The 61,030-nt window shown below is 42.0% G+C and overlaps 2 protein-coding genes across 6 annotated transcripts; both read right to left on the bottom strand.

Moving 5' to 3' along the window:
* Window positions 1-14,081: 14,081 nt before the first annotated feature.
* On the bottom strand, window positions 14,082-47,696 carry ZNF226 (zinc finger protein 226). Of its 4 annotated transcripts, none has more exons than XM_034986682.1 (5): window positions 47,616-47,696; window positions 24,434-24,490; window positions 21,642-21,768; window positions 20,473-20,565; window positions 14,082-17,183 (listed from the first exon to the last, which is right to left on the bottom strand). In XM_034986682.1, exons 2-5 carry the CDS (start codon window positions 24,446-24,448, stop codon window positions 14,998-15,000), a joined length of 2,421 nt encoding a protein of 806 aa, XP_034842573.1. In that variant the 5' UTR covers window positions 24,449-24,490; window positions 47,616-47,696; the 3' UTR covers window positions 14,082-14,997. The 4 variants fall into 4 exon arrangements, with proteins under 4 accessions (XP_034842573.1, XP_034842574.1, XP_034842575.1 ...); XM_034986683.1 differs by lacking the exon at window positions 47,616-47,696 and adding an exon at window positions 28,232-29,261; XM_034986684.1 differs by lacking the exon at window positions 47,616-47,696 and adding an exon at window positions 28,247-29,261.
* Window positions 37,663-56,351, bottom strand: ZNF234 (zinc finger protein 234). 2 transcript variants are annotated; one of them, XM_034986696.1, is made up of 6 exons: window positions 56,186-56,337; window positions 55,891-55,939; window positions 54,501-54,571; window positions 49,589-49,683; window positions 47,616-47,742; window positions 37,663-39,909 (listed from the first exon to the last, which is right to left on the bottom strand). In XM_034986696.1, the coding sequence occupies exons 4-6, from the start codon at window positions 49,595-49,597 to the stop codon at window positions 38,045-38,047; spliced, it is 2,001 nt and encodes a 666-aa protein (XP_034842587.1). In that variant the 5' UTR covers window positions 49,598-49,683; window positions 54,501-54,571; window positions 55,891-55,939; window positions 56,186-56,337; the 3' UTR covers window positions 37,663-38,044. The 2 variants fall into 2 exon arrangements, with proteins under 2 accessions (XP_034842587.1, XP_034842586.1); XM_034986695.1 differs by lacking the exon at window positions 55,891-55,939 and having other exon boundaries at window positions 56,186-56,351.
* Between the last annotated feature and the right edge of the window lie 4,679 nt (window positions 56,352-61,030).

The raw sequence follows: 61,030 nt of genomic DNA, 5'->3' as shown, positions 1-61,030 counted from the left end.
GTCCTTATCGGACCTGTCTCCAGAAGAGAAATAATGTCGCAGTTTCCTACCCTGTGCAGGCATTTCCAATATATTTTGGAAAAGGCCATGTGTAATTGGCTACTTATTATATAATCCAGGCCTGTCACTCAAATGTTGTGACCCTAGGACCAGCCCCAAAGAAAAAATTGATATAAGCCCACCCCTGGGAGTTTGTCCGGGGTGGGGGGGGAGGTGCATTGTCTCTCTAGATTGGCCTGCTCCTCCCTTGGAGTGTACTTTAATACAACTTTGCTCTGCTTTCCTTTCCTTTCGCTGTCCTGTAATTCTTAACCATGGCAGTGAAAAGAACTGAGGCTTCTTTCCTTTTTCATCTAACTCTCAATAATAAACATGTATTTCTTCTGTTACACACAACTATCTCTCATGAAGTACCTAGTGTGTGCTAGGGACTATCCCAAACACTTTAGACTCTGGGATTCTCTTGTCGCAACTTTTTTTATTAGGTAAATACTATTACTTTTTTCATTTTACAGCTTAGGAGCCAGAGGCAGAGGAAGGTTAAGTAATTTGCCGGTGTTACTAAATTAGCAAGTGCTAAAGCCAGGTTTCAAAATTTGGCATTTGACAACCAGAGTATAATCAACATGAACAGATACTTCATTTCAATCTTTTTTTTCCCCTTCCTGACACCAGAGAGATATAGCATAATGGAAATTCAGTTATTTTCACCTGCATTTCTATCTAGTGCTCTCAAGAGAAGTTCCAAATGCTTTAGCAAGTCACACAAACAGGAACCTTCCATGCTTTTTTTCCTCTTCAAATCCTCTTTCTATTCATGCCCAGCCATAGTGAATAACTTGTACTCCTACAAAAAGCCTCTTTGTATCTGCTGTTCATTATGTCATACCCAGGTGCTCTGTTCACTTCCAGGGTGTAGTCTTCATCTACAGCTTAAATATTCCTTATTCCAGTAAGACTTCTTGTGGGTTTTTGTCTTGTACGCTAATAAAAGCAGTGTGGAGGGGGGCCTGGGTGGCTCAGTCGTTGGGCGTCTGCCTTTGGCTCAGGTCATGATCCCAGGGTCCTGGGATCGAGCCCCGCATCGGGCTCCCTGCTCCGCGGAAGCCTGCTTCTCCCCCTCCCCCTGCTTCTCTCTCTGTCAAAAAAAATAAAATCTTTAAAAAATAATAATAAAAGCAGTGTGTAATAACAAAGACTACAGGCTTGGAATCAGGCTGCCTAGATTAAAATAGTAATCCTGCCACTTATTCTGTGAACTCTGTCCCTTTTTTCTCCACTTGCAAAATGGAGATAATAGAACTGAGATGAGGAACATCTTGATAAGTACATGTAAGGGGACTGGAAACCCTACCTGACTCATGACCATCCTATAAAAAGTAAATATTATCCTCAGATGATGGGAAACACGAATGAGGGATGGTTGGTTTAGTAACTTTGCTTTACAATCCTTAAAGTAGGGACGCCTAGGGGGGCTCAGTCATTTAAGCATCTGCCTTTGGCTCAGGTCATGATCCCAGGGTCTTGGGATCAAGTCCCGCATCGGGCTCCTTGCACAGCGGGGAGTCTGCTTCTCCCTCTCCCTGCTGCTCCCCCTGCTGGTGCTCTCTCTCTCTCTGACAAATAAATAAAATCTTTTTTAAAAATAATAAGATCATTAAAATATTATCAATAATTGTACATCAATTTTTGAATGCTATGGAAAAAACTGGGATGTTCTGCATCCCGTTAAAAGTGAGATGAAGGATCACTAAAATCTGTATTATTCCCTTTTATTGTTTCCCAAATCCATTTCAGAAATTCTGAGTAAAATCTAACTGAGATGCAGGCCTGTGTTTCAGGATGTTGGGCAGCTACACTGACCACAAATACTGAAGAACTTCTGCCAAGTCTCTGGCTGGGTGAGGAGCACACTGTAAAGAATGGGACACACGCCCTGCAACAAAGTAGCATATACCTAAAGGAGAAACAAATAAAAAATGAAGATCTACAGGACTATGCCAAATCAAACTTCAAATAAAGAAACCAAATTCATAATTACTCCTCTCCAAACTTTAATGTTTCTATACCTCCTGACTTCCTTATATAACAACCATCCTCCTAGTTGCCAAGAATGAAAACCCTGAAGTTAACATTTACTCTCCTTTGCTCTCCATATACAATCGACGTGTTAACGGATTTTGGACTCTACTGACTCTATGACTGGGACTTGGTTTTGGTTTAAAATACATCAGCTCTGGGGTGCCTGGGTGGCTCAGTTGGGTAAGCGTCCAACTCTTGATCTCAGTGTCATGGGTTCAAACCCTGCACTGGGCTCCACACTAGGCATGGATCCTACTTAAAAGAAATATGTCAGCTCCTCCTTCCCCCAATCCTCCAAGAAAGTATTTTGTGTGAGAAGGGGAACGGATGAAATAAGACAGGAAAAATGTTGACAAGGGTTGCAGATGACTGATGCGGGGTGCATTACAAATGTTAACAGTGGTTATGTCTAACTCCTGAGGTTATGGGTGATTCCTATTCTTTCTTTTTTATATTTTTGTAGTCTTAATCTCTCTATAATGGGCATGCATTTCTCTATAATGAGAATATAAAGTATAAAGCCCCAAACCATCTTCCAAACCTGATAGAAAAAGACTTCCTCAAACCATATACAGAACTATTTCCTATGTTATTTTTTTTTAAACGTACAACATTGAGATTAAACCATAGACTTGAGGCTCTAACACCTTGGGTTCAAGTGGCAGTTCTGCCTCTTACCAGCTGTAAGTTTTGGGCAAACAAGGTAAGCTCACCAAGAGTAAGTAAAAAGAAAAAAAAAGAATTTTCCTTGTCCAAAAGATGCATTCTCCCTGCCCTTTTTCTTAGAGCATTTCCATAGGAAACCCAGTGCTTTTTGGATCTTTTCTCTGACTTTTAGACACACATGTAAATCTTGTTAGAGGCTAAATAAGCTTCTTACCAAGTTTAAAATCCAGAAGTGTTTTTCAAAGGTCTGGGTCTTAAATTAAAAAATTAAAAATTAAAAAATAAAGGTCGGGGCTTTGTACCCTTTAAATGTAAACATCTGAGAAAATAATCCAGTGTCCCTATCACTGTGGGAGTTGCACCAACGTGCTTTTCTCTGAACTGTAGATCTGTTAACAGGGGAGATAAGATACATTTCATTACTCCCTCGGATAAAGTCAATGAACTAAGACGATTCCCAAGTAAATTTAGCATAAATTTATCAAAGAATTTGCAGCAAATGGTGCAGTCAAGTCCTCTTATAGGAAGACAAGATATTGTTAATCTGAGAATGCATGTATCTAGTGGTTGGACTGCATGTATCCAGTTTTTAAAAATATAATGGTATAAAAAGATTGTAACTGCTTGACTGTATAGCGTGAAACTTCATTCTTTGTAATCTCTTCCCCCACATTACCTACTATACTGTGCTCTGAATGTGAGTATTCAGTAATAAGATAGTTTACTTTTCTACATTATGTAGAGAGGACTTTCCGTGTTAGTAGGATGTTTTATTCCCAACTACCCCTGCTTTTAAAAAAAAAAAAATAGCATTATCTATCTCATAAGGCTGTTGTGGTCATTTCATGAATTAATTCATGTAAAATGATAAGGCACCACTACCAATGACACTACTTGAAAGATGAGAATAACGAGACCAAGAGAGATTAAGTAAATCGCATAACGTTGTTCTGCTAGGAAGAGCTGACTGGTAGATGAGCAAAGCCGGCTGGAGTGCTAGGAGACCTTCAGACACGAGACCCGGACCGTCCCAACCCCCAGCAGCACCAGGTGCTCCTTGCGGGAGGCTTAGAGGAGGGGAACGCAAATCTCTCCCAACTCCACTCTCCTCTGCCGGCCGCGGCTTCTCCTACTTTTCCAGAGAACAGGGGCCCCGCTGGCTCCCCGCCCAGCCTTGGGCAGTTCCAGGCTTGGAAGGGTCCCTGGGATGGAAGATACAGCTACTTGACAGGAAGGTGAGCAGCAACGCAGCCCTCCTACAGCGAGTCTCCTTCCGACTGGAGGGAACTCCTGGACCACTTCCCACAATTCCCGCGCCCCGCCGTCCAGAAGCGGAAGTGCTCCTGGCTACAAGGACCGCCCCCCCAGACTACACCTCCCAGAATGCCCGAGATGAATGACGCTCGAGCTCCGCCCTTTGAAGCGAAAATACTTCCGGGTACCCTGAGCTCTGTGTATTAACTCCTAGAGGGCCAGAGTGAATCTTGGTGAAATTGTGTCATTTTAGGCTGTGAGTTTCTTCCTTGGTGGCTCCTACCGATTCTGTTATTGAAAACTGAGCAGCACTTTAGCCACTCGGGGGGCGGGGAGGGGCTCACGAGGGTCGGGGTAGGGTGGTGAGTAATCCCGAAGAGCTGCCCTGTAGCAGTAAAAATAGAACGGAAATGGATTCTTTGTTAGAGAGTGAAGACAAACTCCAAATCACCTCACTACTTGAAATTGGATTAGAGCGAACCTTTTTTGTCACACTCTTCAAGCACCTAGCAAAAACAAGTGAAAATCTCTTCTAGAGAAAGAGAACATCATCCTAGGCTTCAAATTATTTCTGTAATTTTATTTTATTTTTTTTAAAGATTTTTATTTATTTATTTATTTGAGACAGAACGAGAGAGAGAGCACATGAGAGGGGGGAGGGTCAGAGGCAGAAACAGGCTCCCCACCGAGCAGGGAGCCCGATGCGGGACTCGATCCCGAGACTCCAGGATCATGACCTGAGCCGAAGGCAGTCGCTCAACCAACTGAGCCACCCAGGCGCCCCTATTTCTGTAATTTTAAAATGTATTAATACTGGACAAATAGTCCTTGAAGATAAACGCATTATGAGGTATACAAAGAAACACTTCATAAGCTTCAAGTTATCAAGAATAACAGCCTACACGTAATATAAAGGAAACTTTAAAAAGCAAAATTAAGAGGCACCTGGGTGGCTCAGTTAGTTAAGCTACTGACTCCTGATTTGGGCTCAGGACATGATCCTGGGGTTGTGGGATCCAGCCCCATGCAGGACTCTCCACTGGGTATGGAGCCTGCTTGAGAGTCTCTCTCACCTGCTCCCTCTGCCCCTACCCCCCCCCCAAAAAAACCCAAAATTGACAGAATTACAAGGAGAAAAACATTCGCAATCAGAGTGGGAAGTTTTAATACCTAGGAGGAACTGTAGAGTCTTAAGAGCATTTACTAAAACAGAAGAGAAGCTGAAAATAAAAATGGAAACATCCATCTCAGGAATTTAATAAACAGAAAACGAAAACTACAGTAAGTAGATGGAAAGAAATGATGAAGATAAGAAATTCATGAAATGGAAAACAAAATAGACTGAATTTTTTTAAAAGGCCAGAAGACCAGTCTATGAATAAAACAATAAAATTGATGAAGTTCAATAAGAGTGACCCAAGAAAAAAAAGAAAGGACACATTACCAATTTCAGTGATAAAAATGGCAACATCAGGGGCGCCTGGGTGGCTCAGTTGGTTAAGCGACTGCCTTCGGCTCAGGTCATGATCCTGGAGTCCTGGGATCGAGTCCCACATCGGGCTCCCGGCTCGGCGGGGAGCCTGCTTCTCCCTCTGACCCTCCCCCCTCTCATGTGCTTGCTCTCTCTCATTCTCTCTCTCAAATAAATAAATAAAATCTTTAAAAAAAAAAAAAAAGACTAACGGGCAGGGTCATTTGTCAAACCTTAGTTATAATGGCTAAAGATTGGAAATATCCAAGTGCCCGTCCATAGGGAACCAATTTAATAAATTATGGTCCATTCACACAGTGGAACGATACACCTGTACAAAAGGATGAGGAAGAACTCCGGAATGGCATGAACTGAGAAGTACAGATCTCCAGAGTATGTAGTTAAGTTACAAATGCATGCTGCTGGATAGTTCTTATGGTATGCTACCTTTGGTGTAAAAACAGGAGAAAAGTAAATATATATTTGCATTTCTTATAAACACACAAAGAAACCCTGGAAGGATACACAAAAACAGTGGTTCTCTGTGTGTGATGGCGGGGAGGGAAGGCTCAGAACTGGGTGGGTGGATAGGACAGAGACTTCACTCAAGGTCTTTTCTATATCTTTGAGATTTAAACCGTGGCAATATACAACCCATTCAAAAATTAAGTAAAATTTGAATAAAGGAAATAAGAGAGCATAAATGTTCTCAATAGTCTTTCACACACACATGCACACACACGTGCACACACACACACAAATGCACACACACCAGATGGGGCGCCTGGGTGGCTCAGTTGGTTAAGCGACTGCCTTTGGCTCAGGTCATGATCCCGGAGTCCTGGGATCAAGCCCCGCATAGGGCTCCCGGCTCGGCGGGGAGCCTGCTTCTCCCTTTGACCCTCCTCCCTCTCGTGCTCTCTCTCATTCTCTCTCTCGCAAATAAAAAAAAAAAATGGCAACATCAGTAAAGATATTAAGAAAACATTAAGGGAAACATTACAGTGATAAATTTGAAAATATATGTGAAATGGTTATAAACCCATAGAAAAATCCGCCTTAAAACTAAAATACGATGGCTTTTTCTTTAGCAACATAACCTCTAAAGAGACCTACACAACAATTACATGTAATACTTAGCGATAAAATGTTGAAATTTTTATCTCTGAGGACAGGAATCAGAAGAGAATGCTGAATATCACCCTTTTTTTTTTTTTTAAAGATTTTATTTATTTATTTAAGAGAGAATGAGATAGAGAGAGAGCATGAGAGGGGGTAGGGTCAGAGGACGAAGCAGACTCCCCGCCGAGCAGGGAGCCCGATGCGGGACTCGATCCCGGGACTCCAGGATCATGACCTGAGCCGAAGGCAGTCGCTTAACCGACTGAGCCACCCAGGCGCCCTGAATATCACCCTTTTAATGAAACTGTACTGGGCCTGGTATCCAGCAAACCAGTCAAGCTTATTTATCAATTCCAATAACTTAGTTTTAAGTTATTTTAGATTTCCTAAATACATAATCATGTCGTTGGTAAATAACAGTTTTGTTTCTTCTTTTTCAATCTTTGTATCTTTTATCTCTTTTTCTTTCTTTTGTGCATTGACAAAAACTCTTGTTCTTTTAGCCCATTCACACTTTGCAAAAAGATTCTTGCTGGAATATTTTATGCATTTGACAAAAACTCTTGTTCCTTTTAGCCTATTTCACACTTTTCAAAAAAGATTCTTGCTGAAATATTTTAAAGCATATTTCAGAAATTTTTTTCAGTACAATTGAAATCCTGGACAGATGTGATAAAATATGATAAAATAATTTTGCATTTATTCCTTTATTTTCCCCATGGAACACTTTCATTCACTCGTCTATCCCATAGGATATTATTTCATTTGATGTACAATTGACTTTTGAACAACACAGGTTTGAACCATGCAGGTTCTCTTATACATGGATTATTTTTCAATAAATGTAGTACAGTACTATAAATATATTTTATCTTCCTTATGATTTTAATAACATTTTCTTTTCTCTAGCTTACTTTATTGTAAGAATACAATATATAATACATGTAACATACAAAATATGTGCTGTTTATCAGTAATGCTTTGGTCAATAGTAAGCTATTAAGCTTTGGGGAAGTCAAAAGTTATATGCAGATTTTCAATTGGGTGGGACAGTGTCCCTAAATCCCTGTGTTGTTCTAGGGTCAACTATTTCTTTTTGTGTGTGTTCTTGTGCAAAATATGTGTGGTGTGGTTTTGTGTACACATATTTTTTTTTTAATATTTTTTTATTTATTTATTTGAGAGAGAGAATGAGAGACAGAGAGCACAAGAGGGAAGAGGGTCAGAGGGAGAAGCAGACCCCCTGCCGAGCAGGGAGCCCGATGCGGGACTCGATCCCGGGACTCCAGGATCATGACCTGAGCCGAAGGTAGTCGCTTAACCAACTGAGCCACCCAGGTGCCCCTTGTGTACACATATTTTTAATTTATATGTGGCATTGTGCAAAAAACTAAATTGATTTTTTACTTTCCTCATTCAGTAGTATGTCTTTAAGATTCATCCATGTTTTTAGCATACATCTAATCTATTTTTTTTTTTTTTAGATTTTATTTATTTGACAGAGAGAGAGCACAAGCAGGAGGAGCAGCAGAGGGAGAGGAGAAAGCAGGCTCTCCGCTGAGCAGGGAGCCCGACCAGGACCCTGGGATCATGACCTGAGCTGAAGGCAGATGCCTAACAGACAGAGCCACCCAGGTGCCCCACATCTAATCTATCTTATAGAACTCGCCTACAACATCTTATCTATTTACTCTTCCATGACAGACACCCAATTTTCCATTGGCAATAATGATACAATACATCTCCATAGTCCTATACAAATGTATGAGAATTTATTTAGGACACATATCTAAGGAATGCATTTGTTGGTTCACAGCATATTCATATGCTTACATTTACAAATAATAGCTAGATTAACCTTTGAGAAACTGCTGGACTGTTTTCCAAAGGCTTCAGACCATTGTACATTCCCACTCACAACGTGTGATGGTTCTGATTTCTCCACTTCCAATCCTTTTATTATCTAGTTGTTTTGTTTTGGGTATAGCCAGTCTGGTGAATGTGAAATGCTATCTCATTATAGTTTTGATTTACATTTTCCTAACAACTAATGATGTTGACCATCTTTTCATGTGCTTATTGGCCATTTCTCTAACTTCTTTGAAGAAATATCTGTTCAAATCCTTTGGCCCATTGTTGAGTTGTGCTATTTGCCTTTGATTGAGTCCAAGGGTGGGATGTCTGGGGCTTCATGTGGGTTCACTCATTATTGGCTAAATGGCAACATACAAATGGAATTAGGGGATGGAAGAGCAGAAGCCAGGTCACCCAAGTGGTCAGTTATCTAGGTCACCCACGGCGACTAAAAGGGTAAGCTCATGGATGTAGATGGCCTAGATCCTCATCTGTTTGTTTTGCTAGAAACTATGTCATATAGCTGGCAATATGATTATTCAAAATGACTTTTTTTTTAAATGGATGCCTCAGCAACCAATAGCTTAACGTCAGGCACTTACACTCCAGGGTTCAATATCAGCCAGTGTTCAATCAGGAAAGCTTTGTCACAATGATTTTAGAGATAAGGGAATTTTAAAATAGGAATTAAACCTTACACAAATGTGGAAGGAGGTATCAGAGTTTGTAGGAATTCTGAGAATCCAGGCACATCCAGCTACTGAGGCAGAACAGTTAACAGGGAACATGGTATAAGATCGGTGAATCCTACAAACATGAGCCTAATTGCTACAATTCTTTTTTTTTTTTAAAGCACTAGCAGTGGTAGATGGAATACCATGAGGGAGAACACAGTATTTTGTAAGGTCCACAGATGGTGCTTTTGCAGAAGCACTGGAGCAGGAAAGACAATTCCTTATCTAGAGCAACTTTTCTCCAGTGAAAACAGTGTGCTGTCCCTTCCATGGTGGAAGTGGTCTGGTGTAACCAAATTCCTAGCAGGGGGTTGGGTAATTCTCTTTGGAGAACACTACCAAATTTTTCCCTTCTCATTCAACTGATCAGAGAACTCCTCATGAGGCCACTGGCATGGGTTGAGAGACGGGAGTCACAGTAGCAGGAATAGGAGCTATGGCAATCTGAATCACTTGTTCAGGCAGCTTGTGACTTCTGTCTAAACCCAGTCTCATCTGTGTCACTGCCTCTTGATGCTGAAATGCTGCTGGCATGCTCAAATTTATGACTTCACTGCATGGTAACTTCCTGGCTCATGGCCAAATATTTAGGTTTTTTTTTAAAGATTTTATTTATTTATCTGACAGAGAGACAGCGAGAGCAGGAACACAAGCAGTGGGAGTGAGAGAGGGAGAAGCAGGCTTCCTGCCGAGCAGTGAGCCCGATGTGGGGCTCGATCCCAGGACCCTGGGATCATGACCCGAGCCGAAGGCAGACGCTTAACGACTGAGCCACCCAGGCGCCCGCCAAATATTTAGTTTTAACTAGGGATCAAAGAAGCTAGAAGCTGCTTTCTCAGGAGTAATGCCATCTGCAGAGAATGGCATAACATTGCTTCCAAATCCCAAATATGTATGCTGCGAGCTCCGTGCAGTGTCCATATCTGTCACAGACACTTCATATGTCATCAGATATATATCAGGGGTCATAAAATCATTTCTGTAAAGAGCCAGATAGTTATTATTTTAGGCTTTGCAGACCACACAGACAACTCTCACAAATACTCAACTCTGCCATATTAGTCTGAAAGCCCCATAGACAAAATGTAGAGTGGTCATGGCTATGTTTCAGTAAAATTTTATTTACAAAAACAAGTGGCAGCCAGATTTGCCCCTTGGACAGTAGTTTGCCAATTCCTGGACTCAACTGTGAACAAAGATTGAAAAGTTGGTATAGCTCTGAGCTGGGGCCATAAAAGCGTATCAACGGCCCTACCAGATGAAACTAAACTTCTTTGGATGATGTTTACTAACAGGTATAGAGGGGGAAAAGCACAATAGCTGCATACCAGGTGCCAGCAGATGTGGTGATTTGCTCCAGCAATAAAACCTCATCTGAAGCTGCAAGTCATGTCAAGTCCTAATTAAATTTACAATAATCCCATGTCATTCTCCAAGATTCGCCTATCTTCTGCACAGGTCACATGAGTAAACTGAAGAGGGGTATGATAGAAAACATGACCCCTATGGCTTCCAAGATACCGCTAGGGGTACTAAACTCTAGACTCCCTTGAAGAATGTGGTATTGCTTTTGGTTTTCTATTTTGGTACATACAAGGCAGTTACAGTGTTTACTTGTCCTTTCTTATCAAAATAGTCCTTGTTTCATTGGTGAGGGAACCAAGGTGAGGATTCTGCCAATTGTTGGGTATTTCTATTGCAACTCTGCATTCTGGAACTTGGAAAATAACCAGATGATGGGCTCAGGAATCCATTCAGACTATCACATATGGACCTGAGCAAAAGCCTCCATTATTTGTTGTTTATAAGCCCCACTATGAATTGCTGAGCACAATGTACTTGAGGTTCCAGGAGTAATGTCATCTCCAGTGTCCAGTAATCCCTCCATATTCTGGTTATTTCCACTTACCTAATATATAACCTCCATAAAATATAGCTGCAAGTCACTTTGAGGAAGTCTAGAACAATTTATGGTATACAGTTTTGGTGGTATATCAGATTCTTTAAAAAGGACCCAGCCTGACCTTTAAGGTGCTCTGGAAATGGGAACTGACTCTCGTTATGGAATTGGCTGCGGGGCCACAACTCTCATGTTGACTCAGGTCAGAATAAGAAAAGCTCACCAGAGGATCTAGTTTCCTGCAAGGAAACCATCTTGGGGGAGATCATTACAGGTTCTTCAGGCAAGAGGAGACTACGTCAGAGCAGAGCAAAAGGCTACTTCCTAACGGCAAAGGAGACTCACCTAAGTTTAGAGGTCAAAGACCTCAACTTTGTTAGAACCTGCCCATATATTCCCACCTCAATTTTTTAGGATTCTATTCCTTCCCTTTGATGCCCTATAACGGTAAAAGAATCTACAAGGTTTGAACCAATCAATGTGTTATCATTCAGTTGCTGACTGAATTTGACTTTGGGTCCCTTTTTTGTTAAAGAAAAAGAAACGCTTACTCTATATAACAAGTCCCCAAAGTGTTAATATGTAGCCATGCTCAAAACTAAGATCGGAAAATCCCCCAGAGGCCAAAATAAGTGTGAGCCGATGGTGTCAAGTGGGAATTGAAACTGAATGGCCTGCGAAGGTCAATGGAACTGGATACACAGAGGTTTAATCTTTAGTGTAGATGGGAGTCAAGGTCAGAGGAGCCATGCACACTCGGAGAGAGCAGTGAACTACCCATTACTACAAATGAAAGACTAGTTCTCTTTCACTGGCTGTGAAGAAACAGGAAGTCCCTATTGCTACCGCCATCTTTGGACCAACCTAAAGAACAAGATCAGTCAGAAGGGCAGATAAAAGAATCAAAAGGAAACCCTTCTGAAACCCTGACTGAACCAGGTTGAAATTCTGCTCTACGTGCGGCCTTTCCAGTTATGGGAGACAAATCTTTTTGGTTTAACACAGGGATCGACAGGTGTTTTCTGTAAAGGGCCAGAAAGTATTTTGGGTTTTGTGGGCCAGTGTTTGTCACAACTACTAAACTCTCTCACTGCAATGAGAAAACAGCCATAGATACATAAATGAATGGGCATGACGATGTTCCAATAAAGCTTTAAAGGCAGTGGACCACATTTGGCCCACAGGAAACAGCTTGCCAAGCTTCTGTTTAACACACTAAACTAAAATTACCTTGAGGGTTGATGGGCTATCCTGGTATCTACTAAACAAAACTCAACATGGAAGGCCTAGGATTTCTCATATCTAACACAATTTGAGGTAGCATATACTTTACATAGCATGTGAAGGTGTGGTCCAAGAAGTCAACTTTGGAAACCATATATATATATGTATTTGCTGAGTAAAGCCGTTTAACCAAATAAGCGTTAAGTATCAGTGAAATGACTAAGTAGGAAATGGTATTCAAACCCGCTCAACAGCTTGTTCCCATCATGCTAGATGCTCCCTTATGGGTATCTTTTCCTTAGGCAATCTTTGTTAAATTTTACCTCAAAACATATGTACTTTCATTCTCCATCTTTATGATTTGCCTACTCAGTTACTCTGTAAACAATTTTCTCATCATTCCTTTCCTCCCACAGTTCAAGGTTCTCTGTGCCACGGTGTCTGGAAAGACTCAGCTACTTCCCTAATCAGACTGGAAGGGACTGCCAGCACCCTGGGATATCCATTCACCCAGTAGGGAAGTCTGACAAGAATCAGGATGTATAAATTTCCACTGTTGGAATTACACTAGAATCTTCTATTCACATGGACTTACGCTTAAACTTCAAATACAATAATTACAAATATATGGTTACACTCGCTAATATATCTGTCTCTGAATGACCACAGAAATTTTTTTAACAACTGATTTCCAGAGTTCTATTCCTTAGTTTTGGTTTTATATACCACATGATGATAGAATTTCTCACTGTAAGGGATATGTGCTTATAAATTTTTTAAATTATAGTTTACTGTTACCACAAAGTAACAGTATTTTACTATAAAACTGATGCTTAATTAAAAATCTGAGTAAAATATTGAAAAATCCCTGAAAATCTTGCCACTTTATATAGGGTAAATATCCCTTCACATGACTGGATGCACTATTAACACATTCAGAGACACACATATGTTTAAGGTATTTGATGTCCCTAAACTACCTTAAACTGTTACTTCTTCTATCTTAAGTCTTAGCCATCATTTTAATGAATGTTATTGCATAAGTTTATCAAAATATATTTATATAAATTCCTACTGATGAACATTTCCACTTTTACAAAATTAACAGCACTGATGTGCTACTGATCTTTTTCTATTTGAATCTCCTAATCATAAATTCTTATTCTATCATCTCCTGATGAAGGGGATTCCACATTCTGTATTTTGATATATACTGACCAACTTCAAAAAGCAATTATTTCGGGTACCTGGGTGGCTCATCCAGTTAACCGCCCAACTCTTTTTTTTAAATCATCCAACTCTTGATTTCAGCTCAGATCATGATCTCAGGGTTGTGAGATCGAGCCCAGTGTCAGGCTCCGTGCTGAGTGTGGAGCCTGCTTGGGAGTCTCGCTCTAAACAAAAAAAAACAAAACTAAAAAGCCATTACTCAATCCACTGCTAGGAAAAGGTGTGAAAGTCAGTCATGCCCCACTAACCAACGTGTTTGATAAAATTACCACATTCCAACAAGTAATTTTTTCCTCTTTCTACTCCTGGGGAGAGGGAGTAATAGGGTAAAGAATTTGACAAAAGTAATCTACTTCAAATAGCCTCTCTACCCAAGAAGTTTTTTGTTTTTTGTTTTTCCTGAAGTTTTATTCATTTACTTGTCAGAGAGAGAACACAAGCAGGGGGAGCAGCGGGCAGAGGGAGAAGCAGGCTCTGCACTGAGCAAGAGGCCCGATGTGGGACTCAATCCCAGGACCCCAGAATCATGACCTGAGCTGAAGGCAGACACTTAACGGACTGAGCCACCAAGGCGTCCCTACCTAAGAAGTTTCAATGAAAGTAATGCTAAAACCCGTATTTAGAAGGCAATCACATCCAGTCTGGATGGAAATGTGGAGAATAAGAAACCAACGATCAATTCAACATTTACTAAGAAATATATGTCATTAGTATAACTTTGACACTTAAACCCCTGCCTTGACATTCTCGAGAATAAAAATAAACAGTGTAATGGCTTATTGTAGGATTAGCAATCAATTTTCAGTCTATGCTGTCACAAAAGATAACTATCCACTGATTTTATGCAGTGTAAATTCAAAGTCCAAGATAAGACCCAACTTGATAAGAGGCTGGGAAAGACAGGAGCTCATCACAAGGCAATGCCAAATTACTAGGACCGACTGCAGTACTGAGTAGTTTTCTCGCCTTTCAACGGTCTCCCTGAATTAATTTTATTAAGGCCACACGTAGGTTACCCGTTCTGAATACAAATTTTTATGAAATTCTGGAGGTGATCTCAACACAATTTTCAAATATACATTTCCCCCATTTATTAATTTAACAAATATTGAGCACCTCCCAAGTACCTGGCAATGTTAAGACTATGTAGAGAACAAGCCTCTGCATTTATGGAGCTTACATTCTAACGGGCATTACTTTTAGTGTGTCCATCATACTTTTCTACAAGGCCTGATAAAACTCATCCTTTCCAAAGCCTCTCCCCTGAGTAGTATTTAATAAAGGTCAAAGTTCAAACTGTACCTTACTATGCCTCTTTCAAGTGTTCTCTGCTGTGTGGCCTCCTGACTACTGGGGTATGTTAAGCGGTGCCTCAAACATTGACTTTTGTGAAATAAATGATTTTTTCCTTTCGAACTTCATGATTGGAAGAATTCACATGACACTTGGGTTTTAAGAAATCATTTTATACAACTGTTTTCCTGGGTGGACTCTCTGATGTTCTTCCCACTCCTATCACTGTTACAGGATTTATCACCAGCATGGATTCTGTGATGAATAGTAAGATTTGATCGCCAGCTGAAGCTCTTACCACACGTCTCACACTTGTAAGGTTTCTCTCCTGTGTGAACCCGCTGATGAGACTGTAGCTGTGAAGAGCGACTGAAGACCTTGCCACACACATCACACTTGTAAGGTTTCTCTCCAGTGTGGACGCTCTGATGAAGCTGCAGACTTGAGGCCTGGCTGAAGTGCTTACCACACTCCCCACACTTGTAGGGTTTCTCTCCTGTGTGGACCCTCTGATGCATGTCAAGATTCAAGCTCCATTTGAAGCCCTTCCCACACTCCTCACATTTGTACGGCTTTTCTCCCGTGTGGACTTTCTGATGGGCTTGAAGGTGTGAACTGCGACCAAAACTCTTCCCACACTCCTCACATTTGAATGGTTTCTCTCCACTATGGACTCTCTGATGGGCCAGAAGATTTGAGGCCTGCCTGAATACTTTCCCACACTCCTCACAATTATATGGTTTCTCTCCTGTGTGGATTCTGCAGTGAATTTTGAGATCTGCTCTACGACTGAATCCCTTCCCACACTCTTCACATTTGTACGGTTTCTCGCCAGTATGGATCAGCTGGTGAATCTGAAGTCGGGAACTCTGATTGAAGCCCTGCCCGCACTCCTCACACTTGTAAGGTTTCTCTACGCTGTGTGCCTTCAGATGGATTTGAAGATATGAACTCTGACTGAAGCCCTTTCCACATACCTCACATTTATAGGGTTTCTCCCCTGTGTGGACTACCAGATGAACTTGATAATGGGAGTTCCTCCTGAAGCTCTTCCCACACTCATCGCATTTGTATGGCTTCTCTCCTGTGTGGACTCTCTGATGTGCTTGAAGATTTGAACTCAGAGTAAAGCCTTTACCACACACATTACATATGTAGGATTTCTCTCCAGTGTGAACACCCTGATGGGCCTGAAGACTTGAAGGCCGACTAAAGCCTTTACCACATTCCTCACATTTGTAGGGTTTTTCTCCTGTGTGGACCCTCTGATGAATGTATAGATTTGAGCTACAAATGAAGCCCTTCCCACACTCCTCACATTTGTATGGTTTCTCTCCCGTGTGGACTCTCTGATGGGATTGAAGATGTGAATTCCGACTGAAGCTTTTACCACATGCATCGCATCTGAATGGTTTCTCCCCAGTGTGGACTCTCTGATGGTCCTGGAGATGAGAGGCCTGACTGAAGGCCCTCCCACACTCTTCACAATGATAAGGCTTCTCTCCTGTGTGGACTTTGCAATGAACAGTAAGTGCTGATCTACGACCAAAGCCCTTCCCACACTCCTCACATTTAAATGGCTTCTCTACAGTGTGGACTTTCTGATGGGTTTGCAGAAGTGAGCTCTGACTGAATTCCTTACCACACTCACCACACTTATAGCCTTTCTCTTCCACGTGAACTCTCTGATGAATACGAAGAACTGAGCTATAACGGAAGCCTTTTCCACATTCACTACAGGTATGAGACTTCACTTTTGAGTGTAACTGCTGATGAAGATCAAAGGTAGAGAGATCACTGAAGGATTTTTCACATTCATTACACTCGTAAGGTTTTTGTCCTGTGTGAGTCATACTATCCTGGTCCAATGTTGAAATCTTCATGCTGTCTTTCTCACAATCATCATTGCTATAAGATTGGTTACTTCTGTGTATTCCAGGATCTAGGTGATGTGAAATCCAACTGATGGGATCAACATCCTGTTTACACTGACACAGCTTATTCTTCATGGAAATTTGTTGGTATCTATTCCGATAACTCTGTGACTCAGTCAAAGAAGTTTTCCTCCATGAGTCCTGGGCTCTCAAAATTGCAAAGTCTGAGCTTTCAGTACCATTAGGACCATCCACTTCACAATTTAGTATACAGTTCTCATCTTCAGAAATTTGAATAGAGAGTCCTGCCCCAAGCTGGCAGGGGGAATCACCTTGTTTGTGAAGCTGAGAACTATTTATCATGGAGTTTTGACATCTGGATAGGTCATTTGCAATGTGTTGCCAGATTTGCCAGCAGGAAAGCTCTTCATGTGGTCCTCTGTCTTGAACGGTCCTCAGCTCACTTTGATTGTTCCCTCCTATAGGGACAGAATTCAGAGATGTGGACAAGTGAAAACTTTGTGCAAAGAGTCAAGATTTCACACTTAGGACACAGTATGAGACTTTAATGAACCTCAGGATGGTTCAACTTATCTTTTTCACCATATATGAAATACTCTGGCTTATACAGTGATGGAAACCAACCACTTAGCATTAATGAAATCCAACAAAAACAAAATTACTGCCACCTGACACATGATTTAAGTCATTTTTCAAAAATTACATGTCTTTCCCACCATAGTATAGTATCAATAAGGACAAGCATTTTGCAGTGTTGACAGCTTTTAACAGTGCCGAGCAGTTACTAGGTGTTCAAGAAATGCATGCATAGATGGATCCCAATCTGATGTCTGAGATTATCTAGAATTCTAAATCCCAGTTCAAGTGTATACAAGTCAGAGTAGCAAAAGAGCTTTTATAAGTAAGGTATATGAAATAGGACAAGAATGGGAAAATACAGTTTGCTAAGAAGCTGAAAGGCTACACCACAGACAAGTGGGTACTGAGGAGAAAATCAAGGGTGCTAAAGAAAGAAAAGCATGAAGATCCATACACTAGATCCTTCTGAGGCTTCTGTACTGTCTCTATAAATGCCTTCCCCCACCTAAATGCCTGCCCCCGCCTCAAAAGGAATCAAAATTTTTTTTTTTTAAGATTTTACTTATTCATTTGAGACACAGAAATACAGAGAGAGCATGAGCAGGGGGAGAGGCAGAGGGAGAGGGAGAAGCAGGCTTCCCGCTGAGCCAGGAGCCCGATGTGGGGCTTGATCCTGAGCCCAAGGCAGACGCTTAACCATCTGAGCCACCCAGGCGCTCCAAAAGGAGTCAAATTTAGAGGCCAGAGAAGAATGCTGTCTCTTTGAAAATAGTGTGGAAAATTTTTGGATATAGATACATTGGCCTTCAATAAGAATGACTGTTTCTTTTTTTTTTTAAATTTTTTATTGTTATGTTAATCACCATACATTACATCATTAGTTTTAGATGTAGTGTTCCATGATTCATTGTTTGTGCATAACACCCAGTGCTCCATGCAGAACGTGCCCTCTTTAATACCCATCACCAGGCTAACCCATCCTCCCACCCCCTCCCCTCTAGAACCCTCAGTTTGTTTTTCAGAGTCCATCGTCTCTCGTGGTTCGTCGACCCCTCCGATTTCCCCCCTTCATTCTTCCCCTCCTGCTATCTTCTTCTTTTTTTTTTTTTTCTTAACATATAATGTATTATTTGTTTCAGAGGTACAGATCTGAGATTCAGCAGTCTTGCACAATTCACAGCGCTCACCATAGCACATACCCTCCCCAATGTCTATCACCCAGTCACCCCATCCCTCCCACCCCACCCCCCACTCCAGCAACCCTCAGTTTGTTTCCTGAGATTAAGAATTCCTCATATCAGTGAGGTCATATGATACATGACTTTCTCTGTTTGACTTATTTCGCTCAGCATAATACCCTCCAGTTCCATCCACGTCGTTGCAAATGGCAAGATCTCATTCCTTTTGATGGCTGCATAATATTCCATTGTATATATACCACATCTTCTTTATCCATTCATCTGTCAATGGACATCTTGGCTCTTTCCACAGTTTGGCTATTGTGGACATTGCTGCTATAAACATCGGGGTGCACGTACTCCTTTGGATCCCTACATTTGTATCTTTGGGGTAAATACCCAGTAGTGCAACTGCTGGATCGTATGGTAGCTCTATTTTCAACTTTTTGAGGAACCTCCACACTGTTTTCCAGAGTGGCTGCACCAGCTTGCATTCCCACCAACAGTGTAGGAGGGCTCCCCTTAAAATGACTGTTTCTAAGTGCAGAATGCAGTTTATTGGTGAGATGGGAAATAAATTCCATCACTTATGATGTTTAGAAGAAACAGACTAGAAACTATTAGGGAATGTTTAGATGATTCTCAAGCAGCAAAGCTGTCATCGTATGAAATGCCTTCGAAAGTCGTATATTTACATCTATACACCAACACTACGTCTGAGGATACGACGTAAGATCCATTTATGATTCCGTATGTGCATTTTGGAAGAAGCAAATGGGACGTGGCTGGGCAAATCTTTTAAAGGAAAGGCTAACTCACAAGCTGGCTATTTTCTGAGACCTTCCATTCCCTGATATAAGAGATATGGAAGGTGAATTTTTTCCCCTCCTCTGGGGGAGCTGCCTAAGAAGTGGACCAAAGAATCCTCTACCAAAAAAGAATCTCCTCCCCAGATGAATATGCTCTGCTACTAAAGGAAGGTCACAGGGAAAGAACGGTGTTCAATTTGGTTACAACGACAGTGCTACTACACATTCTGTACAGGGCTCTGCATGAGCTGGTGCGGGTCGACTCGTACAGAAAGGCAAACACACACACATATACCATAGGCAGCCGAGAAATTAGAATTAGGTTAAGAATTCATTTAGAGACAAAAAATATTTTGCAATATCCCTTCTTCACATGGATCTGTTCACCTCTTAGCTATTTCCGTGGAGGGCAGGCTTTCCTCTACAGTAACTCATTCATTTATTCAACAAAGATTTACAGAGCCCCTGCCACGTACCAGGACTATTCTAAGCACTGAGAATAGTGAACAATCAACAAAACGAACAAAATTCCTCTACTCTTGAAGATTACACTCCAGTAAGGAGACAAAGATAAAATAAACAAATGAATAAAAATACGTGAGATGATGATCACCCAAAATAAGGCAGCACAGAGAGAGTCAAGAGAGAATGGCATTTTCAACAGGGTGGTCAGAGTCCTCACATGAGATGAGAACTGAGTGACCTAAAAGAAGTAAAGAAGGGGCCTGAAGGGTTACAGGTGAGAGACTATTCCGGGCAGAGAGGAACAAGTGAAGGGCTCTGAGGCAGAAGCTTCCTTCGCAGGTCTGAGAAATGGCAGGGAAGACACCGTAGGCAGAAAAAATGGAGCAAGAGGAAGGACAGATGTATTTAGACACGCCGTGGGAGCAGACCACAGAGGACTCTCTAGAAGCTGCTTTAAGTGGTTTTTATTCTAAAGAAGCCGTAAGAGAATTTTGAAGAGAAGACTAACATAATCGGACTTAAAGTCATAAAGGATCCCTCAGGCCGCTACTTAAAGCACAGACCGAAGAAGGGTGGGGGCAGGCACCACTGCAAAGACTTCTGCAATAATCCAGGAAAGAGGGTTGGCACCTGGACACAGGCGACAGCACACAGGTGGCGAGAAACAAAACAGATGGACAGGTAACTGTGACAACGCACAGTTGCTTCGTTCTTACCTACATTTCTCTCTATCTGGGTTGCTGTCTTCATCAACCAGAGCCTCTCTTCTCTTTCTGTGTGCCATTGATCTCGTTTAAAGGGCTGATGTCCTGAGAACATGCAAAATCACGAGTTAAAATGAATGCAACTGAGCCACCCAGGCGCCCCTCCATGTGGATTTAATTATATGGATGGATTAGTAATAAAAGCAACCCTGTGACTTTTGGACAGATTTATCAGTCTATAAAGTGAAGCCGACTTCAAAAAATATATCCTCAAGATTTGTACTTATATTAAAACAAGGGCCTTCAGGGTGCCTGGGTGACTCAGTCGTTAAGCGTCTGCCTTCAGTTCAGGTCATGATCCTGGAGTCCTGGGATTGAGCCCCTGCGTCGGACTCCCTGCTCCATGGGAAGCCTGCTTCACTCTCTCCCATTCCCCCTGCCTGTGTTCCCTCTCTCACTGTGTCTCTCTCTGTCAAATAAATAAATAAAATCTTAAAAAAAAAAAAGGGCCTTACCAAGTATATAAATCTGTTTTTTGATTATAACTGTTAATTAAAATTGCAAGTAGGTATGTTAAAAAATAAATAAATAAAATGAACATGCTAGAACTAAAATTTACTGGAAATTTGAGTTCCAACCGCATATTCAAGGTATCGAAAGTGTGTTTTTCAAACCTTTTTTTAATCATGACCCATTGAAGAAATAGCACTTATTTCATGACCCAACTACATACATAGAGATATGTACTATCCAAAGAAAGTTTGAATGACCTATTTCTAGCCCATGTCTGTTTTCACTGAATCTCCCAGTGGCCCTCACACACTCATGCAATCAACCATTTTTTTGCTGCAATGTGTCCTAAGAAGTTCTGATATTCTCTCCCCTATTGATTTCATTCAAAACTGCTCATAAAATTCAATAAATCAGTTTTAGAATTCACTAATGCGATAGGAGTGAAATCTGAAATCAAATTGACAAGGTGTAGCAGTATACTGTCCATTTATAGTCCTTTACAAAAACCCAAATGAAAAAGACCTGAAAGATCCTGTTCAGAAAGATCAGAAACATCCTGTGTCCCACAGGAATTAGCAAAGTCCAATCCCCAAACTCCCCATTTCAAGAGCCCCAAAGCCTTAAAACCCCAAGGTGACAAAGATCCTCCAGAGGGAGGCTGTTCTCACCCACTGAGACCAGGTTCCTGAAGTTTTCTAACATGACGTCCTGGTACAGTTTCCTCTGGGCAGAGTCCAGCAGTCCCAGCTCCTCCTCTGTGAAGGCCACCGCCACGTCCTTGAACGTCACCGTCTCCTACAACAAACACATACAAGCTCAATCTTATACCCAAGGTCCACTGCGAGAGGTGGGAGGATGGGTGGGGACAGGTGGGGATGAAGGGTGGGGAGGCGCTCTGGCCCCTGAGCAATCTGTAGATTTCCCAGCCCTTCTCCTTCTCTCCTGCTGATGCCACACACCGATCTTCCTCAGCCTCATCGAAAGTGCTGCTCTAGGGCGCCTGGGTGGCTCAGTTGGTGAAGCGACTGCCTTCGGCTCAGGTCATGATCCTGGAGTCCCGGGATCGAGTCCCGCATCGGGCTCCCTGCTCGGCAGGGAGTCTGCTTCTCCCTCTGACCCTCCTCCCTCTCATGCTCTCTGTATCTCATTCTCTCTCTCTCAAATAAATAAAATCTTTAAAAAAAAAAAAAAAAAAAGTGCTGCTCTGGAAAAGAAAGCTCTATTTACCTGGCCCTCAGTGAGCACTGTAATAAGCAAACTCCCTAGAATTCTAACAGCTGTATCCTAAACTAAAAAGTTTTTACTTTTTAATTAACACTGCCAATTACCCCAGAAACATTGAACAGTTCAGCCCCAGCAGTGTTTGATAGCACCTGCCTTCCCACTGAAGTGGGAACCAGGTCAGGGTGGCGTTCTTTGTGGAAATAAACCAAAAGGGCACGCCAGGTCACTGAATGAGAAACTCTCTCTCCTCCTGCATCTGTCTTCACTTGAATACCATACTCTGACCCCAGATCTCCGGTGTTGTGTGTGAATTTAAGCAGATGTCTTTTTCACAACTGCTTGTCTTTGTAAAATGAAGATAGGGGCACCTGGGTGGCTCAGTTGGTTAAGTGTCTGCCTTTGGCTCACGTCATGATCTCAGGGTCCTGGGATCGAGCCCCAGGTCAGGCTCCCTGACCAGCAGGGAGTCTGCTTCTCCCTCTTGCTCTGCCCCTCCCCCCTCTGCCCCTGCCTGGCTTGAGCGCTCACAGGCTCATGCTCTCTTTCTCAAATAAATAAAATCTTTTAAAAACATAAATAAAATGAAGATAAAACCAAGCACCTCTTTATAAAATTGTTCTGAGGTGTCAATGCAGTGAGCGACAAGTCCTTTAGTACCCCTGGATTTTTTAAACTAAGGTTATGTATTACTTTGATTAAAAAAAAGTACACTGGGGGCACCTGGGTGGCTCAGCTGGTTAAGCATCTGCCTTCAGCTCAGGTCATGATCCCGGGGTCCTGGATCTGAGCCTGTGTCGGGCTCCCTGCTTAGCAGGGAGCCTGCTTCTCCCTCTCCCTCTGCCCTCCCCCTGCTCGTGCTCACTCTCTCTCAAATAAATAAAATTTTTAAGAAATAAATAATAATAAAAAAAAACACTAAGGAAAAAAACAGTAAATAAAATACACATAGGGTTTGTGACTTAGGCATGAATCTAGCTCTTTAATCAGAAAGCTTCTAACAGTATCTTTTCTTGTGAAGCTGAAGTCTCATCCTGACGCACTGTGCCACATTTGAATATCCTACCAAAAAACATCCAATGCACCAGATATAAAACGTACCTCTTCAATTTTGAGTACTTGTTAAGGACAAAAAAAAAGGCAGTAATTTTCAGGACTGTTTTTTGAGAAATAGGTTAAATCAGGAGAGACTTTTAAAAAATAAAAACTTAAAAAAAATTGTTGCATAGTATTAAATGAAAAAGAAAAAGATTCAAGTGTATGTTATGGGGTTGGGGGATCGACAAACAGGTGAGAAGGAAAAAAAGTACAAACTTCCAGCTATAAAATAAGTCAGGGGATGAAAAGTACAGCATAAGGAATATAATCAATAATAATATAATAACTTTGTGCAGTGACAGACTGTAATTACACTTATCATGGTGAGCATTTTGCAATGCATCTAATTGTCAAGTCACTGTATTATACACCTGAAACTAATATGTCAACTACGCTTCCATTTAAAAAAAATAAAACAAAATTTAAAAAGTAAAAAATAAATAAAACAAAGAGATGAAAGATTTTTTAAAAATCTTAAAAGAAATAAAGCTGTATCTATGTTATGAATACAAATACACAGAAGTAGTGAAGTGCAAGATATTTTCATTTCTATTTAGTTTTCTACTTTTTTTTTTTTTTTAAGATTTTACTTATTTATTTGACAGAGAAAGACACAGCGAGAGAGGGAACACAAGTAGGGGGAGTGGGAGAGAGAGAAGCAGGCGTCCCGCGGAGCAGGGAGCCCGATGCGGGGCTCAATCCCAGGACCCTGGGATGATGACCTGAGTCGAAGGCAGACGCTTAACAACTGAGCCACCCAGGCACCCCAAGTTTTCTACTTTTACTTGTGAGATTAAAAAAAGATGGAATAAAAGCTAAAACCAAAACCAATTAAACTTAAAAGTCATAAAGAAAAAAGCACCTGACACACTCAACAAGTCCTCAGATGCACTCTCCTTAAAAGAGAACTTGTCTCCAGTCTCTGAGGACTAAAATAACATTTTTTTTAAAAAGATTTTATTTATTTATTTGAGAGAGAGAGAGAGAGAGAGAGAGAGAACGAGCAGGGAGCCCAATGTGGGGCTCGATCCCAGGACGCAGAGATCACAACCGGAGCCAAAGGCAGATGCTTAACCAACTGAGCTCCCCAGGTGCCCCTAAAATGACATTTCTAACAGTAAGAAAGGCAAGCTCTACTCACCTTGAACATGTTCATATTCTCTTTCCTTCTGGGGAAACAGAATCCTAGAAAGATAGACTGGGAAAGGAGAAAAAAGTCAATGGAAACTGGTCAAGTATGTCATTAACCTATGGGACGGTGCAGGTGAACCAGCTTGATGAGCAGAACTCGACATGCGTACCAGATACCCCCCTGGCCCCTTTCAGTAGGAGTTCAAGGAACAACCTGCCCAACCACATAAATGGCCCCGTCCCAGTGTGCCTGTAGCTTCTGCAGTAGTAATTCTTATTCTGGGCAGGGTACAAACTGAGACAACAGCAGTAAGAGAAGGCTTTGGAGTCAATATGCACGGGCTAAAGTCCTGGCTAGGCTATTCACTAGCAATGTCATCTTGGGAAGATGATTAACCTCTCTTTGCCTCAGTTCTGTCATCTGCAAGTGGGGGAGAACAATGGTATCAACCTCATGGAATTGCTGTAAGGGAGGAAGCTATCAGAGCACTCTCAGTTTCTATTTCTTTCCAAATGCAGAATGATATTCTATAGTTTGAAATTATCCCTATAAATGTGATTTCTACCAAGAGAATATTGTTAAAATATGTGGAGTTCACAGGTTGTTGCTCTGTCATGTCATGAGTCAGGGACTGCTCAAAATCTCTGGCTGTCTTCCTGATAATTTGTTACCTCAACAATAATATCTAAATTGACATGGCCAACTTTTTATAAAAAGGTATAAAAATAAGTGAAGTTTCTTTCTAAGCAGGAAGTGCACTTTTGACAGGTAGGCATTGAGGTAAAGAAAACTAATCAAACCCAAGATTTTGCAACAACAAAAAAATAGGTTGACAGTCCATACCTAAGTTAAATAAAAAAGACAGCCATCTGAGTTGTAAACATATTGTTATAAATAAATGAATGTATAAGAAATAAACAAGTGAGAAGAGAAAGTTCCCCCGATAGCAGAAGGCAAACCAAAAAATGTAGAATGAAAGACAGTTCAGATAATCATCAATGGATGCTAAAAAAAAATGGTGAAAGTTTGGGAAGAAGTAAGATAGTCACATGGTCTCAAAATATTAACTGGCAGATACCTTACCGAAGAAAACAAAGTTGAAACCAGCAATTGGGACAAACCCACAAACGGACACGTACTTCCCAGAATGCACTGAGAAGGTGCTTTACCACTTACTTCTGTAGCATCCCTGCTGCTAATGCAGAGCCTGAACCTAATCATAAACATCACATAAACCAAAAAAAGAGGGACATTCTACAAATTAATTTGCCAATATTCTTCGTGAATATCATGAGCTAAATAAAGTCAGAGGATTCATTCTATTTTTTTGTTTTGTTTTGTTTTAAGTAATCTTTATATCCAATGGGAGCTCAAACTCACAACCCGGAGATGAAGAGTCGCATGCTCTACCACTGGACCAGCCAAGTGCTCTGGAATCATTCCAGATTAAAGGAGATTAATGAAATAAAAACTAAGTTTAATGCATATCACAGGACTGAACCCTGAATTAGAAAAAGAAAACTGCTCTCAGAGACTTTATTGGGGAAACTGGAAAAACTGAATATGGGCTGTGGATTAGATAACAGTGTGTTATCAATATAATTAATTCCATTTTGATCAGTTTCTAGCTTGCCCTCAAATGGTTCAGCAAAAAATAAATAAATAAATAAAAGTATGCAAGACCCCAAAAATGGCACTGGAAGCTAGCAGGACCAACAGCTAGAACTTGGTGTTTCCCACTAATCAGCGAGAATCTGACAGGGCCACTCAGTCTCAGTGATCGTGATGAACAAGAAAAGGACAAGAGACTCCGTAACACAGAGACAAAGACATTCTACAATGACAGGAAAAAAAAAAACAAACCCAAGAACTGTCCCCCCCAACATGAGTGACTGACTACTTTATTAATAGTGACAACTGAAGTCTCATTTTGTTTCTCCCATCTACTAGCTAAAAATAATTACAACATCCAGTCATCAACTTGCTTCTGCTTTTGAACAGCATGCGAACTAGAACAAATCCTCACTGCTTAAAACTCCCCAACTCAGGGGCACCTGGGTGGCTCAGTCGTTAAGCGTTTGCCTTCGGCTCAGGTCATGATCCCGGGGTCCTGGGATCGAGCCCCATGTCGGGCTCCCTGCTCGGCGGGAAGCCTGCTTCTCCCTCTCCCACTCCCCCTGCTTGTGTTCCCTCTCTCGCTGTGTCTCTGTCAAATAAATAAATAAAAATCTTTAAAAACAAAAAACTCCCCAACTCAGCTAACACAAGCCAAAACCCTATAAGCAGCCCCACCTAATAGCCTTTTACCAAGACACCTGGGTGTGTGGGCTTCTTTGCTTCAGCAAGCTAAAGCAAACTTAACTCTTTGATTACAGGTATGTTCTTGGGAGGTTTTGGCTGACGGTCACTAACAGAGCAAACAGGCCAAATATACGTAATTGACAGGCACCAGGGTGACTCAGTGGGTTAAGCATCAGACTCTTGGTTTCCACTTGGGTCATGATCTCTGGGTCATAGGATCCAAACCCATGTAGGGCTTCGCAGTGGGGAGTCTGCTTGAGATTCTCTTCCTCTCCGTCTCCCTCTGCTTCTGCCCCTCCCCAGCTCGTGCTGTCTCTCTCTATATAAAATGAATCTTTAAAACAATAAAATAGGGCGCCTGGGTGGCTCAGTTGGTTAAGCGACTGCCTTCGGCTCGGGTCATGATCCTGGAGTCCCTGGATCGAGTCCCGCATCGGGCTCCCTGCTCGGCGGGGGGTCTGCTTCTCCCTCTGACCCTCCCCCCTCTCATGTGCTCTCTCTCTCTCATTCTCTCTCTCAAATAAATAAATAAATAAGGGGCGCCTGGGTGGCTCAGTTGGTTAAGCGACTGCCTTCGGCTCAGGTCATGATCCTGGAGTCCCGGGATCGAGTCCCGCATCGGGCTCCCTGCTCGGCCGGGAGTCTGCTTCTCCCTCTGACCCTCCTCCCTCTCATGCTCTCTGTCTCTCATTCTCTCTCTCTCAAATAAATAAATAAAATCTTAAAAAAAAAAAACAATAAAATAAAGTAGGAAAAACAGCAGTACCACTTAACAGAGCCACTGTGTGACGGAAATGTGTTCATTTGCGTAAAGCTTTTAGAATCGAACTTAGCAACTAAGGCTCAGCTATAATCATTACTCAAGTGCGTGTCCCACGCATTCTCCAATTTACGCGACTATCTCCGTAGAAGAACGCCAAGTCCGACTCACGCGGAGCTCTGATGCCTCCTCCTCCGCGCAGTGCTTTTTGAGAAGTCAGGGCTGGGGAAGGAAAGGAGGTTGCGAAATACCAGGTTTGTGTTTCCGTTCCCGATAAATCACACTCCCCAGTACCAGCTAGAAGCAACTCTCCTTCCAAAAAAAGGTCAGGAGTCCAGGACAATTCAGCTGCCTGGGCTCACAGAACCTCACTGAGAAATGGGCGCTTCTCGGATAATTACAGCAGTATCAGTAACAAGAAGTCTCCTGCCAGGCAGTTATAAACCTTTTACTTTAATACCTCGTTTCTTCCCTCACGACACTGTATTCCTCACAACACTGTATTAGGAAGGTATTCCTTTTACTTCCCTTTTACAGAACAGCAAACCAAGACACAGAGGGATTAAGTAGCCTACCCAGTAACCCACCCATATGAAGACGGCTGGCTCGCAGGTGGGGAGCCAGGACAGGGGTGCAGAGAGCCCGGGAGACCCTTAAACCCGGAGAAGCACAACCAGAGCCCGCCCCATCCAGGGCAGGTCCCCAACGCGCAAAGAAGTTCCGCCCAGGAGAACGCAAATCCCTACCCTGGGCTATCAAACCTCCGTTTTTAGCCGCTCTTCCTCTTTCTCCCCAAATGAAATGCTGGTGGCTGCGGGACCCAGGTGCGTTTTCGGGAGAAGTTTGAATGGGTCGTGGACAGCGGACCTGAAACACTATAATCAGGGAAAAGATGGCTGCTACGGCGTCCTCCTGGGGCGGAAGTGCCTGCGACCAACCGGCACTCCTGGACTACACTTCCCAGAATTCCCGAGAACCACCTTCTTCAATGGAAGTACCTGCGACTACATGGAGCTCCTGGACTACACTTCCCAGAACTCCGCAGCACCACCGTCTTGAACGGAGGTACCTGCGACTACACGGAGCTCCTGGACTACACTTCCCAGAATCCCGCGGCGGGGGTGGGGTGGGGGGACGTTTACAGACCCGCCTCCCTGTAGCTGCGGGATGTGACTACTAGGAGCTCTGGACCACCACAGGTTCCCGACTGCCTGGGGCGGGAGGCGATAGGCAGCAGCGCCGCCCTCCCTATTACCCTTCACCAACTGTGGGACCGGAAAACAGACAAAGCTGCTCCCCTTATGCGGAAATGCCTGACTACTCTAAGCTCCTGGGTTTCACTTCCCGGAATCCCTAAGAAGGTCTGGGCGGAGGTCTTGCTATTCTGGCACGTAGAGGAGTGTAGATTCTGTTCATCGAAAGGCTGAGAAGCTGAGTACCACTTTGGATAAGCTCGAGGGGCTAAAACAACGTAAATCCGTTGCCTACCACAGAGGCTTCCTGGTAAACCCCGAAGAGCTTCACCACAGGAATAAGAGCAAAAGGAAACTGGGCCTTCTTTGGCAGGAACTAAACGCAAATGTGAAAATCACCTCAATCCCTGAAATTGCGTGAAAATGAATTGCTGGCCTCTTCCAACCCTTGCAGAAGCAAGTGAAAATCCTTTGTAAAGGAAGATGTCAGTCATCATCCTGGGCCTCAAATTATTTCTATAACTGTAGAATTTGTGATGTCAATATTACGCCAAGAGAACTTCGCGGGGGTGGGGGGAAGCATTACTTGGCATAAAGAGGGTCCTTTCATAATGATAAAATTTCAAAGTACCAGAAAGTAACAACTTCAGTTCATACTTTATAAAGCGAAAATTGACAGAACTACAAAGAGAAAGATTCAAACTCAGTTGGAACTGGAGGGGTTTTTTTTTTATGTTTTTATTTATTTATTATTTTTTTAAAGATTTTATTTATTTATTTGAGAGAGAGAATGAGATAGAGAGAGCATGAGAGGGGGGAGGGTCAGAGGGAGAAGCAGACTCCCCGCCGAGCAGGGAGCCCGATCCAGGGACTCGATCCAGGGACTCGATCCAGGGACTCCAGGATCATGACCTGAGCCGAAGGCAGTCGCTTAACCAACTGAGCCACCCAGGCGCCCGAGGGATTTTTTTAAAAAAAGATTTTATTTTAGAGAGAACGTGCATGAGCAGGGGAGGGGCGGAGGGAGAGGGAGAGAATCTCAAGCAGTCTCCCTGCTTAGCGAAGTCCCTTGCAGGGTTCCATCTCATCACCCTGAGATCATAACCTGAGCCCAAATCAAGAGTCAGACACTTAACCGACTAAGCCACCTAAGTGCCCCGGAACTAGAGATTTTAACACACACATAGAAGGAAATGTTGAGCCTTAAATGCATATACTAAAATAGAAGAGAAGCTGAAAATCCATCCTGAAAACATCAATCTCAGAAAGTGAATAAACAAATAGCAAAACTAAAGAAAGCAGAAGAAAATAAGAGCAGATTGATGAAATACAAACAAAATTAAGTGGATCTTCCCCTCCACAAAACGCCAAAAGATCACCCTGTGGATAAAGCAATAAAATTGATAAAAGTATGGTGAGAATGACTAAGAAAAAAAAACATATATGAAAAATAGTATCAGAAATAAAAAAGAGAACATCACTAAATATTACGATGATACTGTGAACTTTATAAAAATGTATTTGTGAATTTAAATGAAATCAATATATTTCTAGAAAAACAAAAATATAAACTTACATAATAAAATTAATACTTGATGAAATGACAGAAATTTCACTTTTGAAATTGGGAATGAGAACACAATGCTGATTATAACTACTTAAAGTTGTGCTGGATCTTGTATCCAGCAAACTTGCCAAACTCATCTATAAATTTCAATGTTAAAGCCACATTTATCTGGACTTTTTATACACCTAATCGTGTTAATTGTAAGTAACAACAGTTTTATTCTTTCTTTTCCAATTTGTACACCTTCTCTTTATTTTTCATTCCTTCTTGAACCGGCCAATATCGCTTTATTTCCTCTAATATATTCTCAATTTTTATTTTTGTCTTGAATATTTTAAAGCAAATCCCAGAGATGTACTTGCACAAGTAAATACATGAGTATCTATCTCTTACTAATAAGAACATTTTTTTTTAAATTAGTCTCCACCCCCAACGTGGGTCTTGAACTCATGACTGGGAGATCAAGAGTCACATGTTCCACTACCTGAACCAGCCAGGTGCCCCTGATAACATTCTTAAAGCCTAAATATATTGTACAATTATACATTTAAGAAAAGTAAAAATATTTGTTTAATAACAATTTATGCCCAAGCCCTGATAAAAAATTTTTCAATTGTGTTAAATGTGTCTACTTAGACTAATTTTATTGAATCCAGATATAAAAAAAGACCCATGCATTTGATTTATTGGTTATCACTATTAAATAGTTCTAAAATAATGTGCTTTTCTTCCTTTTTTTTTTTTTTGTATAAGACTGAATTCATGGAAAATCACATTATTTTCCCTACACTTGGACTACTTTGGATTTGGCTAATTGCCCCAGCAACATTGAAACCTATAACTCAATGGAACAATAATTAAAGGATCCTTGTGTCTTTTTTATGTTCCAAATTCTTCTGGAAAATCATCCTCCAAGAGCCATGCCTGGCTTAATACAACATGGCACACAGACCAGACACAGAAGTTCTTCCCACTACAAGTAAACTGAAATCTTGAATGTAGTATGATAAAATATGACAACATAATTTAACATTTTATTTATTCATTCACTTTTTCCCCATGATATCCTCCATTCCCTTCTCTACCCCACAAGCAATCATCCTAATTTGTTTAGCATGTTACCTTTTGGGTGTGTTTTTGTGCAAAATGTGTGCAGGTTTTTTTTAAGATTTTTTAAAAAGATTTATTTATTTATTTGACAGAGAGAGATTGCACATGTGTTTTCTTTTATTTATTTATTTATTTTTATTCTTATGTTAATCCCCATACATTACATCATTAGTTTTAGATGAAGTGTTCCATGATTCATTGTTTGTGCATAACACCCAGTGCTCCATGCAGAATGTGCCCTCCTAAATACCCACCACCAGGCTAACCCATCCTCCCACCCCCCTCCCCTCTAGAACCCTCAGTTTGTTTTTCAGAGTCCATCGTCTCTCATGGTTCGTCGCACATGTGTTTTCAATTTACATAAATGCTACTGTGTCATAAAATTCATTCTGGTGTTTTTCTCCATTCAGGTGTATGCTTTTAAGATTTATCCACCCATCTAATTTATTTTAGAGGACTCCATTTTCTGCACCCATAACATCTTTTTTTAAGTTTTTATTTAAATTCCAGTTAGTAAACATACAGTGTAATACTAATTTCAGGTGTACAGTTTAGTGATTTAGCACATCAGCACTTCAGTGCTGCATCAGGCTCCCTGCTCAGCAGGGAGTCTGCTTCTCCCTGTGCCCCCCCCCCCCACAGATCATGTGCACACTCTCTCTCTCAAAAAAATAAATAAATAAAATCGTTTTTTAAAAAACCACAAATATTTTATTAGGGCTAATATCTATGAGAGAAAATGACAGGGAGCTTGGGGAGGGGGTTGTCAGAACCATCAGATCATGGTACAAGTGTGACCCTGAGTGAAGGAATTTTGGAAGAAAGATTTGGTGATCATACTAGACTGCCTTGTAATTTTTTTTTTGTTTGCACATTCATATTTTTTATTAGGTTCAGGGGTAAAATTTAATGATTCATCAGTTGCATGTAACACCCAGTGCTCATTACATCAAGTGCCCTCCTTAATGCCCATCATCTAGTTACCCCGTCACCCCACCCAACTCCCCTCCAGCAATACTGTTTGTTCCCTAGAATTAAGAGTCTCTTATGGTTTGTCTCCCTCTCTGATTTCATCTTATTTTATTTTTCTTTCCCTTCCCCTATGTTCATCTGTTTTGTTTCTTAAATTCCACGAGTGAAATCATATGGTATTTGTCTTTCTCTGACTTATTTCACTTAGCGTAATACTCTCTAGTTCCATCCACATGGTTGTAAATGGCAAGATTTCATTCTTTTTGATGGCTGAGTAATATTCCATTATATATATATATATATATATACACCACCTCTTCTTTATTCATTCATCTGTCAACAGCTCTTTCCATACTTTGGTTATTGTGGACGTTGCTGCTATAAACATTGGGAAACTGCCTTGTAAGCTAAGTAAAGTTCTTCAAAGCTGTCAGGGAGTCCCAGCCTCCAAGAATGGCCCATCTTAGGATTTTTATTGTGTTGACTGGGAGCAATCATGGTAAGACACCTCCATGCAAATGTGGTGGTGGATTTTAGAACACAGCAGTGGGAGCCTTTAATCAATTATGCTCCCTACAGTCAGGTAATTGTGAAGCAGGAAACTGTCTTGTCAATTTAGGTTTATCTGATATTCCCTCATGATTAGATTTAATTGTGTATTTTTTTGGCAGTAATAATAGTGAAGCGACATCATATCAGGGGATTTAAAATGTTGGTTTGTTCTATTATCAATGATACGAACATCTTGGCTAAGAGAGTATTCACCAGATATTTCCATGATATACCTACTGTATTTCCTTTTATAATTAATAATACTTTATGGAGAGAAATTTTCAGCTGTGTAGTATCCATCCTGTTTCTCAGTAACTTTAAACCAATAAGCCATACCTGCTGTCTTATGGGTTGAGGATGACAAATCATTTTTTTTCATCTACTGAGTTTTCTGTTACAAATTCCCTGATAACCTATTATGGTATCTTATGACAGCAAAAAGACAAAAACCAAACCAAACCCAAATGAAGGCACTGGTTTCTGATGTCACGTGTGCAGAAAAGTTTAATATAGAGCTGAGAGTGCTATCTATAAAGAGGCCTGGTTGCTAGCCTGGCTCTTGATTGGTATCTGGGTACTTGGATTGCGCTGGAGGATTCCTAACATTCCCTAAGAGTATCTCACATTGCCTAAACTCTTTGTGCAATGTGATTTATGCTGAATATCTATTTTCCCTCTGAGAGTCTTTAATTTTGGTACATGCCAGGCAGAGAATGCCTAAGTGACCAGCCCCCAATAAAAAATCTAAGGCACCAAGTCTCTGATGCATCTCTCTGGTGACAGTTACACGTTATCACAATTTAGTGCTCAAGGAACTTAGTACATTGTGATTCCATAAGGAGAGAACTCTTGGAAGCTAAAACCTGATTTCCTCCAGACTTCATCCTTCCTACCTTCCCTCTTTTCTCACTTTACTTTTATCCTTTCAGTGTAACAAATCAGTTGTGAGTACTTCTAGTGTCTTGTGAGTATTCATAGAGAATGAAAGAACATGGATGTAGCCTTAGGAACCCCCAACATACCACACAAATTGATACAACACAAGCCTTAGTGAATACCTACTAACATCCTATGAATATGTGGTCCAGAAAATCAATTGTGGGAACCTGTCTCAACTAGATATAATTTGGTGAGTAATGCTCTTTAACTACAATGAAAAATCACCATTGTGTCTATGAACTAGCATCCAAACCTGCTCTGCATCTTTATTCGTTCCACATCCAGAGGGTCAACTGTTATTTTATTTTCTTTCTTCATGCACACCTTTTCAAAAAGGAATCATTTTTTTTTTAATGCCTCCACGAGGTATGTATACTCATTTTGCTTCTAGCTCCAGGATTTGCCCTCTCACTGTTATGGATTTATACTTCAAGCACAGCATGCATTAATTACAAAGATCCAATTGTTAAAACTCATCAAGTTGTTTGTGTATGTAAAACAATCAGAGAAGTTCTCGGCTTTGAAATTGGCTTCCAGAACCCATTCCTTAATTTTGATCTTATATGCCATATGACAATATAGAACACTCATAATGGCTTAACGTCAAGGGATAATTATTTGGTACTTTCATAAATTCTATTACAGTAATTTACTGCTTTGGTAATATTCCATATTCAATGAAAAACTAAAACATAACAAATGGAAAAGTATCAGGGGTGGAGGAGAGAGGAATTTAAAAATGGGAAAAGACGGGCGCCTGGGTGGCTCAGTCGTTAAGCGTCTGCCTTCGGCTCAGGTCAGGATCCCAGGATCCTGGGATCGAGCCCTGCTCAGTGGGAAGCCTGCTTCTCCCTCTCCCACTCCCCCTGCTTGTGTTCCTGCTCTCGCTATCTCTCTGTCAAATAAATAAATAAAATCTTTAAAAAAAATAAATAAATAGATAAATAAAATAAAAATGGGAAAAGACCACAAAATGCTCCTTGCCAAGGAAAACCACTATGGAAGAGCATCCCTTTATACATTATCTTATACATGTACACATAGACACATGCATGCACACAGAAACACACAAAGATCTATGTTTGATTATGCTATGAAGGCTACAACCTGATTTTTCAAAGCCCATACTATGTATTTCTCTCATTACAGATATCTGCCATAATCTTAATGGCTTCAGTATAGGAATATACCAAAACTCAAAATTCCTACATATTGCACTTACCCCATTTATAAAAACTCAGTGACATCATCAATATGGTGCTCATCTTTTTAGTATTTTAATCTCATAATCTTAACTTCCAAATATATGATTCCCAGATCAAAGAGATGTACAATCTATACTGACCTATACTCCTTTCCCAGAACCATACTTCAGTGCTGCCAATAGGGAAAAGCATATAAATACAAATCTCACCTCAGAAATACATCTGATAAAATTATCAAATTCTCACAAATCTGGGGCATATTCCTTTCATGGGTGTGGGGAATAAAGTACAGACCCTATGTGAGAAGTTGTTTTTTTTTTTAAGATTTTATTTATTTATTCATGAGAGAGAGAGAGAGAGAGGCAGAGGGAGAAGCAGACTTCCCGCAGAGTGGGGAGCCCGATGTGGGACTCGATCCCAGGACTCCGGGACCATGACCTGAGCCGAAGGCAGACGCTTAACCATCTGAGCCACCCAGGCGCCCGTGAGAAGTTTTGATAAAAGAAATACTACAGTAATTAGAAGGCAAACATTTTGACTTGGGATGGAAATGCAATTAGAAATCACCAATTCCAGGTTGATTAAGAAAATTGTTATTGGATGGGGCGCCTGGGTGGCTCAGTCGTTAAGCGTCTGCCTTCGACTCAGGTCATGATCCCCGGGTCCTGGGATCGAGCCTCACATCGGGCTCCCTGCTCGGCAGGAAGCCTGCTTCTCCCTCTCCCACTCCCCCTGCTTGTGTTCCCTCTCTCGCTGTGTCTCTCTCTGTCAAATAAATAAAATCTTTAAAAAAAAAAAAAAAGAAAATTGTTATTGGTAACTACTGGTGACACTTTCAAAGTGTTATAGTAAATTCCTGCCTTAACGTTGATAGATAAAAAAGATTAGTTGTGTGAAATGCAGTTAAGTCCTTGCTAAAAAGACTTTTTCAGTCTATACTGTCAGAAAAATTACAAAAGGTAATTCAATGTACACCGTATACAATCCTTGGAAAACTGAACAGGGGCCCAGATAAGAACCCAACTTGAGAACAGAGGCTGTGGGAGGAGAAGAACCAATTATAGTACAGTAATAACATTAATGTGTGGATTGTAATATCAGGTGATTTTCTACATTTCAACAAATGTCCATTTCCCTGAATGAATTTTATTTTGCAGGTTTCCTCCTCTGGATACAATTTTCCTATGTTTATTTAACATACAGGTAGTAAGCACACCTACAAGTGCTAGTCAACGTTAAGGCTGTGTAGATTTTTTTAAAACTTTTATTTAAATTCCAGTTAGTTAACATACAGTGTATTAGTTTCAGGTGTACAATATAGTGATTCAACAATCCCATATATCACCCAGCGCTCATCACAAGTGCACTCCTTAATCCCCATTACCTGGGTAACCCATCCCCCCAACCACCTCCCTTCTGGTAACCATCAGTTTGTTCTCTATATTTCAGAGTCTGTTTCTTGGCTTGCCTCTCTTTTTCTCCCTTTGTTCATGTTTTGTTTCTTAAATTCCACATGAGTGAAATCATATGGTATTTGTCTTTGACTGACTTACTTCACTCAGCATAATCTCTAGCTTCACCTATGTTGTTGCAAAAGGCAAGATTTCATTCTTTTTTATGCCTGAATAATATTCCATTGTATATATACACATCTTCTTTATCCATTCATCAACTGATGGAAACTTGGGCTATTTCCGTGGTTTGGCTATTGTAAGTAATGCTGCTATAAACACTAGGGTGCATGTATCCCTTTGTATTAGTATTTTTGTATTCTTTGGGTAAATACCTAGTAGTACAATTGCTAGATCCTAGGATATTCTATTTTTAACTTTTTGAGGAACCTCCATACTGTTTTCCACGGTGGCTGCACCAGTTTACATTCCCATCAACAGTGCAGGAGGGTTCCCCTTTCTCCACATCTTGCCAAAACCTGTTGTTTCTTGTCTTGTTGATTTTAGCCATTCTGACAGGCATGAGGTGCTATCTCATCGTAATTTTGATTTGCATTTCCCTGACAGTAAGTGATGTTCAGCATCTTTTCATGTGTTTCTTGGCCACCTGGATTTCTTCTGGGAGAAATGTCTATTTATGTCTTGTGCCTATTTTTTAATTGGATTATTCATTTTTTGAGTGTTGAGTTTTATAAGTTCTTTATATATTCTGGACATTAACTCCTTATCGAATATGTCATTGGCAAATACCTTCTCCCACTGAGTAGGTTGCCTTTTAGTTTTGATTGTTTCCTTTGCTATACAGAAGCTTTTTATTTTGATGTAGTCTCAATAATTTATTTTTGCTTTTGTTTCTCTTGCCTCAGGAGACCGATCTAGAAAAAAGTTGCTACAGCTGATGTCAGAGAAATTACTGCCTGTGCTTTCTTCAAGGACTTTTATGGTTTCAGGTCTCACACTTAGGTCTTTCATCCATTTTGAATTTATTTTTGTGTATGGTGTAAGAAAGTAGTCCAATTTCATTCTTTTGCATGTGGCTGTCCGGTTTTTCCAACACCATTTGTTGAAAAAAAACTTTTTCCCATTGGATATTCTTTCCTGCTTTGTCATAGATTAACTGGCCACATAATTATGGGTTCATTTCTGGGTTTTCTATTCTGTTTTATTGACCTATGTGTCTGTTTTTGTGCCAGTACCATACAATTTTGTTTACTAGTTTTGTAATATAACTTGAAGTCCAGAATTATGATGCCTCCAGCTTTGAGGGCTGTATAGACTTAGCAGCAAAGTCCCAGCCCTCATGGAGCTTACATTCTAGTGGGTATCAATTCTGGTATACCCATCATTATACTTGTGTTAAAGGCCAGCCCAAACTCTTTTCCTAAGTACTACTACCTCCTAAGTGATTCTGAACAAAGACTTACCACACCACTTACAAGTTTTCTCAACTGTGTGATCTTGTGAAAACTGAGATATGTTCAATTATTGCTTAAATACCAACTAAACTAACACAAGTATTTTCTCTCTTATGAGACTCAATGATGATAAGAATTCAGGGTTTTATTAAGCATCATTTTAGAGAACTTCTTTCTGATGATTCTTTGATGTTCTTACCACTCTTCTTACTTTCATAAAATGTATTGCCACCATGAGTTTTGCGATGATGTGAAAGTTTTGATCGCCAACGGAAGCTCTGACCACACGTCTCACACTTGTAAGGTGTCTCCCCTGTGTGAACCCGCTGATGAGACTGCAGCTGTGAAGAGTGGCGGAAGACCTTGCCACACACATCACATTTGTATGGCTTCTCTTCACTGTGAACACTCTGATGAACCTTCAGACTTGAGGCCTGACTGAAGTGCTTACCACACTCCCCACACTTGTAGGGTTTCTCTCCTGTGTGGACCCTCTGATGCATGTCAAGATTCAAGCTCCATTTGAAGCCCTTCCCACACTCCTCACATTTGTACGGCTTTTCTCCCGTGTGGACTTTCTGATGGGCTTGAAGGTGTGAACTGCGACCAAAACTCTTCCCACACTCCTCACATTTGAATGGTTTCTCTCCACTATGGATTCTCTGATGGGCCAGAAGATTTGCAGCCTGCCTGAATACTTTCCCACACTCCTCACAATTAAATGGTTTCTCTCCTGTGTGGATTCTGCAATGAATTTTGAGATCTGCTCTACGATTGAATCCCTTCCCACACTCTTCACATTTGTGTGGTTTCTCACCAGTATGGATCAGCTGGTGAATCTGAAGTCGGGAACTCTGATTGAAGCCCTGCCCGCACTCCTCACACTTGTAAGGTTTCTCTATGCTGTGGGTCTTCAGATGGGATTGAAGATATGCTCTCTGACTGAAGTCCTTCCCACATACCTCACATTTATAGGGTCTCTCTCCCGTGTGGACTACCAGATGAACTTGATAACGGGTTTTTGTACCAAAGTTCTTCCCACACTCATCGCATTTGTATGGTTTCTCTCCTGTGTGGACTCTCTGATGTGCCTGAAGATTTGAACTCATAGTAAAACCTTTACCACACACTTTGCATACATACGGTTTCTCTCCAGTATGGATTCTCTGATGGGCCCGAAAATGTGAAGGCTGAATGAAGCCCTTCCCACACTCCTCACATTTATAAGGTTTCTCTCGTGTGTGGCCCTTCTGATGGATATGAAGATTTGAGCTACAAAAGAAACACTTCCCGCACTCCTCACATTTGTACAGTTTTTCTCCCGTATGGACCATACAATGGCTATTAAGTGATGATCTACGTCGGAAACTCTTACCACATTTATCACATTTGAAGGGTTTCTCCCCAGTGTGGATTCTCTGATGTTCCTGAAGATGTGAAGCATGAATGAAGGCCCTTCCACATTGGTCACAATTATAAGGTTTCTCTTCCATGTGCAATTTATAATGAACATTAAGTGCTGATCTACGACAGAAGCCATTCCCACACTTCTCACATTTGAATGGCTTCTCCACAGTGTGAACTTTCAGATGAGTTTGCAGACATGAGCTCTGGCTGAATTCCTTACCACACTCATCACACTTGTAGCGTTTCTCTCCCAGATGAACTCTCTGATGAATATGAAGTGCTGAGCTGTAACAGAAGCTTTTTCCACACTCACGACAGGTATGAGACTTCACTCCTGAGTGTGTTTGTTGATGAAGATCAAGGCTGGAGACATCACTGAAATATTTCTTAAATTCACTAGACTGATTAGGTTTCTGGCCTGTGTGAGTTGCAGACTGTCCTGCTCCAACCTGTCCGGGTGAATCACCTTGTTTGGGGAGCTGAGAACTCTTTATCATGGAGCCCTGACACCTGGTTAAGTCACTTGCAATCTGTTGCCAGATCCGCCAGCAGGAAAGCTCTTCAGGTGGTTCTGCTTCTATAACAGTCTTCATCTTACTTTGGATCTTTCCTCCTGTAAAGACAGAATGCAGAGATGTGGACAACTGAAGACTTTGTTCAGTGTTCTCAAGGTTTCACATTTAGAAGACATCATGAGACTTTAATGAATCCAGGGAATATTCTGTTGGTCTTTTCCACTGTGTATCTTATTCTCTGGTTTACATGTGAATGGAATCCAAGAGGGGGTCCAGTGGGCTCCTATCCGCTATGCAAGTATACACCAAGTCTCCTTTATTTATTTATTATTTATATAAGATTTTATTTATTTATTAGAGAGAGAGAGAACAAACGGGGAGGAAGGGCAGAGGCAGAGGGAGAAGCAGGCTCCCTGCTAAGCAGGGAGCCCGATGCAGGGCTCAATCCCAGGACCCTGGGATCATGACCTGAACTGAAGGCAACCATTTAACTGACTGAGCCACCCACGCACCCCCCACACCAAGTCTCCTAAAAGAGGCACAAGTTAAATGCTAAAGACTTCATTCAAAAATTGATAATATAATTCAAATGTTAACCTATGGCCATTTCCACTGAATTTGAAAGTCGGTGTAGAATCTTGAATAGCAAATTATGTAGTTAATAAATTATGGAGACAGAAATGTTATATAATAAAATATGAATCAACTAGAACTTCAGGAAAAGCAATAACATAATCAAATTTTGGGTTCATGTTATATATCCTAATATCAAATACCCTGAAATATTTATATTTATATTTATATATTCAAAGTATTCCTGGAAATTCTGCACAACATGTTTACCTAATCTTATCTTTCTGTTTTGACAGACATTAAATGAGCTGGCTACTATTACAAATTTTTGACCACTTCTAATAATTTAAGTTCAGAAATGTGTTTTCTAAATTATCTCATTGGCATTCCCAAGTCTCTATATTTATACAAAGGTTATCTGAACATTTGGAGATTATTTTTTCAATAAACTTTTCAATTAGCTTAAGAAGTACTTTTCTTAAAACTCAACAATAAGAAAAAAAAGAACCTGGTTTAAAAATGAACCAAAGACCTTAATATACACCTTACTGAAGAAAATATACAAAGGGGCTAATAAGCATATGAAAAGATGCTCCACATCTTATGTAATCAGGGAAATGCAAATCCAAACACCGAGATACCCTACACACATACTAGAATGGCCAAAATCCAGAACACCAACACCATCAAATGCTGCCAAGATGTGGAGCAACCAGAACTGTCATTCATTGCTGGTGGGAATGCAAAATGGTACAGCCATTTTGAAGAGTTTGGTAGTTTCTTTCTTTCTTTAAGATTTTATTTATTTGAGAGAGAGAGAGAAAGAGAGAGTGAACACAGCAGGGGGAGGGACAGAGGGAGAAGCAGACTCGGTGCTGAGCAGGGAGCCCAACGCAGGGCTTGATCCCAGGACTCCAAGATCACAACCTGAGCCAAAGGCAGACACTTAACCAACTGAGCCACCCAAGTGCCCCGAGTTTGGTGGTTTCTTACAAAACTAAACATACTCTTACCATACCTTCCTGCTATTGCACAATTTGGTATTAACCAAAAGAAGTTGAAAAAAAAATTTTTTTTTAAATTTATCCATTCATGAGAGACAGAGAGAGAGAGATGCAGAGGCAGAGGGAGAAGCAGGCTCCCCGTGGAGCAGGGAGCCCGATGCAGAAATCGATCCCAGGACTCTGGGATCATGACCTGAGCCGAAGGCAGAGACGCTTAACCGACTGAGCCACCCAGGCATCCCAGCAGTTGAAATTTTAAGCCCACACAAAAAACTATACACAGATTTTTATAGCAGGTGTATTCATAAGGACAAAACTTGGAAGGAACCAAGGTGTCCTCCAGGAGATGAACAGATAAATATTAACTGTGGTACATCCACACAATGGGATATTATTTGGTGCTAAAAACAAATGAGCTATTAAGGCATGAAAAGATATGGAGAAAATGTAATGCATATCCCTAAGTGAAAGAAGCCAAACTGAAAAGTACAATTCCAACTTTACAACATTCTTGAAAAGGCAAAAGTATGGACAGAGTAAAAAGATCAGTGGTTGCCAAGGGTTAGAGGGGAGGGATGAAGAGGTGGAGAATAGGATTTTTAGGGCAGTGTAACTACTCTATATGATATAATAATAGTGTGTACATGGCTTTATCCATTTGTCCAAGTCCATAAAACGTACAACACCAAGAATGAACCCTAATGTAGAGTAAAGACTCAGTGATAATGTGTCAATACAGGTTCATCAATTTTATCTGGCAGGGGATACTGATGTAAGATGCTGTGGGTACATGGGGACAGGTTTATATGGGAGATCTCTGTCTCTTTTTTGCTATGAACCTAAAACTGCTCTAAAAAAATAGTCTTTGAAAGCACTACTGAAAAAAATGTTTACAAAAGAGAAATTTGGGCCACGGGGGTGGCTCAGTCAGTTAAGCATCTGCTCAGCAGGAAGCCTGCTTCTCCCTCTCCCTGCTGCTCCCCTTGCTTGTGCACTCTTGAGCTCTCTCCCCCTCTCTCTGTCAAATAAATAAAATCTTTAAAAAAGAGAAAAATTCACTCCCCTACCTGTATGAATAGTCAATTAAAAGCTGCCCCCTCTTTCAATCCAGTAGACATGTGGTAAACAGCCTCTATATAACTATATAAGCCTTGGGTCACTTTATTGGAAAGTTACTTCAGTGTCGAGGTATCCTGAATGTCTAGAATGACTTGCGGGTTTGGGAAGCAAATACCCAAAGCACGTGAACTAAAATAAGCATAAAGCAGAGAGTGGAACTTAAGTTTCTACAGGCAAGTTTCCTTCATGAGGACAAAAGGGAAATAAAGTTGAACAGAAAATATACATGGCTCTAAAATCTGACAGAAATTCAGATCTCTAGGAAAGATGTGAAAACAACAGAAATGGAGCCTGGGAGAAGGAAAAGGTAAGGTTACGGTATGAACTCTGAAAGCCAATCCTAGAGTGGGAGTTCAATCCTGCCAGGAACTCTTCCCAGACAGATGCATGGATGGTTCCTAATGATTTTTAGGTCTCTGCTCAAAGTGAGCCCAGCAACAAGCCCCTTTACCGCCCAGTGTAAAATAATCAATCCTGCCCTCACCCAGTTCACCTCCGGTGACTCCCATCCCTCCTTTTTTATGTTCCATGCGGCACCTTGCACTATGTAACACGCTAAGTCATCTGTTGTTCCCCGTGTCTTTCCCACCATGATGCAGCTTCAAGGAGGAAAACATGTCACACCTTGTAGGCTGAACACATTTTACACTTTCCTACCTTACAACCAATGTCCAGAATCGTGTCCGGAACATGGTGCATAGTCAACAAATACATGTTGAATGAATAAATGAATCCCAGTTTGACTGTTTTGGTGAGAGTTCAAGCCAAGTCCTAGAAGGAAAACATCTTTTCCAAGTAAGTTATTTGAAACAGAAAAGGGATAGAACACTGTTGTTTTGCTGGGAAGCTGAAAAGCTGTATAGGGGACATCAAGAACCAGAGGTACATGACGCAGGATGCTAATAAGAAAATCAAACGTGGGGGCGCCTGGGTGGCTCAGTCAGTTTGGCATCTGCTTTCGGCTCAGGTCATGATCTCAGGGTGCTGGGATTGGCCCCACATCAGGCTCTCCGCTCAGCGGGAGTCAGCTTCTCCCTCTCTGTGCTCTCTCTCAAGTAAAAAAAATAAAAGAGAAAATCAAAGGTGGCAAGAATCCCTGGGATGAAAAGAAAGGAGGGACCATCACTGGTTCCTTCTGAAGCTTTAGGACTGTCTATCTGATAAAAGAGTGTAGAAAAACAGTGCATATACAAATGTGTGGATTAAATAGCCCATCACAACAATTTTTCAAATTAAAAAGCTCTAATACTCCAGGGAGCTGGAAATATTTAAAAGCATGTAATAAGCTTTCAGAAAAAAGAACCACGGGGCGCCTGGGTGGCTCAGTCCTTAAGCGTCTGCCTTTGGCTCGGGTCATGATCCCAGGGTCCTGGGATCGAGCCCCGCATCAGGCTCCCTGCTCCGCGGGAAGCCTGCTTCTCCCTTTCCCACTCCCCCTGCTTGTGTTCCCTCTCTAGCTGTCTCTCTCTCTCTGTCAAATAAATAAAGAAAAGAAAAGAACCAGGACAGAAACTATCAAAGCATCACAGCCAACAGGACAGGGGTCATTACATAAAATGCCTATGAAAGTCACAGATGTGAACTGACACGTGAAATGTTTGTTCTGATTATAATAAAAGATCCAGTTCTTACCATGGCTCATGCTCAAAAAAGCTTGAAAACTTTGGTTGTAGAAGTTCCCCAGTTCTTAATTAAACAAATTGTTCAAATGGAAAGATAAGTTGCAAGAACAGAATCTTGGAAAAAAATTACTTAGGTGAGTATGTACGTTTTTGGTAGGTAATGTAGTTCATGGTTATATTTAACAAACTGACCCTTAGAAAGAGTAGTTGTGTGGGGTGCCTGGGTGGTTCAGGCAGTTGAGCAGTCGGTTCTTGGTTTCGGCTCAGGTCATGATCTTAGGGTTGTGAGATCAAGCCCCGCGTCAGGTTCCGTGCTTGGCAGGGAGTCTGCTTGAGGATTCTCTCTCTCTCCCTCTGCCCCTCCCACCACTTGCACACATGCTCTCTCTCTCAAATAAATAAATCTAAAAAAAAAGAGTAGCTGTGTGAGGGGAACAGGGAGTACCTCTGAGGATGTGACAGTAAGTTTCCTGATTCTCTCTAAGTTAGAATGTTCACTAGTTGAAAAACACCCAATCTTCATTAAAAATCAAGGGAAAACCGTATGACATCTATATTCTTTAACATTTGTTTAATGGCTAAATTTGTAGAAAATAAAAAGCACGATGTATTTTTGAACCAGATATAGAGGCAGCACTCACGTATGTGTCTCCTATTACTCTCACCTTAAATCTTCCCCCTCAAGCACAAGGAAGGGGAAACCAGCGGGCAGTAACATGGGTGGGGGCTTTGAAAGAGGCAAATGGGCTGCAGATGGCAAATCTTCAAGAGGAAGGCAGCTTACAACCTGGGTGACACTGTCTGACACTATAGGAAACAGATCTTTCTCCCTCTGTGGGGGGACCTAAGAATCAGAATCAGAATTCTCATCCCAAAGTATTCTTCCCAGAAATGAAAACGCCCCCTAATGGAAGATTCCAGGAAAGCCACAGGCAAAGGGCGCTCCTCAGTATGGTTACAACCACAATACTTCTAAGTTTCTCTGGGACACGGGTCAAGGGCACAGACCAACACACATTCATGCCAAGGGCACCCCAAGAAAGTGAGTGAAATAGAAAGTAACTGGATAGGCATTAATCAGAAGACAGACAATATCCTGCAACATCCTTCATTCACTCTGGTTTGCACACGACCTACAGCTATCTCCCTGGCCCATGGAGACACAGGGGTCCCCCATCTATTGACACATTCACCAAATCAACACATATTTCCAGACACCTGCCACATACCTGATGATTCTAGGCACTGAGGACAGAGCAATGAACAAAAGAGACACAATCCCTCACTTGTGGGGATCACACTCCAGGGGGGACAGAGAAGAGATGACCAAGCAAACAAAAACATATGAGGCACAACGTAAGGAGGAATGAGAGTAAAGGGAAGGTGATGTTTTACGTAAGTTGGTCAGAAAAGGCCTTTCTTGTGATATTGGAACTTAGCACAGACAGGAAGGATGGAAGGAAGGATGGATGGATGGAAGGATGAATGGACGGAAGGAAGGAAGGAAGGACGGATGGATGGACGGATGGATGGAAAGAAGGAAGGAGGGAAGGAAGGAAGGAAGGAAGGAAGGAAGGAAGGAAGGAAGGAGGTGGGGAGGGGAAGGAGGGATGGGAGGCAGGGGACAAAGGATTTCAGGTAAAAGAGTATGTCGGCCAGAGAGTAAGGGCTCTGAGGCAGAGGATATGTAGTAGGCAGATTAACTGGCTCCTGAAGAATCCATGTCCTGATTTTTGGAGCCCAGAATATGTTACATGACACAGCAAAGGGGAATTAAGGTTGCAGATGGAATTAAGGCGCTAATTAGCTGACTTTAAAACGGAAGAGTATCCTCTATTTTCTGGGTGGGCTCAAAGCAATGGAAAGGATCCTTCGAGATGGAAGAAGAGCGTAGGAAGGCAATGTGACTGCAGAAGAACGGACAGGGAAAGCAAGGCTGCTGGCAGTGAAGATGGAGGAAAGGGGCCACAAGCTTAAAAACCTGGGGTAACTTCTAGAAGCTGAAAAAGCAAAGACACAGATTCTCTCCTAGAGAATTTCCAAAAAGAAAGGCATCTGTGCAGACACTTTGACTGTAGCCCGTAAGAACCATGTCACACCTGGGACCCGGGGAACAGTGCGGCAGTCCACCTGTGTCGTTCTAAGCCGTGAAGTGTGTGGCAACCTGTTACAGCGGCAGTGGGCACTACAGCGTCCCCGGCCAGGCTGAGAAACATGGGGGGCGCGATGTGAGTGGAGGGGGCAGAGCAAGAGGAAGCGAAGAGGGGATGTGGGAGAGAGGAGCACACCATGGAGGACTCTAGAAGCCACCTGAAGAGGTTTTAGCTCCGGAAACCTGGGTGGCTCAGTCGGTTAAGCGTCTGCCTTCGGCTCAGGTCATGATCCCAGGGTCCTGGGATCGAGCCCCGCATCCGGCTCCCTGCTCAGAGGGGAGTCTGTTTCTCCCTCTCCCTCTGCCTCTCCCCGCTGCTTGCACTCTTTCTTTCTCTCTCAAATAAATAAATAAACTCTTAAAAAAATAAAAAATAAAGAGGCTTTAACTCAAAGAAAAATAAACCGTAGACAGTTTTGAGCAGAGGAATGGCGCCCTGACTTGGACTTCCTAAGGATCACACTGGCTGCTACATGGAGAACAGACAATACAAGGGAAGGTGTGGAAATGGGTGCGCCATACAAAGACGGCTGAAACGATTCAAGATGGGGTCTGGCCATTTGGACCAGGTGAGATGGCAAAGGGGGGGAAAGAAGTAAGACACATGGAAGAACACCGGCAAGGACTCCCATCTGCTTTGTTCTTAACCTGATCTCTCTTCTCTGTCGGTTGCTAGCATCACCCAAAGCTTTTTTGCTCTCTCTAAGCGGAATATATCATGTCTAAAGGGGTGCTGCATTGTGAACAGGCGAAGTCACATATTTAAAATGAACACACAAGGGCGCCTGGGTGGCTCACCTGGTTAAGTGTCTGCCTTCGGTTCAGGTCATGATCCTGGGATCCTGGGATCAAGCCTCCCATCGGGCTCCCCACTTAGCAGAGTCTGCTTCTCCCTCTCCCTCTGCCCCTCCTCCCCTCTCAAGCCCTCTCTCTCTCAAATAAATAAAAATCTTTTAAAAAAATTAAAAAATAAAATGAACACACAAAAGGTACAAATGGGTATTTGGATTCCTACACATACCGGTCAATTAATCAAAATCAACGTTTTCCAAACATTTAAAAAAATATGACCTATTTCAAGACCCAGACGTATATGCGTGACAGAAACCTATTTCTAACCAATGTCTATCACACAATCGGCGGGAGATCTTTGCTGTAATGTATTCATTACAGCTAACTGAGATTTTCAAACTGAGATTTTCTACTTTATTAAAAAAACTACTGGTACACCATCAACGCAGGTAACCATTTCAAGAGCCCCGAAGCCTTGAACACCCAAGGACACAGAGCCAATCCAGGAAGCAGATATTGAGGCATATAGTGCCTATGCTCACCCACAGAAATCAGATTCCTGAAGTTCTCCAGCATCACGTCTCCGTACAGCTTCCTCTGGGCGGGGTCCAGCAGCCCCAGCTCCTCCTCCGTGAAGACCACCGCCACGTCCTTGAACGTCACCGTCTCCTATAACAAGCACAGGCAACCTCAATCTTGCACCGGGTGGCTGCTGGGAGTGGGGCAGCATTGAGGAGGTGGAAAGGGTGGTGGGAAGTGGTTTCAGAGTTTGAGGGACTCAAGTCCATCGGCAGGCTTCCAGGCCCTTCTCCTCCTACCCTGCCAATGCCATACACTGAAGTTCCTTCAAGGATTAGACAAGGGAATAACTATAGCCTTTGGAACAGGACATGGCAGAGTCGGTGCCTAACAAACATCTGATATCAATCGTATTATTTCTTCATGTTGCCAACATCAGTACCTTTTTCCTCACATTCTGTGGCTCTGTGTTATCCCAGAGAACAGATCCTCTATCCTTACCTGTTCTGAACAAATGATATTTAATTTTACATATTTTTCTCATCATAACCCATCCTGAAGTACGTCATTTTACGTAGATCTTGCTGCCCTGCCTGAAGACTTGAAAATAATTGCTAGAGAAGATTAAAAGGTCAAAAATGGGTACATTTAAAATTATGATCATATGAGGATAGATTTTCTTCCCCATCTTTTTCCTACTTCCCTAATCTTTCAAGGGAATATGACAACCTGGGTTCTCCATACAATGGCCAAGAGCAGGTTATATGTTTTTCTATGGTTTTGGCAATCTGATTTGGAAGAACAAGTTGTATTAGTATTCCCATTTATTTGATTGTAAATTAACAGAACTACCTTTTCAGGGGCGCCTGGGTGGCTCAATTGGTTAAGCCTCTGCCTTCAGCTCAGGTCATGATCCCGGAGTCCCGGGATTGAGCCCCGCATTGGGCCCCCTGCTCAGCGGGGAGCCTGCTTCTCCCTCTGCTTCTGCTGCTCCCCCTGCTTGTGCTTGCTTTCTCTGCCAAATAAATAAAATCTTAAAAAAAAAAAAAAAGAAGAATAGCGCTCCAGACACACACGCCACAGGGCCCAGGGCCCGAAATGAACTCTGTCTTCCTGTCTACCTCTTTCACTCGAGCAGAATGCCTCACATTCCTGCCCTTGGTTTCTTGTGTGAATCTGAGCGGGTCTCTCATATTCACATGTTTAAGATGAAGATAAGGCCGACACCTCCTCCCTCAGCTGCTCTGAGGAGCCAAGGCACAGAATGCAAGTTACTGGCCGATACTAGGACCGAGGAACGGGGAAGACGGAATCCAGCTCTCCCTGAGCACAAGCCTCCAGCAAGATCTGTGTGAAGCAGCTCTTCCAGCCTGCTCTGCCTGCAGTTAGATATTCCACCTAAAAAACAGCCTACCTGGCACATATCAAATGTGAGGACAAAAAGCTAGCAGACTGTTTTCAGAGCTGATGTGGGGGGACAAGGTTTTATGTCAGAAAGTGGTCACCAAAGTGCTGCTTGAGACAATAAAATCCCTAAACCGTGGACATGTCTATGAATGGAAAGGAGTTAAAGATAGAAAGATACATCGATTCAATGGGAATGGGATGCAACCGTAAAAAATGAACATTATTTAACATTAAAGGGAAAAAAAAATCAGAATTTAAAATTAGGTGTATATTATGAATACAAATTCGGTTATGCATGCCCACAAGAGTAAGAGTAGGAGAAAATCGAAATGGCTCATTTGTCAGTCAGGAAGTAACGAAGTGGGAGAATTGCTCATTTCTAGTCATTTTTTTACTCCGTAAGATAAATAATAATAAAACAAAAACCAAAAATACGTGCAGAGTAAATTCAAAGGGGACAAAGTAAGACCCTGATGCAAAATAGGTCCTCAAATGCCTGTTGCTCTGCTTGAGTCGTCCCCAGAAAAATGTGTGACGACCTGAGGAATGAGATGGAATTTAGAAAGTGAGAAAGGCAAGCCCTCCTCACCTTGAACATGGTCCTGTGTCCTCCTACTTCCGGGCGTGTGTAGAGTCCTGAGTTGCACAGGTAAGAGGAAGGTGGAGCTGCACCTGGCGGGGTGCCTAGGAAGGCAGAAAAAAAGGCTTTAAAGGTAGCCCGGGCTGCTGCTCACCTACAGGGACGATGACTGTGAATCCGTACATGATCCGTACACGAATGTTCACAGCACCGTTATTTGTTAATAACCCTCATACTGGAAACCACCAAGATGTCGACCTATGACCTATGCAGGAATGAACAAATTGTGGCAAATCCATACAATGGAATATTATTGGCCAATTAAAAGGAAGGAGTACTGATCATGCTACAGCATGGATGAACCTTGTAAACACTGCTGAAAGACACCAGTCACAAAAGATCAGATACTGCAGGATTCTTTTTCTATGAAATGTCCAGAAGAGGGAAATCTATGGAGACAGAAAGCAGGTTAGTGGTCGCTGGGGTATTAGGGGAGAAAATGGGGCGTTAACTGAAAATAGGCATGAGGAATCCAACTGCGGAAACAAAAATGGTCTAAACTGAATTATAGCAATTGCTGCACCACTCAGCAAAGTTACTAAAAATCAATGATTTCATGGGGTGCACCTGGGTGGCTCAGTTGGTTAAGTGCCTGCCTTCAGCTCAGGTCATGATCCCAGGGTCCTGGGATCAAGCCCCACATTGGGCTCCCTGCTCTGCGGGGAGTCTGCTTCTCCCTCTCCCTCTTCCCCACCCCAACTCACTCTCTCTCTCTCTCAAATAAATAAATTAAAAAAAATCCTCTCTCTCAAATAAATAAATCTTTAAGAATGCCCACTAACAAGTGTATCTTCCCATAAGACTTTATTAATTCTGATGAAAAAAAAAATAGTAACTTTACAATGGAGAAACCTAATAGAAATCACCTTAGCTAGTCAACAAAGGTGAGTTCACCAAAACATTGACAAACCAACATCCTTCGGCTACTGTTACGTTGCAATGACAAGGATGCCTCAGTGCTTCTGCGGAATCCCTGCCAACGACACAGAACAAAACCTAAACGTGTATACATCAGATAAACCCCAAATGAAGAACTTTCTCCAAAATGATTTCCCTCTATACTCTTTAAAAAGCATCAAGAACCGGCTCCTGGGTGGGTGAGTCGATTGGGTGTCCGACTATTGATTTCGGCTCAGGTCATGATCTCAGGGTCATGGGACTGAGCCCTTCTCAGGCTCCACACTGAGCACAGAGTCGGCTTGAGATTCTCTCTCTCCCTCTTCCTCTGCCCCTTCCCCCACTTGCATTCTCCCTCTCTCTAAATAAAATCTACAGAATAATAAATAAACAAATATTGCTTCAGGAACAAGGGCACCTGGCTCAGTCAGTACAGCATGCAACCCTTGATCTTGGGGTCACGAGTTCAAGGCCCCACACTGGGCATAGAGCTTACATGGAAAAATAAAAAGTTAAAAAAGAAAAGCATCAATGAAAAAGACAAAGGATATGGAATGCAATCCACGTTAAGGAACATCAAGTGTGATGAAGTTTTTGTAAAATGTTTATAAACAAATATACAGCTTAAGGCAAAGCATAAAATTGGGACTTTGAACTCGGATGGGGGAGGGGAGAGTGGTTATAAGGCCTTTAAATGAAAAACAGAACAAAATTAACAGGACTGTGGATTACATAACAGGATATTATATAATGTTTTCCAGCATTATCTAACAGGTAACACTATTAACTACTATTAGTAATAACTTACTAGATAGCTAACATCTAATTGATAACTAATAGATACTATTATGTAGTATAATATCTAATATTACCAACTAACTGGTGCTAAATTTCTACAATCAGCCTCTCCTAAATCCCTCTTCCCAGGATACCTCCTAATACCTATATGTGGGACTTCCTTCCTTCAGAAAGCTAAAATAAGCTGTCATTGAATTACAGGTATATTCCTGGTGTTATGTGGCTGACGGAGCCATAAAACAGGCAAAATGTAAACAATTGGGGAATTTGGTAAAGATTATATGAGAATTCCTTAAACTATTTTTGCAACTTTTCAATGGAAAAATTTTAATTATATAAAAATAAAGTCTTGGGGCACCTGGGTGGCTTAGTTGTTAAGCGTCTGCCTTCGGCTCAGGTCATGATCCCAGGGTGCTGGGATTGAGCCCCGCATCGGGCTCCCTGCTCTGCGGGGAGCCTGCTTCTCCCTCTCCCACTCCCCCTGCTTGTGTTCCCTCTCTCGCTGTGTCTTTCTCTGTCAAATAAATAAATAAAATCTTAAAAAATAAAAATTAAAATATAAATAAAAAATAAAGTCTTAAAATATCAGGAACAGTCGTAACAGTAATAATGGGAATAATAAAGATAATCAGGAAACTTTATGGAAGCTCATTAGTTTATTCTTTCTTGGCAGTGTTTAAAAGTTTCCATAGTTATGGGGTACCTGGCTGGCTCAGTCAGTGGAGCATGCAACTCTTCATCTTGGGGTTTTAAATTTGAGCCCCTCATTGGGTAGAGATTACTTAAAGATAAAATCTTAAAGGGTGCCTGGGTGGCTCAGTCAGTTAAGTGACAGACTCTTGATTCAGGCTCCGGTCATCATCTCAGGGTCCTGGGATCAAGCCCTGCATCAGGCTCCACGCTCAGCAGGGAGTCTGCTTAAGATTCTCTCCTTCTCCCTCTGCCCCATCCCCTGCATGAGCATGTGCGCTCTCATGCGCTCTCTCTCTCTCTACTCCCCCAATAAATAATCTTTTTTTAAAAATGAAGAGGGTGGGGGGATGGGGTAACTGGGTGATGGGTATTAAGGAGGGCACATATTGGGATGAGCACTGGGGGTTATATGCAACTCATGAATTGTTGAACACTACAACAAAAACTTATGATGTACTGTACGCTGGCTAACTGAACATAATAAAAAATAAAAAAATAAAAATAAATTATAATAAAAAATTAAGAATAAAATAAAATCTTAAAAAAAAATTTTCCAAAAGTGCTCAGTATCGTTCGGCATCAGGGAAATCCAAATCAAAACCTCAATGAGATACCACCTCACACCAGTCAGAATGGCTAAAATTAACAAGTCAGGAAATGACAGATGTTGGCGGGGATGCGGAGAAAGGGGAACCCTCCTACACTGTTGGTGGGAATGCAAGCTGGTGCAGCCACTCTGGAAAACAGTATGGAGGTTCCTCAAAAAGTTGAAAATAGAGCTACCATACGATCCAGCAATTGCACTACTGGGTATTTACCCCAAAGATACAAAAGTAGGGATCCGAAAGGGTACGTGCACCCCAATGTTTATAGCAGCAATGTCCACAATAGCCAAACTGTGGAAAGACCAAGATGTCCATCGACAGATGAATGGATAAAGAAGATGTGGTATAGGGGTGCCTGGGTGGCTCAGATGGTTAAGCGTCTGCCTTCGGCTCAGGTCATGATCCCAGACTCCTGGGATCGAGTCCCGCATCGGGCTCCCTGCTCAGCGGGGAGCCTGCTTCTCCCTCTGCCTCTCAATCCCTCTGTCTCTTATGAATAAATAAATAAAATCTTTAAAAAAAAAAAAAAAAGAAGATGTGGTATATATATACAATGGAATATTATGCAGCCATCAAAAGGAATGAGATCTTGCCATTTGCAACGACGTGGATGGAACTGGAGGGTATTATGCTGAGTGAAATAAGTCAAACAGAGAAAGACATGTATCATATGACCTCACTGATATGAGGAATTCTTAATCTCAGGAAACAAACTGAGGGTTGTTGGAGTGGGGGGTGGGGTGGGAGGGATGGGGTGACTGGGTGATGGACACTGGGGAGGGTATGTGCTCTGGTAAGCGCTGTGAATTGTGCAAGACTGTTGAGTCTCAGATCTGTACCTCTGAAACAAATAATGCAATATATGTTAAGAAAAAAAAAAAAAGAAGAAGAAGAAGGTAGCAGGAGGGTAAGAATGAAGGGGGGGAAATCGGAGGGGTAGACGAACCATGAGAGACGATGGACTCTGAAAAACAAACTGAGGGTTCTAGAGGGGAGGGGGGTGGGAGGATGGGTTAGCCTGGTGATGGGTATTGAGGAGGGCACGTTCTGCATGGAGCACTGGGTGTTATGCACAAACAATGAATCATGGAACACTTCATCTAGAACTAATGATGTAATGTATGGGGATTAACAGAACAATAAAAAAAAATTTTTTTTAATTTTCCATAGTTAAAATACACCAGGGGACAGACACAAAAAAATATATGATAATTTCGTAAAATATTTATAAACAAACATACAAATATACACAAAGAACCACCAAACAGAAATGCATTAAAAGCTTCACAGTTGCTATCTTTACGTTGTGGATTAATGGATAATTTAAAAATGTTTTCCCCTCATATTTCTGCATTTTCTGAATTTTCCATCATGGTTCTATAAGAATAAAACATATTAGTAATAAGTGAAACAGAAGAGTTGACAATGTTTGAAAAAACTCAGAAAAGTCAAAGCCCATTAGCCTTGCTTTTCAGGTCCTCCAGAATGAAGTGCTAACTACCCGGGGTCTGGTTCCTGCTAGTTCCTATGGCTTAAGGAGAACATATCCAAGAGATTAGGAACTCGCGTTCTGGACTCAGACTGCTTTCATCCCAACCCCAGCTCAGCCTCTTTACTAGGTGGGGACTATGGGCAAATCATTTATGCTCCGTGGGCCTCAATCTCATTTTATAGAATAGAAAAAGAAAGCAGAATTTCTTCACAGAGCTATGGTGTGGCACCATGTATTTATTTGTATAAAACCGTCATTGGTGAGGTCGGCAATTAAGGATTCATTATTATTAATGCTCATGCCTGATTACACATCCTATACATTATCCGACTAATGTGAACACTGCTATAAAAGAAAAATGCCAAATCCTACTCACGTGGAACCTTGCTGTCAGTAGCCAAGGTGTCACTCCTTCCACCTCTGTGCAGCCCTTTGAGAGAAGTCAGGCTGGGGAAAGAAAAGAATGTTATGAAATGCCATGATTGTGTTGCCCTTTTCAATAAAAGTTAAAACCTCCCCTCCCCTCCGTGCAATCTGGAAGCAACCCTTGTCAACAACTAGAGCCCAAGACCTGATGTTTACTGCCCACCTGCTTGTACTCATTAATCTTTGTCTTAACATTTTTCCTTAAGCTCTTCTTTCTAGCTTACCTTGGGAGAGGGAGAAGCAGGCTTCCCGTGGAGCAGGGAGCCCGATGCTGGGCTTCATCCCAGGACCCTGGTATCAAATGACCCCTCTAGCTTACCTCTTAACTCAGGCAAGTGAAACCCAAAACCACGCCTTGGGTGATGACAACTGCCAAGACCTGCCCCAGGCCCAGACCACCCAGACCTTTGGAACCCGACTCATGCTTGCACAGAAGAACCATGGAGCGACTTCTGGAATGACCTATTTCCTTTGCTTCATTATAATACTAAAATCTCTGCCCAAGGTGGGGGGAGGGAGGGAGGGCTCAGCCTCATTTACATAACATACAATGTATGTATAGCCATGTTTCCTTAAGCCGCATGCTCAACCTTATGCCCACCTCTACACAGAATGACAAGCCTTCCCTATCTAAAACTCCTTCCTAACTCTAAACAAAAGGAACCCATTCACCCTCTTTTGGGGGGTCACTGCTTTGGAAGCCATTCCCTGTGATCTCTTTATTTGCTGCAAATAAGGTTCCTTTGTGCAAGGATTCAACCTGGTAGTTTCTGACCTCCCAAGGAGGGAACTCACGTTGGTTCTGTTACACCCTCGCCTTCCTAAAAGAGAGATTATAAGGGGTCTGGGATTGCCCAGCATCGTGCAGGAATGAGAGAAGAGAGAAGGTTCTGCTGTGGGATGGATATCTGACCCTGACCCAGGGACCTGACTGCTTCTCAGAAAATTAATACTAAGAAAGGTCACCATTCACCATGTGCCAGAACCCGTTTTGAGATTTTTATTTGTATCACTATAACTTGACACGCACCTGGCTCTGGGATTCCCAAACAGACCACACTCGGCCTCTTGCCCCTGACAAAATCCACAGGCAGAGAAACGAGCGGTGGTGAAATAAGAAAGGAAATTTATGTCAGTGAGGCCGACACCATAAAGACTACAGACAAACAGCTCAAAGACTGTCTTCAGGGTTCTGAAAATACTTCCAGGTTCATACAAGGAAAATGTGGGGCAATGGCAGGTGCGCAGTGAAGGGCAAATGATCACTGCCTCAATCACGGGTGGGGCCCTGCTGGCTAAGCGCAGTCCTTATTGCATGAGGGGGTAGTTTGGGTTCCCACCGGCGGATGCTTTGCCCTCGGGGGTCTTCCACCCGAGCCAAGAGACAAGCTGGAAAGAAGCCAACGAGAAAGTTTGGGGTCAAAATGGAGGCAGCTTTCACCACCTCTTTCAATTCCCCAGCACCAGGAAGCAGAAGCACCCGTGGGTGTAGGGAGGCAGACACTGGGCGAGCTGAGACACGCAGAAACTCTCAAACCAGGCCATAGGTGACCCCACCCCACCCCAGGACTCGCAAACCACCCTGAGCGCAGAGACTCCCCCTGAGATGCACACCACTGCCCTCCAGCTCCTTACCTGCGTACCCGACCCAGGCTTCTTTCCCCCTAAATCGCCCGGTCGCCGCAGGTTCCAAGCACAGACCCAGGAAGTTTGAAGCGCCGGGAGAGGCGGAACTGACGCACCTCTCCCAAAGAAAATTCAGTAGCAACCTCACACTCCCCCAACGGAAGTGCCCGCGAGACCGCGGGGCTCCTGGACTACACTTCCCAGAAAACACCAGACTCGCCTTCCTGAGCGGAAGTGCACGCTACCACACAGAGCGTCTGGACTGCACCTCCCAGAATGCACCAGACTTACCTTCCTGAGCGGAAGTGCACGCCACCACACAGAGCGTCTGGACTGCACCTCCCAGAATGCATCAGCTCCATCTTCCGGAGCGGAAGTGCTCGCCACCACACAGAGCGTCTGGACTACACCTCCCAGAAGGCTGAAGGCAGAACGTTCTTGGTCTCACTCTCCAAAACAAGTGTTGCGGCTACTGGGAGCTCCTTGTCTATACTTCCCCAAATGCCAGAACGGAAGGAATCACATAGTCCCGACTTCTTGGGTGGTCGTACGGGTTTCTACATTAAGAGTCTGCGTTACCTCTGCCTGAGTCCTCAGCGAAATTATTCCATGGATACAACTTCCTGAATTCGAAATGCCTCCCAATTGTGACAGGAGTATTGTTGGAAAGGCAACGGGTGAGGAGATAAAATCTTCAGGAAATTAACGGGAAATGATCGCTTAGGCGACACTAGATGATTGAAAGGAGGATGATGTTTAGTCATAATCTGACGATATGAGGCCAAAACAGAGTTTAAAGAATGGGTGGTGTCGAATGATTTGGGAGCGAGGAAGTTACCCGTCCCTACTCCAGACCCTGATGGACCACAAGTTTAGTAGGAAAAACAACTTAAAAGGGCCAAAGTGGAAGCTTGTCCTCATGGAAAATCGCTCTTCCCTCACTTAAACTTTTCATTAAAATTATCCCTGCTTCGGAGGTGAAAACGTCAAGTTTCAGTGAAGTTACAGAATTGTCCACTCTCTCAAAGCAAGCAAGACTGCTGGAGAGCTTGACATCGGAGTTACTCTGATTCCCAAAGCCTGTGATTTAATGCCAAAGCACTGAGGAGGATTCTGTAGGTGAGGGAGCATGTTCTAGTATTAAGAGTTTTTTCCCTTATATTTTCTGGTTAAAATTATTTATTATAATTATTAAACAGGTATGTTACTGAAAACTAAAAATAGTATGAAGTAAATAAGAAAAAAATGCGCCTAGAATCTTTCCCCCTGAAGATAAAAAATGTCCCAAATAAAAGTTTGTCTCTACACAAACTTACATATACCTATCAACATACATATTTGATTTTTAAAAATGAAGTTTCATGTTCTCTATCCATTTTTCTTTTTTTTTTAAAGATTTTATTTATTTATTTGAGAGAATGAGAGAGAGAGAGCACACATGAGAGGGGGGAGGGTCAGAGGGAGAAGCGGGACTCGATCCCGGGACTCCAGGATCATGACCTGAGCCGAAGGCAGTCGCTCAACCAACTGAGCCACCCAGGCACCCAAAACAAATGACAAATGAAAACTAAAAATAGTATGAAGTAAATAAGAAAAAAATGCGCCTAGAATCTTTCCCCCTGAAGATAAAAAATGTCCCAAATAAAAGTTTGTCTCTACATAAACTTACATATACCTATCAACATACATATTTGATTTTTAAAAATGAAGTCTCATGTTCTCTATCCATTTTTCTAAACTCGGTATAAGCTGAACATTTTCTTGTATCAGTCACTGAAAATCTAACTCTTCCCACATGATGGCTGTATGATGTTGCATTGAGTGAATTGAGAATGAAAAACAGCCCCTGACATCTGGTGAAACAATATTACATACTGGACATTGATTTAGAGCATTTACAGCATCTGGGAGGACGGTGTGCAGCCCCGCAGGTTACTGCCACCTAATTAGCCGTATAACTGAGCCTTCAAGTGTCATTTCGCCATATCATGAAGCCAATTACTGCAGGATGATAGGGAAAATAGAAAGTGGCAGAGCAGCTTACCTGGCTGCCGAGACCTATTGCAGAAGCTTCTCTTGTTCTGGGCCCAGTCAAAAAGTTTTCAGGGCATTCATAAAAGGCAAAGTGGCACACCCTGATTAGGACTATATTACCTCTAAAATCCGAAGAGGCTCACTAGATATTGTAACTCATTTTTGTGGGAAGATACAACACATTCTTTTTTTTTTTTTAAGACTTTATTTATTTATTTGACAGAGAGAGAGAGAAGTAGAGGGAGAGAGAGAAGCAGACTCCCCGCTGAGCAGGGATCCCGATGCGGGGCTCGATCCCAGGACCCCGAGATCATGACCTGAGCAGAAGGCAGACGCTCAACCGACTGAGCCACCCAGGCACCCCAACGCATTCTTCACCTAGAAGGACAGCTCAACATACAACACTGAAAGCCTGGAAATTTTACTTGAGGTGCAAGACCCCTGAATGTTTCTGGCATTTATTCCCACCTTCTGATATGCAAGTCAATACATGTAAGGTAGTTCCTACCTTTTGCTCACCAGATCCAATCAGCAAAATATCATCAGTGTGCCAATTGAGAGCAGCAAGGATTCAGTCACTGCAAAAAAAAAGTTTGATTATTTCCTCTCAGTGCATAGTCACACAGGTACAATAGTCATAGGTCCCTTTGGGGAACTCTGGAGAAAAGATTAACAGCCCACATTTTTGCAGTATAGAAGCTTCCATCCTCAAGAGGACCTGGCCTCTCCTTCACCCAAAGGATTCTGGGTTTGTAAACTGGCCATGTCTTAGAATTGATTTAGGGGGCGCCTGGGTGGCTCAGTTGTTAAGCGTCTGCCTTCAGCTCAGGTCATGATCCCAGGGTCCTGGGATCGAGCCCCACATCGGGCTCCCTGCTCGGCGGGAAGCCTGCTTCTCCCTCCCCCACTCCCCTGCTTGTGTCCCCTCTCTTGCCGTGTCTCTCTCTGTCAAATAAATAAATAAAATCTTTAAAAAAAAAAAAAAGAATTGATTTAGGAGCTGTGATTCTCTGTTTTGATGATTCAAGTTAGGCTTCTGTTTACTTGACCTAAAACTCTGCCACCTATGTAGATCAAATAATAATTTAGTAGCTTGCCATCTTTTTATTCACTAGGGACACAAAGATCAACAAGGAAATGTAGAGTTATTCTTTTTTTTAAGATTTTATTTATTTATTTGACAGAGAGAGAGAGTACAAGTAGGTGGAGTGGCAGGCAGAGGAAGAGGGAGAAGCAGGCTCCCCACCGAGTGGGGATCCCGACGCGGGGCTCGATCCCAGGACCCTGGGATCATGACCTGAGCCGAAGGCAGACGCTTAACCGACTGAGCCACCCAGGCGCCCCAAATGTAGAGTTATTCCTAGAAAATATATTGTAAGCCCTAAGGAGTGATTGTGGAAGCAGCTGAAATGTCAGCAGCGTTCCTGTTCTTAGGCATTTGAACACAATGGTAGGAACAGGATCCCATGATCCCCAGGGGCAGGGCATAAGTTAGGAGCTATGAAAGAATGTAACCTTCAGTACCCCCCTTTCTGCTCCTGGCGATTGCTAGCCCGAACATCCTGCTCCTCCTTTATCCCATGACTGACGCCCTGTGTGCCTATGCATAGGGGAGAATGCAAGCCTGTTTTACGGCTTCAGGATATTCGCCATCCCTTTGTACTCCTTTCTCACGCTTCCAGGCATCTGTCCTTGCTTTTCTGATTAAATAAATAAACAAACAAATAAATAAATAAATAAATAAATAATAAAAGCTACGTACAGGGTTCAGCTGTTGCTGCCCTCCCTTGCAGAAGCAGCCCTGCACGGCCACTCAGACTGGTGTCTGAGAACTTTATCTCAATGTGCGACAACAGGAAAGGTCAAGAAGCCAGTGCATAATGACTTGAACTCTCAAGTCATTAATACCTGAGCTGGAATTTGAAACCATGTGCTCTTTTTTTCCCCCACTTTCTCCAACATAGTTAGGAACAAACCCCCCTTATACTCCTTAGTTTGACCAATATGTTCTAAGGTCTTCAATAGTTATCTCCTTAGGAATATTGAATATGTATTTCATATATGTTTGCTGTCACACCATGGCAAATGCCCTATTTTGCATGGGAAATAGAGTCATTAGTGCCTTTAAATATAGTAAGATTCAAGAACAAATTCTCGAAAACACAATTCAGAAAATTTATTCTTAACATTCTGTTCCTCTAGAACCACTCTTGGAGCAAAAATCCTTTTTTTTTCATAAAGATTCAACCAAAGAAAAAGAATTAATTGAAGAGATTTATTCCAAGAAACTGACTTACTAGATTGTGGGGCTGGCTTGGCAAAGTCAAAATCCTTAGGACAGGGCGCCTGGGTGGCTCAGTTGGTTAAGCAACTCCCTTCGGCTCAGGTCATGATCCTGGAGTCCCTGGATCGAGTCCCACATCGGGCTCCCTGCTCAACAGGGAGTCTGCTTCTCCCTCTGCCCTCTTCCCTCTCGTGCTCTCTCTCATTCTCTCTCTCAAATAAATAAATAAAATCTTTAAAAAAAAAAAATCCTTAGGACAGGACATCAGGAAGGCCAAAATGGACCTCTTGGCCACAAACTAAAGATGCTACCAACAGATAGAATAATGGTTTCTTACAGGGAAGTTTCAGCTCTGCTCTTAAGGACTTTCAACTTGTTAAATCAGGCCAACCCAAATTATCTGGGATACTACACCTTACTCAAAGTCAATTGATTCTGGACTTTAATCACATTTACAAAATACCTTCCTAACACTTAGCCTGTGACAGAATAACTGGGGACTGTAGTCTAGGCGAGTTGCCACATAAAATTGACCA

This window comes from Mirounga leonina, unplaced genomic scaffold, assembly GCF_011800145.1.
Source record: "Mirounga leonina isolate KUSES-001 unplaced genomic scaffold, KU_Mleo_1.0 Mir_376, whole genome shotgun sequence".
NCBI classification, from domain to species: Eukaryota; Metazoa; Chordata; class Mammalia; order Carnivora; family Phocidae; genus Mirounga; species Mirounga leonina.
This window is presented reverse-complemented; position numbering and strand designations above follow the sequence as displayed.

Coding starts and splice junctions, on each gene's coding strand:
- ZNF226 (XM_034986682.1), bottom strand. Junction 20,566..21,641: donor CAGGAACCTGGTCTCAGTGG/GTGAGAACAGCC, acceptor GCATGTTCTCAG/GACATCAGCCCTTTAAACGA. Junction 17,184..20,472: donor CCAGATAGAGAGAAATGTAG/GTAAGAACGAAG, acceptor CTGTCCCTATAG/GAGGGAACAATCAAAGTGAG.
- ZNF234 (XM_034986695.1), bottom strand. Junction 39,910..47,615: donor CAGGAATCTGATTTCTGTGG/GTGAGCATAGGC, acceptor CTGTCTTTACAG/GAGGAAAGATCCAAAGTAAG.